Source organism: Adiantum capillus-veneris, chromosome 13, assembly GCF_014529385.1.
Source record: "Adiantum capillus-veneris isolate H3 chromosome 13, ASM1452938v2, whole genome shotgun sequence".
NCBI classification, from domain to species: Eukaryota; Viridiplantae; Streptophyta; class Polypodiopsida; order Polypodiales; family Pteridaceae; genus Adiantum; species Adiantum capillus-veneris.
Window position 1 is genome coordinate 139,203,526 of NC_140943.1, and position 60,948 is coordinate 139,264,473.

Sequence of the window (60,948 nt, forward strand, 5' to 3'; positions counted from 1 at the left end):
TTAACCAAGATTGATGATATTTTAGGATAGCCGCGTCCAACGAACCTAGGAGAAATTTAGATTTTTCTATTTATGGCAAGCTATTATCGTAAATACATCAAAGCCTATGCTAAGATATCGGTTCATACAACGGATCAATCAAAGAATTAAGTCAAATCCTTCACTTGGGGCAAAGAGCAACAACTTAGTTTTGACAAGCTTAATGTACCTTTAACTACGATAACCATTCTAGCAAATTTTGATCCTCTCAAATTGTTTATGCTTGAGACAAATGCTAGCAACAAAGCCATAGGCAAATTTTTCCTGCAAGAAGGATGGCCTATTGCCTTCCAAAGTGAGAAGTTGGATTCTGCTCAACAAAACCACTTTGCTTATGAGTAAGAACTTTATGCCATTATTCATGCTTTGAAGCAATGGTGACACTATCTACATGGTGCTCAATTTCAGATTGTTTTTTATCTTGAAAGCATCAAATGGTTTGCACAATAGAAAAATTTGAAGGGATGTAAGGCCAAGTGGGCTGAAATCCTTCAAGAGTATTACAAGTTAAGGCTTGAGATAAATGTTGTTGCATTCAATGCAAATATTTACAATCTCTTAAAGTCAAGTGCGAGCATGATCAATCTTACTCTAAGATGTGGAGTCATGCTACAAAATGAGATCTTGCAAATTGTCAAATTAGTGTTTTGAATGACTCTACACAAAGTCTACTTTAACTAGTGACGGACTTAACTAACGGAAGCCTTTTTCCATTGATAAGGGTTCCTTACGCTACAAGCAAAGAGCATGTATATTGACAGACAATGACATTAGGCACAAAATCCTATGAGTGTCATGATAGTCTTAGTGCTAGCCATCTCAGGATAAGAAAGACCTATGCACTCATACATCAACAATTCTACTAGCCACACTACATAAAGACATACAAGATTAATTGTCAAAAGTGCCACGTTAATAAGTTAAAAATATTAAAAGTAGGAGGAATGCTTCACTCAGAGAGCCCTGATGGCAAACTAAATTTAAAAATCTAAAAATTATCATAGCGAGTGAAACTTGCAAGAAAAGGGGAAGGAGAGAGATGGAGAAAGGGGGGGGGGGGGGGGTTTAACACCATGTAGACACCAAAACAAAAGTATGGGATAGAGTTGTGCATGGAGCCATTTAGACGCATTTTCTAACATGTATCCTTTGTAAGAGCAAATGGGCGGCCAACAAGGGAGGGTTTTTGAATTTTAGGTAGGAGGGAAAAAGGGCAAGGTTTGGGATTTTGAAGAGATGAGGAGAGGATAAAGACTTGTTCCTTGTAGGGGACAAGTGGATAATTTGAGACAATTGAGGCGAGGAGGGAAGAAACAAAAGGTAAGGGAGGGGAATAAATTTTTGAGTAAGTGAGGTGATCTGAGAGGTGGCGAAGGGCTTCATTGTCATACCAATTTTTGGAGAGGATTACCAGTCCCAATGAAAGGGTGGTGGTAATGCGTGTGCTAGTCTCCACCCAATCGTGCTATCTTATAGCCTCCCCCTAGCATACACACTACCCAGCCCTGTGCCGGTGGCCTTGCCCATAGGACCCATGTCCTTACATTACCCCCCCTGGAGAATCATTTTCGTCCTTGAAAATGAACGTAGGAAAACGTTTCCTTAGTGTGGAGACATTCTCCCATGTAGAACCTTCTTCAGGTCTATCTAGTCATTTTACCAACACATGTTGTCTGACATGATGTCTGGTGCAAAGCTCATGAGAATCCAAAATCTTTTCGGGCTCATGAGGAATGCTTGGCAGTTTGATAAGGTCAACTAACACACCTGTGTCAATGACATTATCATTCTGTCCTAGCTGTTTTCGTAAACGGCTAACATGAAAAACAGGATGAACTCGTGAGTGCTCTGGGAGAGCTAACTTATAGGCCACTTGACCTATACGTTTGAGAATGGTAAATGATCCACAATAGCATGGTGAAAGTTTAGCAACTTTTCCCGTCTTCAGACTTTCTAAATGCTCCAGAACTTTGAGAAAAACTTTGTCTCCTTCTTCAAAAGTAGCAAGATGACAATGCTCATCTGTGTACTTCTTATATCGATCTTGAGCTTGCTTAACATTCTGTCGAGCAACTCGAAGCATGTCAAAATGGTCTTGGAGAAAATCCTTCGCTTGTTGTATCTTCTCCTTAGCCAACCCCACCGTAACGGGTGATCTAAGTTGAAATCCATATAAAAGCATAAATGGACTAAACATTGTAGTCACATGCTTTGAACTATTATAAGCAAATTCCAATATAGGTAAGTAGTCTTCCCAATTGGTTTGCTTCTTGCTAACGTACGCTCGTAGCATATCCTCTAGCACTTGATTAACTCCTTCGGTTTGACCATCCATTTTTGGATGATCAGTCGTACTTAGATTAAGTTTAGTTTCGAACTTTTGGAACACAACTCTCCGGAAGTGATTATCAAACTTTCGATCTCTGTCACTAAAGATACTAGCTGGAAGACCATAGAGTTTATTTATATGCTCTATAAATAGCCGTGCTAATTCCGGTGTCTTAACCGTAGTCTTGATGGGAATGAATCGACCCATCTTTGTGAAACGGTCTACAATTACCCAAATAGCATCATGGCCATGATTTGTAGTAGGTAGTCCTCCATATAGATACTCTCCCACTTACCTTGTGGAATCTCTAAAGGATGTAAAAGGACACCTACTTTGAGGCGTTCTACCTTATTAACTTGGCACTGTTGGCAGTTTAGTACGTACTCTTGAACATCATGATGTAAGCTCGGCCAATAAAATTGCCGTCGAACTAAGGCATACGTCTTACGAATACCTGGATGACCAGCACTTGGACTATCGTGACACTCAAATAAGATTTGGCGCCTAGTGTCTAAGTCCTTTGGCACACATACTCTACCTTTGTGGAGTAAGTAGCCATCGTCAATGGAAAATTTCTTCCATCACTTAAGCTCTTCCTGAGTAGGGGTGGAGCTCTATGTGTTGGAGTTTCTATCTGCGCGTGCAGAGACATGTTGATCTGGCTGTTAAGAGACATGCGAGTGTGAGGGATCCCTTTTTAAAACTGCACTCCACACTTTAGCATATGATTGATCTTGTGCACACTTGCCACGTGATGACTCTAAAATCCACTCTTTATTTACTTGAAAGCAAGTGAATTAATCTGAGGCATCCGACTTAGTGCATCCGCTACTACATTATATTGCCCCTTGCAATATCGTAGCTTACAATCATAATCTTGAAGGATTTTAGCCCATCTAGCTTTACGGCCCTTCAAGCCCGTTTGAGTAGTAAACCATTTGATACTCTCGTGGTCAAAAACTACTTCAAACTCGGCACCATATAAATAGTGTCGCCACTTTCATAAAGCGTGAATTATGGCATAGAGCTCTCTCTCATAGATAGAATAATTCTGTTGAGCTCTATCTAACTTTTTACTTTAAAAGGCTATAGGTCTTCCCTCCTGGAGAAGTACCACACCAATTGATTTATCAATAGCATCAGTCTCTACCACAAACGGCTTAAGTGGGTCGACGATTGCTAGGATGGGAGCAGTGGCTATAGCTACCTTGAGTTGTTCGAAACTGCGTTTTTGGGCTTCTTCCCAAGAAAAGGTCTTACCTTTTGCTTTAAGTTGATCCGTCATAGGAACATCAATTTTGGCAAAATCACGGATATACTGTCGATAAAATCCAGCCATGCCTAAAAATATTTGAAGCTCCTCAACCGTGCTGGGATGTGGCCATCGAAGAATGACAGCGACCTTGTCAATGTCCATTTTGATGCCAGAATAAGAGATCACATGACCGAGGTAATGTATCTTTGTTTTAAAGAAATCGCACTTGCTTTGCTTAGCATACATCACGTGAGCTCGTAGTTGTTCGAACACTAATCGTAAGTGTTCTATGTGTTCATCTTCAGTCTTACTGTAAATGAGAATGTCATCAAGGAAAACCCACGGCAAAAGCAAAAAATAAACTAGAGTTATGCTGGGATGGAGAATCTTGTAATTCCTGTAATGTTTGTTTTACAATAGTTGCACATTGCTCTATAGAATTAAAATTGAGAGCACTTGTCTTGTTAGATTTGTTAACACTTTGTTTATCAGTAGAATTCATTGCACTTTGCATACCATTACTAGAATTCACCGCACTTTGCTCTTGAGAATTCACAAGACTTGGAGACAAGCAGTAACACAAAAAGACTTCATCTATTAAATCCGCTTTCTGCAAAATAGAAAGCTCGGTTGTACATATAAGAGGTGCAGATGGTATATTTTTCTCACCAAGCAAAAGCACATGTTTACCATTGGCCATAAAGGATAAGGAGTTGTATTCATAACTAGTGTGCAATGTGTTTCCTAAACCATGCAGCCACTCCCGTCCTAAAATACATCAGCACAGTCCATATTCATAACTTGGAAGTCAAGGGTCATCGTATAATCTTGAACAATAAGCTCAACCCCTTGAATTACCGTGTCCCATACTTCTTTATCATTCCCATACATCTACTCCACCACATACTTGTGAGAGCAGGGAGTCTGTGCAAGCTTCAATTTCTTAATAGCTTATAGTTCAAGAAGTTATGAGTTGCATCATCATCCACTAAAATACGTACACGTTGTCCGTTAATAGTGCCATGCATGCGAATCAAATCATGGGGACCAAAGGTGGGCTGCCACATTGAAGCAGCCACACCACACTTGTGCTTTTCTTCCATATGAAGAACCTTTACAACACAATATTTAGGAGATGAATCTAATGTGAGGCATTGCACCATGTGCATGGCCTTTTCTTTGCCTTGCAAAAGAGGAGAATCTTTCTTGTTATGTTGGTCCGAAAGAGATCTAAACACAAATTGTGTTTCTTTGTGCGCTCAAAATCAGTAGTGCTGAGAGACCCATGTGGAGTATCTCGTGATTGCTTAGGCTTCTTAGCCTCTTGTGGGTGTGGAGAGGTAGATTGTCTCTTATTCCTCTTAGAATGTGTGGAAGATCTATCTCGCCATTGGCTCTTAGCCACATTGCTCTTAGCAAAAGTACTCTTAGAGTAGGGAAAATTTCCTTTCCTCTCTTGGTCATCATTATATCTTTGGGCATGACTGATGGCTTCTTTCAAAGTTTTTGGATGTTGGGTCCTGACATGAAGACAATAGTCTTTGTCAAGACCCCTATTAAAACCCCGTATCTTTTGGAATTCATCTAGACCTTCAAGTTTTAATATTATTTCCTGATACTTCAAAAGGTATTGTGTGAGAGAGAGGTCAAACATGCGGCATGCATCCCATGCTAACCAATTCTTATCTTCTTCATTGGAGTCCAAAAACTCTTTGAAGAAAGAAGCTTGAAATGCAGCCTAGAATGGAGGACGAGCATCTATTGGAAATGTCATCCACCACTTATAGGCCTTGCCTTTAAGAGATAGACTTGTTTCCATGGCCGTCTTTATATCCGGGGTGTGTCTCAATCTATGAATATCACTCCATTTGTGTAAGAACGTATTGACCGCATCCATGTTGTGATCACTCTCTTCCCCGTGAAACTCAGGAATGGTGATATTCTTAAGTAATGCATTGCTACCTTCTGCATCTTCTCCAACACTTGTCTCTTGGACTCCTTGAGTCGTGCGAGCTTGGTTCCCTTGAACCATGCCACTTGTGGCTCCCTGAGTCGTCTGTGAATTCATAAATTTCACAAGTAAATCCGTAAGATTGGTAACATTTGCATTAAGTGCAGAGAGGTTGCTTTCAAGTACGCTTTGGCGATGTTCCAAAGTCTTGAAAGAAACCATATCTACAAACCCATGATCTCCTAGATCATCATCATCATGCATATTAGTGTCAACAGCACCCGTGGTGCCCTGATTTTGATCTACGTGCTCAAAATCAAAAGTGTGTGTAGGTGGGATATCCTCACTGGCCATGGTAAACACACACTACTGTAAAGAGAGAGAAAACGTCAACTTGTACCCTGTGAAATTGAAGTCTTTGTGTTTTGTATGCTCCGCAATTTGCGTTGCCTTGCGAGAATTGTAGCACTTCATGTGTCGTTCTTCATAAGAACACCTTTGTTGCCTCTTCACAAAAACTCGTCGTTTTTGTGAAAGCTTTTGCTCACTTTGAAGCTACCTCCTTGAGGAAAAAAGAAATTTTGGAGGAAAACTTGCCTTCCTCCAAGAAGTGAAAAAGAAGGGTGAAACTACTTCCTTGAAGTTTGAAGCTTTCCCTTTCCTTCTAGCTTTCCTTTCAACACAAGTATGCTATCTTTCCTCGTTATATACAACAAGGGTCAATAGCTTGATGGTAAAGTGTTAGCCTCTTACCACCCTTATGGGGTGGGTTCAACCCTCCTTCATGCAAGGGTTAAGCGGGCCTTCTTATGCGTGCAGCCAACGGAATCCTTCGGAGCCTTGGTGTCGTCGAGTTGCCGGTCGAGTTTGCCTTGGTCGCCCACCTTGGTCGTGCGTTGTGGAGGACGTAGGTGGGGCGTCTGCGATTGAATGTCGCGCTGTCTATCCACGCGCGCTTCGCACAGGAAACTGTGTATGTCTTCTTTTTGCTGCACAACGAAGACGTCGCTGTCTGTGGAACATGAGAGAGAAGCAGCGCGTCGCACGCACATGCAACCCGCTTTTCGCCTCCTCCCAAAAATAGCTCGGATACCAGTGAAAGGGCGGTGGTAATGCATGTGCTAGTCTCCACCCAACCGTGCTAATAGCCTCCCCTAGCGTACACACTGTCCGACCGTGCCGGTGGGCTTGCACATAGGACCCATGTCCTTACACCCAGATTCTTATCGGCCGGTTTGATAATAATACTGCGGTCATTTTTCAAAGAGGATATGGTTTCCTTCAAAAAAAGCCTAGAGTGGAAGGGTGGGGGGAATAAGAGAGAAGGGTCTTAAGGAAAGTGAAGATATGCTTGAAGGCGAGGTTAAGGGTGGAGGAGGGAGAGGGAGGATTCCAAGAGGGATTAGGGATAGAAAAGAGAAAGGAGAGGTAGGGGAAGTATTCTTGAAGAAAAGTTTAAGTTGAAGGGTTCTTTCCAAGTTAGAGTAAACCTCAAGGATTGAAACTGAAGAGGGTGGAGGAGAGGGGGGAACATAGTTGAGCCCAAGACCTAGAAGTTTTTGTTCGGCATATGAGAGGGAACGACTTGAGAGATATGAGAGGAAAGATTGGTAACTTTGTGCTCAAGAGAGGAGGTGGATAGATTTTTTAGGACCAAAATTTTAAAGAGGTGGGGGTTTGTGAGAGGAAGCCAATACTTACAAAAAAAAGGGAGGTGGGGGAGGAGAGGAAAAGTACAAGGAGGAGGGGTCCAAATGTGTGAAAAAAGAGGTGGTTGAGAGAAGAGCAAGTGGACCCAAGTTGTAGGGTGCTCAATCCCTAATTCAACCTCCTCCATTGGAAGTTTTTTGAGGTTTTGGGCAAGCTAAACTTAGGGTGAGGTGGTTTAGGTTGAGACACACGGGAGTTGTTAGGAGAAGGAGAGTTGAGAGGGTAGTTTGGGGTTTGAAGAAGAGCTGGTAGACGGGAAGGGTTTGTAGAGGTGGGGTTTTTTGGAGTGGTAAGGATGGGAGAAACATAAGAGGGGGATTTAGCAAGAGGGTGGGTCGATGCGGGAGTGGATTTGGGTTTCTTAAATGCTTGTTGAGTGAATTTTCATGCAGAGGATTTGGCCAAAGGAGGGGATATTATGGAAGGTGGCCTCGTGTAATCCTTCATAGCTGAAAGAGGGAGTTTATGGTGGGTAGCAAGGACGGGAGGCTTTGGGTAGGAATGCTTCTTTAGGGGTGGTGGTGAAAGAAGCCTTTTCATTTGGGTTGTGACTTCGTTGTGCACGAACTCTCTCGCCATTTCTTCCTTTGGTAGGGATTCTACCTCTTCTAAGAGCAAAGTTTGGGACCTCTTCCTGGCGGCGTTGTGAGCCACCATGCTTAATGAAGAGGTTATACGCATTTGTAGAATCTGATTTTGCAAGAGAGAATCAAACTCATTTAGTGAGGCTTGCTTCCATACATGAAGTTGGCTTGCCCAAGCCGATGATTGCACTCTAGGAAAAGAGATGGGTGCAAGCTTTTTTGTGAGCTCGAAAAGCCTTTCTTCCATGATATCGTGGTAATCATCAAAGCTCTTTTGAAGGTTCTTTACAAGAAGAGTTTGGGCTTGGATGTACACTTTGGTGCAATCTAGTTGAAATTGGATATTGAGGGTATCTATCTTGGCGCTAAAGAGTGCTTGTGCATGGGAGTCTTCTAAGGTAAGATGGGGAGGATGCATGCAAAGACTATGAGGTGCTCTTTGGTTGGCGAGAAGGCTTTGCATGTGAGAAAGGTGAGGGCTTTAAATTCCTCCATAGAAAAGGAAACAATTTTATTGAATTCCAAAGGTTTGTCTATGTCGGGCAAAATGGGAAGAGACATTGTAGGGGGAGAAGAGGTCAAGTTTGAAGAACTAGTGGAGAGAGAGCCGAAGGAAAAGGGGAGGATTGGTGAGGATGCCACTTTGAAGGGTGTTAGAGAAGTTGCCTCCGGTGTTGGAGAAGGAGGAGCTAGCCATGCCGAGGTGAGGAGAGAAAGAGGGGGTAATTTTGCCAAGGTTTTTTGTAGAGGGAATGGAGAGTTGATCAAGGTCTTCGATTGGCAAGTTAGCAGTAAGCCCCGAGATTTCTTCCGGGCTAAAAAAACCATTTTAGTAGACATAGTGGAAGGGGTAGAAGATTGCATTGGGGTGGTTAGGGTTGACAAAGGTGGGTCGATGAGGCTTGCCGCCGAGACAAATCCGGGAAAGGGACTAATGCCGATGGGAGGGGCATTGAAAGTTAGGGTAACCGCAAGGGATGGGGTGACGAACAAAGAAGTTAGGTGGTTTGGAGAGTTTGTTCCAAAGGTGGCGGAGGGGGGGTTTGTGGGAGGGGGGGTTTGTGTAGAGGACCGGCCAATCCGGAAGCGCCTTCTACTTCCATTGCATCGTGAGTGGACGTTAAGGTTGAGGGATCAAAGGGTGGGTGAGGGGTTTCCATAACGGACGACTGCCGGTATTCAAGTCATGGCAAGCTTGTCGAAGCCGTTAGAGGGTTAGCGACGCTATTAGAGGGTTTGACATGACCAGGGGGACTAACGGTTGCCGGTATATTGAAACCACCAACGCTGTAGAAACGCCATTGCTATTGAAACCAAACAACGCTTTTGACACCAACTAGAACTTTAGTAGAAAGCCATCGAGGAATCGTCGTCTAGGCCGTTGAGGTTTCTGCCATTTGCAGAAGCAAGCTTTGTTGGTGCAGACGGACGCCCAAGTGGTGGTTAGCTGGATAAGTAGAGACTTCACAGAGTATGGGTGTTGAAGAAGCACAGAGAAATGCCATGTAGGTGCAGCCAAGGCCACGGCTGTAAGTGTACTTTCAACAACACTTTAGCTTGAAAAAGAAAGCAGAAAAGTACCAACGGTACTGTCGTGGAGAGGTCGAGGTCACAGCGATTCTCCCCGGCTGTTAGTGTTAAGCTATCACAGCACCGGGGTTTGACATGATTGGTCTGTTAAGCATGCCTCACAGCTGTTTTTAGCACACAGTCGGTATGCGAGAGGCTGTTAGCAAACGTCGCCCGAACTGGTCCGCACCTGGCTAACACAACTGTTCATGCAGGCCATACTATAGCCACTTGCCGACCCTGGTGCAGTAGTTGTTGGATGGAGAATCTGTCCGTTGGGTCTGCAGCCAATTGCAAACACTGGTGCAGCAACCGCCGGATGGAGAAACTGCCCGCGAGTGGAAGCAAAGGTAGGCAGTACAACAAAAGCGATGGCGGAGGGTCCACACATACTTTGAAGAGTTTTTTTTTAAAATAGAGATGGTGGTTACTTCCTATTGTCTAAATTATAGTTGCATCCTTTTTTAGTTGGCTATCTGACGTTAGTTTTTATACCATTGAAGGATGGTATGCTACGTGGTTTTCTTTTAAAAAGGGGCATCACTTTCACTTGTATATTTTTGCTCAGTTATTTTACTTGGTCTAATGTTTGGTATGCCTTGAGACTAATTGAGCAAAATAAGGCTCCGTCTTTGAGCTTGGTTTTTTTTATACATCTTTGAGCTTGGTTTTTTTTATACAATTAAGCTAATAATCAAGATCAATTAAATGTGGCAATAGGATGGTGAAGCAATGAATTTTTTTGGCATACAAACTACAGATCTCGCATAGGTTTATCAAAGGAGTATAATGATCTCTTGGCTTTGGCTCAATTTGAGATTGTTTTTTATCTTGAAAGCATCAAATGGTTTGCACACTAGAAAAATTTGAAGGGATGTAAGGCCAAGTTCGTTAAAATCCTTCAAGAGTATTACAAGCTAAGGCTTGAGATGAATGCTCTTCCATTCAATGCAAGTTTCCACAATCTCTTAAAGACAAGTGCGAGCATGATCAATCTTACTCTAAGATGTGGAATCATGCTACAAAATGAGATCTTGCCAATTGTCAAATTAGTGTTCTGAATGACTCTACACAAAGTCTACTTTAACTAGTGATGGACTTAACTAATGGGAGCCTTTTTCCATTGATAAGGGTTCCTTACACCACAAGCAAAGAACATGTATATGACAAACAATGACATTAGGCACAAAATCCTTTACGAGTGTCATGATAGTCTTAGTGCTAGCCATCTCGGGATAAGAAAGACCTATGCACTCATACATCAACAATTCTTCTAGCCAAGACATACAAGATTATGTGATTAATTGTCAAAAGTGCCACATTAATAAGGTAGAAATATTAAAAGTAGGAGGAATGCTTCACTCAAAGAGCCCTGATGGCAAGTGGGAAAGTATCCTATGGATTTTATGCTAGGAGTATCGACCACAACACATGGACATGATTCCATTTGGGTTGTGGTTGACTATCTTACCAAGGTGTGTAGGTTTATTCCTACAGAGGCTATGGTAAAAACTCCAAAATTAGCAAGGTTGTTCATGGAGAACCTCTGTAAGTTGTATGGTTTACCCACCAATATTGTAAGTGATTGTGATGATAAGCTCAATTGCCATTTTGGCCAACAATATTCCAAAATTTGAGAACTAATTAAGTTAAGTTCAAGATTCGTTGAACTTATTAAAATTGAAGGTCCAACCAAATGTGCAAATCAAGTGATAAAGGATCTCTTCCATGTTTATGTGAGTAAAAAACAATCATGTTGGAAAGATTACCTTTCAACTTGGAGCTTGCTTACAATAGTGTCAAGCATGTGTCTACACGGTTCAACGCTATTCCCCCTAGTTTTGGTGGGGTTAGCCAATGTAAAGATCCAAAAAGTCAAGGACTCCTTACCGGATCATGTGTTTATGCTACACACTACTTGTTTAAATATTAAACAAGCACAAGATAAGGATAAAAAATATGCTAATAAAAAAGCGAAGATTGGTTAATTTTAAAGAGGGTTATGAAATTTTTATATGTGTACCAGAAGATTACGAAAGTCTATAGACGGGTCTAGTTTCAAGTTATCTCCTCATTACTATGGTCCATTTAAGCTCATCGAATGCATTGGCAAAGTTGCTTATAAGTTTGAATTACCATCCTCTTCAAGTGTGCATCCAATGTTCCACACTAGCCATTTGAGGAAATGGCTAGGCATTGATGACAATGTGGTCAACATAGATGTTTTGGTTGACTTTATCAAGCCGCCAAGTTTGCCTCATGAACTAGAATGTATTATGGATCATGTTTTATGTACAAGGCATCATCAGCGCCATCCAGTTTTGGTTAAGTAGAAAGACACACTTGAGGAGGGTTCCACTTTGGGAGAACATTACTGTGATTAAAACAATTTTCCACTTTTGTTTTGAGGACAAAAACTATTCTCTAAGGGCGGAGCAGTGTGAGGACAAGGGTCTCGGCAAGGGGCTATGAGTCCATATGCTTGGGAAAGTGGTTAGAGCATGGTTGGGTGGTGAATCACAAGCCTGTTCCATGTGTTCTCTCATATGGTGTGAATTGTTTTACTTTATGTGTCTTTTAAATTGTCCTTTTGTGAAAGTTTAATCTTATTCCTTTCAAGAATTTGAGAGTGAGTGAACAAATCATATGTGTCTTCAAGAATTTGAGTGTGTGTGTGTGTGTGTGTGTGTGTGTGTGTGTGTGTGTGTGTGTGTGTGTGTGTGTGTGTGTGTGTAGGAGGAATTCAATAATCAAAGCACAAAGATGACAATCATCTACTAATAACCAGAGAATGCCAAGAAAAATCCCAATTTATCATGTGAAAATGTGGGCAAAGTACAATAAAAGAAAAACCATCCTCAATAATCCATTTGCATGTAAGATATGGCAAGTCCTTCAGATGTTACCTGCCACCATCACAACCAACAACAAAAGAGAGGAGTTAGTAGTGGAAGGCAAGTGTCATCAATGAAGGACACTTGTTATCGATGTCCACCATAGCTAAAAGCAAAATGAAAGAAAGAAAGAATAAGTATTTTGTGATGCCCGCCCGGACCTGAGTAGGAACTTCCATGTTAAGTTGATTGGTGAAGTAAGGTCCTATCAAGAAGTCTTGCAAGCTCAAGCTCTCAGCGTCCCACACAACAACCTTCACATATATAGGTAGCTTATCCATTTGAAAAGAGCAGTAGGCGGGAGCAGTTAGTTTTTTTGCAGAGTGGGGTGGTGGGGATATGGGCGACGTGGGAGAATTGGTGGGGTTTGCCCCTTTTGAAAGAACTCACCCTCTATGCCCGCCATGCAAGGGTGTAAGCCTAGAGTAGTGGTTTAGTGGAAGCATGTGGATGTGACAAGAGGTGCTTTCCATATGGTGCGGCTTACCTCATTTACCTAAGGTTTTAGTTTCTCAGCGTATCCCATTAATGATTAAACTTATACATTCCCTTTTGTTAATTTTTTCAAAGAGACTATTTCAAAAAAATGCCAAGGTTGGTAAAAATTCCAATGGTTGCTTTATGCTTAAGCACCATGGATGTGTGTGGAATAAACCCTCCTCTTTACACTAGGTTGTTGATGTTTGTAGGAGAGCCCACTAATGGGGGCACTAGGCCCCCATTAGGGACCTAGTGCCCACCTCCTGAGGCAAGAGTGGACTGTCTTGAAGTTTGCACATGATTGAAGGTTTTCTGTGTCATCCAGATATTTATAGATGATTCTCCATAATCTATTCTCTCAAAGCCATTGCTATAAAAGGCTTGGACAAGGGCTTTAATATCAAGGCAGGCTTGTTCTATAGAATGGTTACAGAAGATAATGGGCTTGATTTGGGATAAAATGACCTTATGAGACCAATTTGAGGGCCTGTTGTGCTGCCTCTATGAATGAACTTTAGAACATGAGCAGGGACCACCTTACTCTTGTCAATCCTGGACCGGTGGAGTTTCCCATGATGTACTTCAAGCTGCATGCTGAGGAAGGTTGTGCTAACTCCTGTACCATCTTTAAAAATGGTGCTGCTGTCATCAATGGAGAGGCAGGGGGGGTAAATTGGGTTGGTAATAGTAAAATACCTAGGATGATCATTATTGACCCAAAAGATATCATCAAAGAATCTGAATGGAGTTTTGAATGAAGGAGGTGGTGTTGATGAAGAGGATCTTGGAGGGTTGAGTGTATGTAGTTATATTCCAATGCATGGAGGTAGAGATTACACCAAATTGGAGAGCAAGCAAGTCCCATAGGGATGCCATTAATCTGCCTGTAGACCTCTCCATTACACTGTACATACATATTACTAATAAGCCAGGAGTTTAGCTCAAGGACTTGTCTCTTGTCAAAGGATAAGCTGGTTTTTATAAGGTTGTCGTGACCAGTTTCCATTTGTACACTGCTTGGGGAAGTTCTTAAATGAGATAAAAGGGGCTTATTGATCAAATACATAGCTGATGAGTGAGTTGATGATGGAGATTATGCCAATACTTCCCTGATGAGGTATATTCTCATAACATTTCTTGATATCAGCTGAGAATACCGAGGTTACTTTGTTTGGTAGATTGAGAATAACTTCGTACAGGGAGTCCACAACCCACCAAGATTGGAGTCGGATATTACAACATAATAAGGCTTTTTGGTTGAGTAAGTGTGCCCTATGTTTTAAGCAGGGGATACATGTTTTGAGGATGCAAGCTAAGAGTAAAGATACCTCTGAGAAACAACAATTAGACCCACAAGTGATCCATATGAAGGCATTTTTGTGAGCCTTATAAGTGGCTGTTAGGTAAGGTAGAGGGTAAAGGTTTTTGAGGTGAAGTTTGGTGAGGTAGTCATTAATTGTTTTCAAAATGTCAGATTGGGAAATAGTAATGGGTAGAAATTCGGATTCAAAGAGCCTCTTTTTAGCTTCTTGGGTCATAAAGGTTGGGCATATAAATACATGGTTATTGGCAGCCTTGTCTAAGCAGGTAATAAAATACTTGCTTTTTAGAGCCTCAATATGATGATCCATAGGGGCAATTAACTTGGTTGAGTTTTTAAATGGAAGCATGGTTTCACAAAAAGCCCAAAAGAGTTGTTTAACTCTATCCTCCTGAAGTAGGGGAGGTAAGACTAAAATGCTATTTTGTAACACATTGGAAAGGCATAACCAAAGTTCGCTTATGGCAATGTGTTTGCACAAAGGCTAGGACGGGATATGATTAAGTCCCTTTATGAGAATGTTTCTCATACTCTGATTGCCAATGTACTTAAGATTAAAAAATAGCACATGTTTAAGACTATTACAATACCCAGGAGTAGACTCATTGCACTGACAATTTGGAATTACAGTTTTGGAAAAAACTTCCTTAGCATTGCATAATTGTAGCTTGATAGGGTCCATCAATGACCAAGCAAAGCAGCGATTGTCCCATAGCTCATTAGTTGGAATATCCAATCCATACAAAAAAAGGCTATAGAAGGCATGGATAGACCTGATATCCATGAGAGCATTCCTGTAGGTAATATGTATGAAGAAGCGATTTTTGGTAGGGGCAAGAGGATTCAGACAAAACCTTCCAACTTCATCCTTGCAAACATCCTGCAATTAGATCAAAAATATAGCAGACTTTTAGCACTGGGAGCACATCTAGGGGTAACCGCAGATCGAGCACGTGAAGTAGAGGTGGGTATGGGGGTAAAACGAGGGGTAGTAATAGGTGATGGACTGGGGGTCTGTGTTGCAAATCAGCTGACAGTAGAATAGCTAGTAGAGGACTCAGATGGTGAAAAAACTAGGGTCCAGGGAGGGGTGTTAGGTGGTTGGGTTAAAAAGCGGGGGTTCATGCCCTTCCTCTGTCTGCCTCTTCCCTGGTCCACTCTTCCTCTTTTGCCATGTCTAGAGTCAGAGTTAGATTCTCTAGTGGGCAAGACAGCCTTTTGAAGTAAGGTTTCCATTTCATTGTTCTGAGCATCAAGCGGGGCTTGCTGAAATAGAGCAGCCTATTTAATATATACTTTGAGCCTCTCCCTATACATGTGGTGAATGAGGAGTGCTTTGATACCCTCTTGTCCTTCTGTAGCAACCCATTTTAGGAACTTCATGGTGGACTTCTTCAAAGAGTCAGCCGGGAAAAAGGAAGCAGCTTTGAACATGATTATCCATAGAGCATGATCAAACCATAGGACGTTACCGTCTCTACAATGATCCCCTTCTCCATTGAAGTCACAGCCGCATTTGATGAAGGGGCGGTGAATGTTCCATAGTTGTGTAGTATAGCTAGGATCTCTGCCAGTTAGAGAGATAACACCTTTTACTCCCAAGACACATCCAAGGTTGGTGGAGCACCTTTGTGTCTCAAAGTATGCCATAGTAAAAGGGCATCCAATGAGATAGGGCTCAATGATGTTTGAGGAGTTGGTTAAGAGGATTTTTTGTAAGCCAATTTTAGCTGCCTCTTTGTCTCTCTCATTGAGAAGGGTGAGCAGAAATTTTTCATTGATTGGGGCAAGTAGGGCATAATTGCCAAAGCCCCAAACCTTCTGATGTGTGTCATGCAACATGGGTTCTAGCCGATGGTGAGGGATAAAGGGGTCTGTATATGCTTCCATAGGCTTTGAGGCTTTGTCCAAGACTGCACCAGCGACTGTAAACTCCTCCTTGATAGCAGCTTGTTCCTCGTCATCCAGCTACTCAGGAATAAGGTTGCTCATGGGGTTAGAAGGTGGTGAGAGAGGGAACATGGGAGCTCCTTGCAGCATGCCACACTTCTTTTGTCTTATCAAAGGATCATTTCTGAGCTTTTTCCGATGCATTTCCATAAACCTTCTCATTATAGAGGGGGAGCCTTCCCACCATTCTCTTCTCTCTCTGGTATCCTCCATAAGGATGTTGGGAATAATGGCGCCGATTTCTCTGAACTTTTCAATAGCTTGTGTCGGGTTTTCCTTGGCTAATGCATAAATACATAGCAATGTGGGCACATCCAAAGCAAAAAGGAGCATATGCTCAAAACCAGTACCGGTAGTGAGACATGCTAGGTCATGCTCAATGATAGTGGTGTGGAAGAGAGGGTCCTTGATACATAGAAGGAGGCCTTGAATGAAAGCTGCAACAGCCGGCAAGCGCTCAGAGTAGCCCAATCTTAAAAGCTCATCATGCCAAGAGTTGGCAACATCCTGCAAAATGTGAGAATCAAAGTTTAAATAAGCTCTAAGATTTAAACAAAGGATCATGATCAGCTTGGATGGCTGTCAAGACCATGAGTATGTGTAGGAGGAATTTAATAATCAGAGCACAAAGATGACAATCATCTATTAATAACCAAAGAATGCCAAGAAAAATCCCAATTTATCATGTGAAAATGTGGGCAAAGTACAATCAAAGAAAAACCATCCTCAATATTCCATTTGCATGTAAGATATGGCAAGTCCTTCAAATGCTACCTGCCATCATCACAGCCAACAACAAAAGGGAGGAGTTAGTAGTGGAAGGCAAGTGTCATCAATGAAGGACACTTGTTATCGATGCCCACCATAGCTAAAAGCAAAATGAAAGAAAGAAAGAATAAGTATTTTGTGATGCCCGCCCGGACCTGAGTAGGAACTTCCATGTTAAGTTGATTGGTGAAGTAAGGTCCTATCAAGAAGTCTTGCAAGCTCAAGCTCTCAGCGTCCCACACAACAACCTTCACATATATAGGTAGCTTATCCATTTGAAAAGAGCAGTAGGCGGGAGCAGTTAGTTTTTTTGCAGAGTGGGGTGGTGGGGATATGGGCGACGTGGGAGAATTGGTGGGGTTTGCCCCTTTTGAAAGAACTCACCCTCTGTGCCCGCCATGCAGGGGTGTAAGCTTAGAGTAGTGGTTTAGTGGAAGCATGTGGATGTGACAAGAGGTGCTTTCCATATGGTGCGGCTTACCTCATTTACCTAAGGTTTTAGGTTCTCAGCATATCCCATTAATGATTAAACTTATACACTCCCTTTTGTTAATTTTTCAAAGAGACTAGTTCAAAAAAATACCGAGGTTGGTAAAAATTCTAATGGTTGCTTTATGCTTAAGCACATGGATGTGTGTGTGTGTGTGTGTGTGTGAGAGAGAGAGAGAGAGAGAGAGAGTAACTCGATGACGATAGTCATGTGATGAGTAGAGTGCACATGAAGTATTGTAATATTTGAGAGAGAGAGAGAGAGAGAGAGAGAGAACTATTAAATTTTAATTGCTATTAATGTCAAGAACTTGAGAGTAACCAAATTCATGCGTCTTCAAATTAAGTGCATTTGTGTGTGTTTAAGATTGATTATCTAACGATAGTTTGATTTCACTAACTACTGAACCATACAATGGGACTAGAGACCAGATAATGTGTACATAATAGCTAAAAATCATGCCTCTATAGTAAACAAGAAGTAACCTTTAGAATTAACAAAGATAAGACTACACTTTAAATTTGGACGTGACAAAATGAAACAATTTGTATTACTTATGAATATATACAAATATCAAAGAGGCGTATATGAGGGCTATCTATCAATCATAAAAAACAACCAAACGATGGATGATGTATTGCTATTGCTGCATTTGTTTTCATAAACACAAAGAACCTCTTACCTGCCACCATCCAAAAAATGCAAGTTCATTAGTACTGGCATTAATTGGGAAGTCAGGTGTCAACGACCCCTCCCCTTGTTATCAATGTCAAACATTACAACAGAAAATAACAACCTAGCAAGGATCAAATATTATGTTTAGAGATTAAGTCATTTATTTATTATAATGTTTGTATCTTTTATTTCCAAAAAAATGACATCAGTTCCTTTGTAATTTGGGTCAATTTTCAAACGTCCAGTCCAATCCCATGTCATCCGAGACCCTCACATGAGTATTAAGGCTCTTTTAGAAATAATGGAACGATTTCAAAGTAAATACTAACACTCATCTAATCTATTCGCCAAAAAAGGATAACATCAAAAAGCAATTTACAGTTTTGGATTCACGAATGTATCTAAAAATTTCTCCCAAACTACTACCATGGTTATCCCACCGCAACCAAATGTGGCCATGTATACATACTTTCGTCTGAGTGTAGTCCGCAACTATGTCTAAGTGTAGCCATAGCTCAAAAACTTCACGAGGACTTTGTTTGCAATTCGATGATATTTTCAAAGAATCCACCGATTTCCATCTCACAGGAGAGCCTCACAGGAGGTCAAAGGCATTAAGATTGTTCTTATGAAAAATATTCTATGACCAATCTATCGATCTATATTACCAACTTGAGATTATCAAGATAGCATAAAAATCATGCAGCTATATTAAGAAGATTGAACCAGGTGGTAACCATCTTGTTTAAGATTTTTCATTCACCAAATGACTAACACGGTTAGCAACACAAGCAGAGACCCAATTATTTAAGAAATCACGAAAGGTAGCAACATGTTTCTCAAGATCCTATATCCACTCAGTATAGGCTACCAAATCAAAATTGGACAATACCAATCATTGTTTTATGCCATTGTTCAGACCATTTATCAATTAAAATAGGGCCAATTGCTTGGAATTGCAACCTCAAGGAAGTTGTAGGGGTTCAAAACAATAATTTTCTAGCACAAATATGAATTCATAGCTTAAGAGCCATACAATTTATAGCCCACAGACAAGACCTAAAGTTATTTGATGATCATTCATATTCAAAACCAGATGAACAATCTGCTATACTCCAATCCTCACCAGATGTTTATGAAAAATCTGTCATAATTGTTGAGCCAAACGTTAAATAAGACTTATCATTGGTCTCTAGCATTACTAGCTCCAAGGGAATGCAACATCAGTATTTGCAATACATCATAGTTATGCACGTAAAGAGTCAAAGCAAAGCTATTCAATTGACTACTACTACGCATTTGATGAGATCAAGATTCATATACGTATGAGTTATTTGGTAAATATACCTCCTATTTTTTCTAAGTCCTCAATGTATACATTGAATATACTTTCATACATACTATAAACCTTGTTTTGTTTTTTGTTACAAATCCAAAACATCACGCATAGAAAATGAATTAAAAGAACTTTTTATAAAAAGACTAAAGACCGAAATATACTGAGTAGGTGCAAATGCACCTACCTGTATGTCATTTTCTCATATTGACATAGTCATGTATGTGTAGGCGATAAAAGCTGGATGTATACCTGCATAGTAGTAGTTGAGTATTCTGTTGTTCTTCTTCTGTGTATGTCTATGTTTGGCAATGGAGGCCCGAGTAAGTGGAGAGGGGAGCTATCAAATGGCGACGATTTGGTTTTCAGATCCTTGGTGGTTGACAAGAGAGTCATGCTTCCATATACTACATCATGTGCTTGTGTGTGTTGTTGTTTTAAAACTATCTACTTATACACAAAAGAACAAGATAGTTCAAAGGACAACTGGCTTTAGAAAAGGGACAAAGAATAGTACAAAAAATGACTCAATCTTTGATTCATTTTTGTACATAAATATGAGAATGAGATATCATTCAAATGAATTTATTCATAGGGTAATCTTCAATGCTTGTCTACAATGTGGAAAGGGTCAGGTAATCAATGTCGGACAATGACAAAGCAAAAGAGATCCTAAGAGAAGATAGAGTTCTCACCTGCATCCATGCAAACAAGACAACGGATATATTAGCCTGGAATACGTTTTACAGGTGTCGATGGACCCTATCAGTCGTTATCCATGTCCATCTTACAACCTTTTGTTACTTTAAACCTACTATCCAAAGTAAATTTGAGTCTTTGATTCATTTTTGTACATAAATATGAGAATGACGTATCATTCTAATGAATTTATTCATAGGGTAATATGCAATTCTTGTCTAAATGTGGAAAGGGTCAGGTAATCAATGTCGGACACCAGCAAAGCAACAAAGATCCTAAGAGAAGATAGAGTCCTCACCTGCATCCATGCAAACAAGACAACAGATATGTTAGCCTTGAATACGTTTTAGAGGTGTCGATGGACCCTATCAGTTGTTATCCATGTCCGTCTTACAACCTTTTATAACTTTAAACCTAGTATCCAAAGCAAATTTGAAATTTTGTTTGTTTAGCTCTAAGTATAAGGTGTGTTTTTTTTTTTGCGCCTTTTCAGGTTCATTTTTAACTTGTAATCAAAAAGGTCATCATTCCTATAAGATTCAAGTGAGTTTATAGGTTACCGCAATTTTTAAGATCTTTAATAGCTATTTATATAATTCAAATTCCGGTCAGAAGGACACTACCCCTTTTGATCCAAGTGTTTTAAACCCATATTTGTCCCAAACGTCTTTGTTTTTGTTTTTTTAATGTTTTATGTATCTTTGTTTAAATATGCCAATCACTCTACTAGGTAAATTGCATTCTTGAATGTCTTGGTGTATGAAAAAATCATCAATGGTGCCATATAAATTTATAATGTTTTTGCAAAGTCCTCCCTTGTAATCCCTTCAAAGAAAGAGATTGTATCGACACATGCTACTTTATTTAGAGCTGCCAAAGTATAGGATTGAATTGAGATGAAAAACTAAGTTAGTATAGCCGTTCCTAGATAGACAAAGCCGAGAGATAATTATACTCCTTTAATAAACCTATGCCAGATCTATGGTTTTTATGCCAAAAAATAATAATTGCTTCAATCTAAGATATTAGCCATCCTATTGCCACATTTAGTTGATCTTGAGTATTAATTTAACTGTATCAGAAAACCAAGCCCAGAGACGCAATCATATATTGCTCAATCAGTCTCAAGGCATACCAAACATTAGACCAAGTAAAATAATTGAGCAAAAATATACAAGTGAATTGATGCCCTTTTTCTGTAATAAACCACACAATAGACCATCCTTCAATGGTACAAATACTAATGTCACAGACAGCCAACTAAAAAAGGATGCAACAATAGTTTAGACAGTAGGAAGTAACCACCATCTATGTGTTTTTTAAAAGAAAATATCTTCAAAGTATGTGCGGGAAATTCATTTAGTAAGCCAACACACCAAGTATAATTTGCAAAAAATAGCCAACCACATACAACACTGACAACATAGCCAATAGGATGCATTAAAAAACCATTCAGAGTATGTGTACAGTGTGGTAGTTATAAACAGTATGCCAAAAACACAAGTGTAAAAAAGAACCAGTCAGGTAAAGCATCAACTCCGTTGCAAAAAATACCCAACCAGGTACAACACCGATAGCATAGCCAGAAGGATGCATTAAAAAAATATTTAGAGCGCATGCAGGGTGCGATAGTATGTCAAAAACACAAGTGTAAGTTGCAAAAAAGAACCAGTCATGTAAAGCACCGACTTGAGATGCATTATCATGCTCGATTAACTCCGTTAGTCCTTAATAAGCGGCAATGCCCTCACTCCTCTCTTTCACATACACACTTAATGCAAACAAGGCTCTGTGGGGGGCCAAAGCAAACCTCGCCTCTTTTTATAGTAGAACCATACATGTTGAGATATCTTGTATTGCACAGAGTGGAGAATCCCCACCTCAATTTGTACACTCAGCAGGTCCGAGCTTCAAGGAAGATGATTACCCGATGCAGCCGCCCCACAGTTAGACAGTAGAAGCTTAGGTATGAGAGAGAAGGATAGGGTAGGAATTCAATAACAAAGCAAGGTTTCGTGTGTGTGACAGAAGGGGGGTATGCGATAGAGGGGAAGGAGAGGGGAAGCAAAAGGGGCGGTGAAGGGCTCTAGTATGAACAAGTATTGCCTAGAAGTCATAAACCATTTAAATGTCACATATTGTGATTGAGACAAAGTAAATCATACACCAAGCGTCCATTAAGGGGCACTATCCCACGAGGGGCTCTGGAGATGAACAATTTATTAGTAGCAACCGAGTGGAGATTCCCATGCTGGTGACTATCATGATTAAAACCCAAGGGGGTTAATCGCATCCCTTTTTTTTGTTGGAAATGGTTAATTAGAAAGGTTCCATATAGCAGTTGTTTTAAGTCTAAAAATTTGCTCAGGGTTCAAAGTACCGGTTGCTAAGACAAATATGTGTATATAAATGTGGTTTATTCCAAAGCAGATGTGAGTGTGAGTGTGTTTATACTAGTAGCTATAGCATGAATTAGGTAAAGGGTAATAGATAACTGTAAGCTATCAAAGATAGTGCTTTTGTGAGAGTGAGTGTGAGGGCATGGGGTTAATCTTAAGAAACCAATTATAGGCGATAGCAATACATGTGTCTGTGTGTGTGTGTGAGAGAGAGAGAGTGAGTGTGAGGGCATGGGGTTAATCTTAAGAAACCAATTATACGCGATAGCAATACATGTGTGTGTGTGTGTGTGTGTGTGTGTGTGAGAGAGAGAGAGAGAGAGAGAGAGAGAGAGAGAGAGAGAGAGAGAGAGAGAGAGAGAGAGAGAGAGAGAGAGAGAGAGAGAGAGAGAGAGAGAGAGAGAGAGAGAGAGAGATCTACTAACATATGTAGACTATGGGAAGGCAGGTAAGCAAGAGACAAAGAGCAGGAGAGCTACTCATCAGATGAGGATGCTATTGAATTTTCTATCCGGGCTATATCACGTGCGATCAAATAACACAATGAGTGAGCGGGTAGATCGTGCCCTATTTAATGTTTCCCATGTATTATTCTAGAAAGATGGGGGATAAGATGGCCTCATGAACTTGCTGGTTCAATGACCTGGCTATCGGATTATCCACTGATCCGTTATCTTTGCAAGATCCTCTCTCTTTCTCTCTCTCTCTCTCTCTCTCTCTCTCTCTCTCTCTCTCTCTCTCTCTCTCTCTCACACACACACACACACACACACACACACATCCCCCTGATTCCCCCATCCTCTCTCTTTGCAAATCTGATGTAGACCTGCTCTTGGTCCTCTCTCTCTCTCTCTCACACGCACGCACGCACGCACACACACACACACACACACATCCTGTAAGTGTTGCAATGTGGCATCAAATCCACAGACAATTTAAGGAGAAAAACAATATCTAAAGTTTGCTGAGGTGCTATTTTCAAAGGGAAGCACCTTCTGCAAATGCTATCACTTGAGAAATGGCATAGCACAAGAGATCTGGGGGGAAAAAAGGTGCGCGGGGGGGGGGGGGGGGGGGGGGGGGGGGGGGGGGGGAGAGAGAGAGAGAGAGAGAGAGAGAGAGAGAGAGAGAGAGAGAGAGAGAGAGAGAGAGAGAGAGAGCCATTCTTGCACATTAGGCAATGGCAGACAGCTACATTTCCATAGTTGTTCAGAGCAGCCAACCATCAAGACCAACATCTATGAAGACGATCTTCGCTTCGCAGACCATTGACATCCCAGATGGGGTGCATGTGGAGATCAAGGCCAAGCATATCCGTGTCACTGGCCCACGTGGGTAGCTCACCCGCAACTTCAGGCACCTCGACCTCGACCTGCAGATGATTGAAGACGACAAGAAGCTCAATGTCGAGACCCGATTTATCTCCCGCAAGACCATGGTGTTGGGGTATAAATCCCAATGTGGTCGCCCAGGTAAGTGGGCGGGCCGCCAGGTATGTACACATATTCTTTTGTAAAAACCTAATAAGAACTCACTATGCTCTACACATTACAGTAGAGCGAGTTCACCATATCGTCGTGCTCTTCTTCTCACACTCTCTCTCGCGTCGCACTTCCGCTCGTACTCCTTCAACTGGTATCAGAGCTCAGATCGAGGCTCGGGGCAGCACTGCAGGAGGCTAGAGTCACCAGCGCAGATTGGAGTGAAATTCGACAGGCAAAGACATGGCCCCAAATCTCGTGGGCAAGCCCGAAGGAATTGGTGTTGTCAGAATTTCATTCTGAGGTCATCTCGGCCACCGTTTCGGCTTCGACAAAGTTCGACTCTACAAATTTGGGGTTTTCGGCCTACGACTGCAGGTGCTGAGGATATTGACACTCCCAGAGTGTTGATTTGTGGCTGTCTACACATCGAAGGACAACTCATAGTTCTTGGAGGCGTGTCACATACGACACGGGCGCATCTACACACAGACTGTAGGTGACATCCACTAGTTCATCAGGTAGCTTGTGTTTGCTGCTTGATATTCAAGATTTCATCCTGACATTGCAGGTACTTCCACATGGGATGTATTGTCAGAGATGATGTATGTCTGTTGAGGGTTTGCTGGCTGTGAGTCACGCAGCAAACAACCGCCGCAGCGGTTACAGCATACAGTGGGAAATTTGTGGATGTATGACTTTGTGGGAAGTCTATGTACTGTCAGATTTACTACAGCCTTTGTTGAGGGTCGAGTGAGGTTTTATTGAGCTGGGGGATTCTCGAATGTTGAGATCCTTTCGGTGATACAAGTCTTGGAGCGATCCCTCGAGCACCCTTAGATAGGCAGCTAGGATGTATTGACTGTGAGTTAGACAGTTGGGATTGCATCTTTGCTTTACTGCCATTGAGGCATTGTCGCAGTCTATGCTTACAGGACAGTCAGAGACAGTGTTTTTTGAGCTGTTTTTGGTCTGTTTTTGAGTACACCAGAGCCATTTTACAAAGGAGACTCTGCCAAAATTTTTGCAGAATCTGAAGCTTTCTTGGTTCATTTGACAGGTTGATATTGGTTCAGAGGTCAGTTTACAGGGGAAACTCTGCCGAATTTTTCCCAGAAAAGTAAACCACTGTGAAGCGTAGCTATGGCTGGATCATGGGACACTGCTCTTTACAATATCAAGAAGCTGGATGGAACCAATTTCCCATTGTGGAAGAAGCAGATTTGGCACGTGTTGGTACAAAAGAAGCAGATAAAACCTATAAAGCTCAAGGGGATAAAACCAGAAGATATGGACGAAGATGAATGGAGCGAAATGGATGAATTGGCACTTTTTACCATTATGCTGACTTTGGCAGAAAGCGTTTACTTCAATGTAGCAGACGAGATGTCGGCTTATCAAGCATGGTTAAAGCTGAGTGATCTTTATGAGAAGCAGAGTGCAGCTTCACAGGTATACTGGCTTAAGAAGCTTGTTGACTTGAAGATGAAAGAAGGGACACCTATGTCCAATCATCTGAATGAATTCAACACAATCTATAGTCAGTTGTCTGCTCAAGGTGTCAAGTTTGATGAACCTGTTAGAGCTATGTTCCTGTTGATCACATTGCCGGAAAGTTGGGACACTTTTCGCACAGCTTTGAGTAATTCTGCACCTCCAGATGGTTTGAACATAGCAGGTGTAGAAGGAAGTCTGCTTACTGAAGAAACCAATAGAAAGACAATGGACAAAGGCAAAGGAACAGCCTTAGTTGTCAGGGGAAGGACCAAAGAAAAGTACAAAGGTGGAAAGAGGAATCAGTCTCGTAGCAAGTCCCGCAGTGCTAAAGGCAAGAGTGACATAGAATGCTACCATTGTGGCAAGAAGGGTCACATGAAAAGAGACTGCAGAGAATGGAAAGCAGAAAAAGGCAAAGAGAAAGCTGAAGACCATGGTGAGAAGAACAAGTCCTCAGTGAAGATTCAAGAAATAAATGTGACAAACACTGTTGCAGAGGATGACAGTCTAGTGTCAGGAGACATCTACTTCTTGAAGAATACAATGGACTCAGCTCTTCTTACAGCATCTGATGGAAATGCACTGAGTGACTGGATTATAGACTCAAGGGCATCACTTCATGTGTCTCCAAACAAGGAGTGGTTTACCTCTTATGTGACCACTAAAGATCATGTTCGGCTAGGCAATGGGCAGACATGTGAGATCTTAGGTGTTGGAGATGTTCAATTGAAGTTTCAGAATGGCTCTTCTTTCACGCTGAAGAATGTGAGACATGTTCCCGCAATTACAAAGAGCTTGATCAGCACAGGTTTACTTGATGATGCTGGCTACGTCACCACTTTTGGACAGAACATGTGGAAGATATCCAAGGGTTCTATGACAGTAGCACATGGAGTAAAGTCTGGAGGACTTTACATGATTTATGTATCAAATGTCTCTAAAAATGTAATCAATGTAACCGAGCAGCCGAACGTTTCTTTGTGGCATAGCCGGTTAGGACATATGTCCAAGAAGGGAATGGAAATCTTGTCTCGTTCTGGTTATTTGCCTGGCTTTTCATTTAATGATTTTGAATTCTGTGAACATTGTCTGTATGGTAAGCAAACACAGCAGCCACATAAGCATAGAAGCAGTAGAAGAGATACACAGTTGGCACTTGTTCATAGTGATTTGTGTGGACCTATGCCTAACCTATCTCTAGGGGGAGCTTCTTACTTTATGACATTTATAGATGATTACTCGAGGAAAGTATGGGTTTACTTTCTCAAGCACAAGGATGAAGCGTTTAGTGTTTTCAAAACGTTTGTGACACTTGTGGAGAATCAGAGTGGCAAGAAGCTTAAATGCTTACGCACTGACAATGGTGGAGAGTATGTTTCAAAGGCCTTTCAGGACTTTTGTGAGTCAAAAGGTATAAAACGTGAACTTACTGCTCCTTACAATCCTCCTCAAAATGGTGTTGCTGAGAGGATGAATAGGACCATACAAGAGAAGGTCAGAAGTATGTTGTCTAATGCACAGCTGCCAAATGGGTTTTGGGCTGAAGCTGTATCAACAGCTGTTCATCTTGTAAATAGATCTCCTAGCAAGGTTTTGCAGAAGGATTCAGTGCCAGAGATGGTATGGTCAGGCAAAATGCCCTCATACAAGCATCTCAGAGTCTTTGGCTGTGAGGCATATACTCACGTTCCAAAGGAATTTAGGAACAAACTTGAGCCAAAGAGTAGAAAGTGCATCTTTCTAGGCTATGGTAATTCTGGTGAGATGGGGTACAGACTTTGGGATCCCGAATCCAGAAAGGTTGTCCGCAGCAATGATGTTCACTTTAATGAATCCAAATATCATTCTAAACCAGAGAGGGTTGAGGAGATTAGAAGAGTTGTCTTCCAAGAAGATGGACCTGCACGTGCAAGACAAAATGTCAGGGCTCAAGAGGAGCAAGGACAGGATAGAGTGGAACCACAGGTTGTGGCTGAGCCTGAGCCACCTATTGTGCGTAGATCTGGACGTGTCACGCGACCTCCTGATAGGTTTGTTCCATCTATGAACTATGTCATGTTGACTGATTGCAATGAGCCTTCATGTTACAAGGAAGCAGTGCAAATGAAGGACTCCGGGAATTGGCAATTGGCCATGCAGTCAGAGATGACAGCTCTGCATAAAAACAAGACATGGAAGCTAGTTAAATTACCACAGGGCAAAAAGGCTCTACCTTGTAAATGGGTTTACAGGTATAAGATCACCGCTCATGATAGTCAGCCAAAGTACAAAGCAAGGCTTGTTGCCAAGGGCTTTAAGCAAGAACAAGGCATTGACTTTGATGAAGTCTTCTCTCCGGTGGTCAAGATGACTACATTGAGATGCTTTCTTGCATTGGTTGCCATATTAGATTTGGTGTTGCACCAAATGGATGTCAAGACAGCGTTCTTGCATGGTGATTTAGATGTGGAAATTTACATGCAGCAGCCAGAAGGGTTTGTTGAGAAAGGCAAGGAAGATTGGGTATGCCAGTTGTTAAAGAGTCTTTATGGCTTAAAACAATCACCGAGGGCATGGTACCATAAATTCCACAAGTTTATGCTTTCTCAAGGCTACAAACGTAGTGAGTTCGATCACTGTCTATATACAAAGAAGGCTAAGGATGGTAGTTGGCTGATCCTTATTTTGTATGTGGATGACATGTTGATTGCTGGCAAGCACTTGGAAGAAATTTCAGCTTTGAAGTCAAAGATGGCAAAATCGTTTGACATGAAAGACATGGGTGAGGCAAGTCATATACTTGGTATGCGCATTGAGAGAGACAGATCAAAGAAGTTGATTTGGTTATCTCAAACAGAGTATATTGACAAGGTTTTGCAACGTTTCAATATGGAGAAGGGAAAGGCACTGAGTGTTCCATTGCCACCATATGTGAAACTTAGCAAACAAGATTGTCCTGTGTCTGAGGAAGAACAAGCTGAAATGGATAAGATTCCATATGCGTCTGCAGTGGGTAGTTTGATGTATGCAATGATTGCTACTCGCCCAGACATTGCATTTGCAGTGGGAGTAGTAAGTCGATACATGTCAAACCCAGGCAAGAAACATTGGGAGGCAGTGAAAGGAATATTGAGATACCTGAAAGCTACAAAGAGTATGCGTATATGCTATGGGAGTCAGGAGCTAAGTGTAAAGGGTTTTACAGACTCAGATTATGCAGGTGACTTAGACAACCGAAGGTCTACGTCAGGGTATGTCTTTACATTGGCTGGTGGAGCAGTATCATGGCGTTCTAGATTACAAGATTGTGTTACTCAGTCTACTACAGAGGCTGAATATGTTGCAGCATCAGAGGCATGCAAAGAATCAATTTGGCTTAATCGACTAGTAACAGATTTGGGAATCAAAGAAGAGATGCCTGTGTTATATTGTGATAGTCAAAGTGCTATACAATTGGCTCGCAATCCAGTTTATCACTCAAAGACAAAGCATGTGGATGTGAAGTATCATTTCATCAGGGAAATGCTCGAGGATAAGCAACTTCAGCTTGTCAAAGTTCACACCACAGAAAATCCTGCTGATCTACTTACAAAAGGACTTCCCTCAGAGAGCTTTGTGCATTTTCGCAAGCAGTTAGGTGTAGGGTAGTACATCACTTCTCTACATCTCTTGTATATTAGCTTGTATAGTAGCTTCTCTCACACTTAAAGTACCACATTGGACTTTAAGTGGGAGGTTGTTGGGGTATAAAGCCCAATGTGGTCGCCCAGGTAAGTGGGTGGGCCGCCAGGTATGTACACATATTCTTTTGTAAAAACCTAATAAAAACTCACTATGCTCTACACATTACAATAGAGCGAGTTCACCATATCGTCGTGCTCTTCTTCTCACACTCTCTCTTGTGTCGCACTTCCGCTCGTACTCCTTCACATGGCTGCCATTTGCATTTGCCCTCAGTCATGTGCAGAATCTCATCACGCTCCCGAATGTCCATGATCTCGAGCCCCAATGAGAGCTTGTGCTCCCACATCACAATAGGAAAGAGAGTCTCTATGTCGATTGCCAACAATAGGAAACACATACTCTCTCTCTCTCTCTCTCTCTCTCTCTCTCTCTCTCTCTCTCTCTCTCTCTCTCTCTCTCTCTCTCTCTCTCTCTCTCTCTCTCTCTCTCTCTCTCTCTCTCTCTCTCTCAGGGCTTATGTGTATGATTTCTTTGTTGCGATGCAGTTCCCTTCAACTGCTGCCAGTCGGGCCCTTGATTAGACTGCTGAATCTCTCAAAATTGCCAATTCGTTTGACGGTTGTGTGCATGTGTGTGTGTGTGTGTGTGTGTTTATCTGGCAGCACAATTTCTCTCTGGCAGTTTCTCTCTATGTTTGAACCCTGGAGTCTGTAATAGGCTGTAGCTAGTCAGAGGGAGGCATATGGAGAGTGGGAGGCCTATGGATCTTAGAGGGGGAGGGGTGCAGGCAGGGGTTGGCTGAAATAGAATTTGCATAGATTCCCTATATCAACTCTCAATTTAGATAGAGCCAGTAAGCTTACTCAAGTAGGTGGGGCAAAATGTGTTTTAGCAGGTTGATTAAGGGGAATCAACGTAGGTTTGAGGAGGTAAAAAGGGACAGAAGCCGCGTGGAGTAGAGAGAGAGAGAGAGAGAGAGAGAGAGAGAGAGAGAGAGAGAGAGAGAGAGAGAGAGAGAGAGAGAGAGAGAGAGAGAGAGAGAGAGAGAGAGAGAGAGAGTATTTCCATGCGTCACGAGGAGCTCCGAGGGAGAGTGATTTTTTTGTGTGCATGTGCCTTGTGCTGCAGCAGAGAAGATGTGCGTCCTCTCTGTGACAATCATCCTCTCTCCCTATCCCTCTCTCTCTCTCTCTCTCTCTCTCTCTCTCTCTCTCTCTCTCTCTCTCTCTCTCTCTCTCTGGGGACAATGGTGTCACTGGGGAGCATAACCAACTACAAAGATGAGTGTCACAAAGTGTTATTGCTACAAATTGGGTTTTGTGTATGCCCACTTTTTGATTAACGCCATTACCTCCTCTTCCAATGATAACATTGAGATTTGGAACTTCCTATGTGAGAAGCTGGTCAGGAAGGTGGATATGTTGGAGGGTGTTGCTGTTATGCGAGCGGAGAAGGTTAAGGATGAACTGATCGTAGAAGGCAATGACATTGAGCTTGTTTTACGATCATGTCCTTGATCAACTAGAAATGCCATGTGAAGAAGAAAGATATCCATAAATTTTTGGATGGTTTTTATGTCAATTAGAAGGGAACAATTTCTGAGGAGTGAGCAATAGTTTCTGGGCGATACTTCACCATGAGTCTAGTTATGAAGTTTTACTTGTCCTTTTTGTAACAGTGCCAAGGGATTGCGTATTCAAAAAGCCTTTTCCTTGGTGTTTTTGTACGAAGAAATGTTGTTTGAGTTGTAACCTAAATACCTTGTTTCTGAAGAGCTTAAAAGGGGGGGGGGGGGGGGAGAGAGAGAGAGAGAGAGAGAGAGAGAGAGAGAGAGAGAGAGAGAGAGAGAGAGAGAGAGAGAGAGAGAGAGAGAGAGAGAGAGAGAGAGAGAGAGAGAGAGAGAGAGAGAGTGGTGTTTTGTGAAAACCATCATCCTTCATTATGGCCGCACAAGGAGTCGATGTGTCCAGCCACATGGCCCAACATTACAGGTGCAACAACATCACTTGCATCCTCATCCACATCCTCAGGAAAAGCGTCCCATGATTTCCTAAAGCATTTGAGCACTACCTCGCCTCCTCCCTCCCCACGCATCATCTTGTCCCTTGGTTAGCTTCGAACTTCAAACAAAACAAATCGAGAGGAAATTTTGTGAAGTAGTTCTTGCACATCTCTCTCTCTCTCTCTCTCTCTCTCTCTCTCTCTCTCTCTCTCATAATGTAGTTCTTAGAGAGATAAGTGCCTTAAAATCCAAGGCATTGAGCAATAAACAAGTTTACAACACCACAATAGCCTATCACTTGATGTCCGTTCAACAGATGATACTACATTGTAGACTCCTTGGTAAACAATTACCTATTTTACCTTATGTAGTGAATCTAACAAATTGATACAATTATTTAGGTCGTCTAAATGGGTCTATTGGGTAGGCTTCTTCATTTCATCACTTGCTTACATTCGAACATTGATCATGGGTAGGCCTCGTGATTTTATCACTTGTTTCAAAAAAGCAAACACATATTTTTGGCCTGCAGGGCAAAGGCTATAGAGATCACTTCTCTTTTTGTTTTATGTTCATTTTGTGGTTTTTATCAAGCACCGCTTTGTGGCATGATTAAAGTGCTTGGGAAGTGGGTATCCTAGGTGGTTGGTAGAGGTAGGGATATGGATTGCCAATGTGTAGCATTTTTATTGGCATATGATGATTTTTGGAGGGAATGATAAGACACGCTCTTTAGGTTTTCGAGGGGAGCTCATCATTTGGGCATTTCTTTCTCGTCTGCATCGATAGCCGCTAAGGGATGGCGAGCTCGACAGGGTTGCTCCCTTCAAGGCAGTGAGCCTCGGAGTGCTCTGCTGGGCAAAGTTGCATTTCAACTTTGAGTTGCGGCCATATGCCCTCGCTCCCACATAGCTCGAAGGTCTGCCTGCTTTGTCCCATTCTCTCCCTCTCTCTCTCTCTCTCTCTCTCTCTCTCTCTCTCTCTCTCTCTCTCTCTCTCTCTCTCTCTCTCTCTCTCTCTGCGCCTATTATTTGGTATCTTCTTGTATCAGGCTTCAAGGTCAGCCTTTTGCTCTTGGCAGGTCAACGTTAGTTGAACCCGCTGGACAAACTGACAGCGTCTCGTATGCGTGAAGCCTTGCTTCGATCTTCTCTGCTCGCCCATCGGGCCTTGTTTCCCGCGGCTTCCACGGGGTCCATGACAACGTACTGTTACTCGTGGCCGCTGCAGCACTGTTACTGTATTGATGCGCAGTTTTTGCACAGGTTTGTATTTATTTATAGACACATTTGTATTATAATTATCTTGCCATGCTTTGCTTATGCATTTGTTTTTGTGTATGCAAAATTGCATCGGATTGAAGGGCAGTAGTAGAGGTGGGCTTGTTTTGACGCAGCTTCAGGCAGTTGTTGAGAGGGGCTCGGACACTCTGCAAGCTTTAGCACTTGGAGAATATAATTAAATCTTGGCTTCATAGTCTGTCGAGGATTCAAAAATTTTGATGTTTCAGAAATGGAATGGGGCCTGATAGCTTTGGCTTTGCCTCTGTCCTTTTCGTATTTATTTGGTGTCGATTGCCGTAAACGGGTTCTATAGTGTGATCCTGATGCGCAAGGGGAAGCTTTGATTGGTCTTCTTAGTGGATAAACTGTTAAAGAGAGTACATTGGGTTTTTTATATCCTTGTTATGTATGATACCAACTGTCTTGTGACTTTGCAGATCCGCTGATGAAAGCCTTTCTCGAGTAGATACACATATCTGTCGATCTTAAGCTCTCAGCTTATCTATTTGTACAGCTGTGACACCATGCTTAATTCTGGTTCGTGGCTGTTAAAGAAGCTCAAGGCTGGTCTCTGTATGCAGTTGTAATCGTTTACTGATGAGGCTAATATACAAGAGTTTTTTTCTCTTTAAGCTGAGTGAATTAAAGATTTAAGTACTTCAAAAATGTTTGCTACTTTGATCTCCTCAGTTTCACAAGGCACATCTTGGAACAATATGAATTTGCCTTTTAGACTTCCGCGAAAGCATCTTTAATTATTTTCATGGTGATGTGAGATTAGTAGCCGTGTTTCGATCCCCTGCTGTTTTCTTTATGGTTAGCTTTGTATGTAGCATGCGTCAAGTTCCTGCGTTGTAAAGTAAAGTATTTTTATTATGCCTCTTCAGGCAAAGGAATAGAGCCTTTTATTTGGCTCACTGTCAGTTTAACGAGGATTTTGGATAAGCTGTGAAGATGACTATATACCCAACTATGGATATACATCCTTCATGTTGGGTATTCTGTTCTGAGCTTATGGGATAGGGAAAGACAAATGTCAAGGTCGAATTTAATTGCTCTTGTAGATAATTTTGTTTAGTAATTTCTTATGAAGTCTATTTTGTTGCTAATTTGTTTTGAAACTTAGTATAGAATCTTTGAGTAAAAAGTCTCTTTGGTATTATAGCTTCCCATTAAATATTGATCAAAACTAAGAAAATATTATTGTACACAATCTTAATTTTAATATTATAAAATAGACAGGTTTATATTATTTTTGAGAAACATGTTCTATTTATTAAAAGATTAGGGTTTTGAATAAAACTCGGTTCTTTTAATGCAGTCGAGCTTTTAACATTATAAATAATATTTCTAAATTTATTTTATTACTATTGACAATTTTAAAATCTTTTAAACTAAACACATATGCCATGATAAATACACCGTACTGGTTTATATTTGTTGATATAATGTCTTTTTATTCAAATTTATTGTGAGATATTAACTTACTCTTTTAAAAAGAATAAAATAATTACAACTTACTCTCAATGCCACCAAGTCGGGTAATAAAGTTGCTTCAAAAAACGTGCTCTTACTTTGAAAATGTGAAATGATATCTTCTCATTTATGAAAAGATATTGCATCATTTTATTGCAATCTCTCTTGTCTTGGCTTCTATGATGAACGTGAGGTAGTGGCTCTCATTATAGAAACATATGCACTACTCCTCTCCTCTGCCTTTCATGGAGCTCCTATATATATAACTATCCCTTGCACAATATACATATGCTTTCTTGAGGCCTAAGCTCTTCTTGCTCATAGTTGCTTGCAATTCTAGTTTATATACCTCATACAATGGATACTCCCATGAAGGGTGAGTACATTAACAAGATTTTATTTGAGCTGTGATTACCTTGAGCATATGATATTGAGCATTGACTTGAGCATATGTTTGTAGATCTTAGTTTTGATGAGGCATTGTCTGAGCCTGAACATGTAGAAGCACCTTCGTTGGAAGTAGAGCTTCTTGACAGTACCAAGTGTAGCACTGCTGCTGAATTTTCACCTTTTTCTCAAAACCCCAATCAAATCTCTGAATCTTCCCCGCACAACAAAAAACTTAGCCCAAGAGGAAAGTTGAATAAAGCCTCTTCTTCAGCTATAAAAAAGGCCTTGCTCGTAGTAAGAGGTAATGTTTACTGTTTTCTCTATTGATTGTTAGAGTATTTTGCTCACACTAATGGTTTTTCTTAGGTAAGGCGACTAGGTGCTTGGCAAATACCTCATTCTCGTCCCCTTTGATAAAAAATATACGCAAGGAGAAAGATGAGCTTAATGTTGAATCTTTCTCTTCACAACTAGCCATAACCCCTGCCCTAAGAAACCTAGCTATCTCCAAGCTGTTAGAGACTGCAAATTTTAGATTTGCATTTGAAGGCAAAGTGCTCTGTAAGTATGGTACTTATAAAATACCCAAATCTAACTTTGGTAGATACCTACGTGCAGACCTCCTTGACAGAGAATCTCGCCATACTGTTACTTTTGTTGTGACTGAGATATACCTCTTAGACTTTATTGAGGCCTTTGCTGTCCATGATTATGTGCGCATCGAGGGGGCATGTGTAAAAAGAGCTGTTGCAAAAGACGGTAGTACCTGCCTGTGGGCTTTGTACGTTGATGCAACTACTTTGGTTGTTAAGGTAGAGCCTTTCGAGTGTTGCCTCTACCTTTATCCAGAACAGAAGATCAAAGAGCTGTTGGCCCAAAGTTCTAATGCTAACGAGTCAGTGGCAACTGTTGCGTTCATTGTCGTCAAAATAGAGAATGCAACTAGAAGTGACGGTACTCCAAGTTTTTGATTGACTATTGCTGATGGGCCGTCAACAAGCGATCGAGCTAGTGTAAGTGTCTCCCATCCTTAAAATTTATAGTGCGTACCCTTTTTCTAAGATTTTTTTAATGGAAGCTTTTGTTTGTCCCAACCCGGCGCCTCGATTATCAACTTATGGTAAATGAGGTCAAAGAAAAGGGATTCTACACTTGTGTTGCTCGTAACATCAACGTTTTCAAGCACCTATCGAACACTCTAAGTGTTGTCGATGCTACAATCTTATGTCCATTGCCTCCTTCATTGGCTGATGTCTTCCAAGAATCCTTGCATAAACAAGTCTCGAATTTAGGCTTTGGGAAGAAGGTAAATTTTTTATTGCATATCAATTAAAAATCGTTATAATCCTCATTGATAAATGTGAAATTGGTAGATTTTTGGAACTTTGGAGATTGTGAGTGTGAACAGCTTGGATGTGGAGTTCTCTTGTGGCACGTGCAAAGGTCTGAATGTAAGCCGCCAAGCTAGCAACCCATTTTGCTACTCATGTGGAAGACAATCTACAATCAATAAGCAACCAGTGTTACCTGCCAAATTATATCCTCAAGATGGAGAGGCTGTTGGTGTTATTTTACAAGGTGCTGTAGTTGACTCAGTACTAGGATTCTCTTGTCCATTTCTGCATCTCTTTGAGCAAAGCTTGGTGGATTTAAAATCTTCACTCTTGAACTTTAAGAAGGCTGGTTGGTTCACTATTGACAAGTTGGGTGAGGTTACTGCTTTCAAAGGTGCTTAGTTATGTATCTCTTTGTTTAGCTGTACTTTTTGTAAAATGGCAAGTGATCTCATTTTGTGGGCAGAAAGTAAAAGGTTGTACCTTGATCCCATATTTATATGTAACTTTCCGAGCAACAAAGATGTTTTGTTAAGCTTACTTCAAGTTTTTAACTTCAGCCTTTCGTTGCAATCTCTTGAGTCCAAAGTTGTTGATGTTATTGTAGAGCAAATAGCATTAAGAAATGAAGACATTTTGAAAATTTAGGTGCATCCTTGGACCATAAGTCTTCTATCGCCCTCTTTTGATCAAAGACAATTTATAATATCTCTTTTGTCTAGTCGCCAATCCTCAATGATGTTAAGTGTACACTTGGTTGGTATAATGTGCAGGATGTTTTCTGCTGCGTGTAAACTTTACTTTTACCAAGGTGAAGCTATGCGTGAAGCTCGCTCCTTTGCTGCACATGATTGTCCATCTTCATCCACTTTGCCATCATTAGTCGTGCTGAGTTTGCATGGTGAATTTTTATGGTTTCCTGCTGGTTTTGACCGTCCTAAACGTAAACGATGTGTATGGACTAAAGAGGCTAGTCTGTCTCTAGCTACTCTTGTCGATAACCATAATGTTTCTGCTCAACAAATTGCATCTATTTTCTTGAGTCTATATCCCAACACCTTTATGCTTAAGCAAGTCACAACCAAAATTTACAATATGTCCAAGTCATCTCGAAAACATCTAAGAATCTCTACAATTTCATCTAGTAGAACTTCACAATATGCGAAGATCATCGAGGATACCCCTTCTTTTGACTGTGCTTCATGTGGTTCGCTTATGTTTCGTCAAAGTTTGTATGGCATGTCCAAGGTGGAGTTATTGCTTCTTAAAAAAATAAAATCAATCGCAGTGGTTGACGATAAGGTGCTTCGAGTGTGTCACCCGTGCAAGGTCGCATTGAAGAAACAAGAGGAGCCACTATTTTGCATGAGAAGAGAGATGACTTTTAGTGTCAAAATATCTAGTGTGGAAAGGTTGAATTCAATAGAGAGTCGTCTTATATCATTGCGCATACCATTCGCACAAATTCGAGAACTAAACTTCGAAGGTCAATTTGGTTTGCGCGGAAGCATTGTGAATGTAATGGCAAATTTGTCACGAGTACAAAGAGTGTTGCCACGCTTCTCTAGTGATCAAGCTTCAATTCTAGTTGAGATAAAGCGAAATCTTGATTATGATCATGCCTACTTGAGTGGCATTGTGCGGCCAAACTGTGTACTTCAAGCTTTGGTTGACCTATTGAGTACTCCCTTGTACATTGAGCATGGTGTTTCTATGGATATGTCTTGGTCATCTAGTTTCACAATCCATGCAGATGCGTGTCGCAGTCCACACCAAGAAGATGTTGAAGACGAGAATGATTCTACGGACACTTTGGTGCACGGTATCTACTCTGCTCAACAAGTTGTGGACCATAATTCACAAGCTGCAAGTATAGCGCCTTGTGAGGGATTCAGCCCCCTGAGCATTTTTGATGATGAATCTTGTGAGGAGTTGTCATTCCCAACATTGTTTTTTGGTCAAAGAAGAAAGTATCATGTGTTGGCGAAGAAAAAATACCAAAAAGAAGCACAATGGGAGCTTAAAAATGTGGATAGACTATTTGCAAGCAACATTGAAAATTTGTTCTTCAAAACAATGAAAATTATTATTGCGAAAGTGCTTGGATCTATATGGGTGCGCTTACGCAAGGGAAAACTTTGTGGCAAGCAATTACAAGCAAAAGATGTTCAAGCTAGCACTAACATAGAGCAACTACTTTCATCCGAGCTAGGGTACCACGACTTCCAATCACTACGCACTTCAATCGATTACAAGGTGAAGCTTAAGCGAAACATGTTTGCAATGATTCGTCAATTGGGCCAGGCGACTTTCTTTGTAACATTTTCATGTGCTGAGCAAAGATGGGATCCTTTGAAAAAAATTTTGTGTGCATTGAATCCTCATATTAAAGAAACAGATTACCCAACCAAGGCCTCATTCATCCGTGCACTTGTACGTTCTGATCCTGTAACAACAACGCGATACTATGTCCATAGATTTCAAGCAATGAAAATAGAGTTGAAACGCAACAATGCCATCCTTGGTGAGTTGACGGATTATTTTTTTGTGACCGAGTTTCAAAATAGAGGAAGTCAGCATGATCATGGATTGCTTTGGGTAGAACATGCACCTCTCTTTGGTGTAGCGCCGGATAATGATACAATACATTTTATCGACACACATATTGCTACTGACAAGAATTTGTTGGAAGAGTTTCTTAGAAGCGTGCACGCCCACTACCATCATAAAACATGCAGAAAACGTAAAAGCTTTTGCCGGTTTGGTTTCCCACGTCCACCCTCCCGACAAACTATGATTCTATATCCAGTCGCAGTGGCACAAACGGAGAAAAACGCATTGTTAGCCTGGGAAAAGTGCATTGACTATCAATTGCTTGCTCTTGGACATGATTCAAAAGTGTCATACGATGAATGGTTGACCTCTTTGGGAATGACCGAAGAAGTGTACATTAAGTCCCTTTTAGTGAGCATCACAGAGCCAACACTACTCTTGAAAAGACATCCAAAAGACATTTACACAAACAATTTCAACAAAGAGTTGTGTAGTCTATGGGATACAAACATTGACATTCAATTTATATTCAATGGCCATGGCGCTGCTGCATATTGCACATCATACATGACTAAAAACGATTCGACCACAAGCAAAACAATCGAGCACATATTGCAAGATTGCAAGAAGACAAGTGTGTCAACGTTGGATCGGTTGAAAAAAATTGGTGATGCTTTGATCAATACACAAGAGATGACATCACTGTAAGCCACATACATTTCTCTTTCATTGCCTTTACATAGTGCGAGTAGACAATTCGTGTTCATCAATGCATATTTCGAAAGCCAACGCACATTGTTGTTGAAAAGAAGAGCTGCATTGAATACTTTGAATCCGGATGATTCTAACATTTTCTTTGACGATATTGTCACCAAGTACACCCATCGTCCAAACAACCTTGCACACATATGTTTGGCTGATTATGCAAGCAACTACCGGTGCGTGCGTGGCTCTACCCGCAAGTCTAAGAACCCTCGAGTCATACGATATGCTAACTTCATTCTGGAAAAGGATGCAGAGAGGCATTTCCATGAGCTTTACTTATTGTTCCTTCCATTTACGGGCGATGAGAAAACCTTTGAGACAAGTGTTGATTGTTGGAAAGACAAATTTACCACAAACTATGCAATTATAGATGACAATCGTCAAAAATATTGTAAGCTAGAACTTCGTGCAGCAACCTCAACCACACTTTCATTGCCCTCATCCTCAAGATCTAAGCCTGGCGAGTCATACAAATATGAGTTGGCACTTGATATTCAACCAAGCAAGCCCACTACAAGATCCTTACCAACATTTCGAAAATTGGCATTGTGCAACGAGGAGTATCACTCACTTGTGTCCAAGTTGAACATCGAACAACGTTCCCTTTTTGACGACATTATGACTAGAAAGCGCTTGCAACCAACTCAACCAATCCATCTCTTTTTGACTGGTGGTGCAGGCATGGGGAAAACTTTCACTTTGCAAACAATCGTGCAAGGCTTGATTCGTCACGACAATGCCTCCCTTGAATTAGATGTACATCTTCCCTCAACATTGCTAATGGCATATACAGGAAAAGCAGCTTTCAACCTTGGAGGGACAACGATTCACTCATCATTGCGTTTGCCCCTTGTCTTTCAACCAAATGTTTCTCTTTCTTCTGAGAGCCTTGCCGAGCTCTCGCAACTGTATAGAAACCTCAAGCTTGTTGTGTTTGATGAGGCATCTTTGATTGGGAATAGACTCTTGCGTATCATAGACACAAGGCTGCGATCAATTAAGCACAATCACATAGAGCCATTCAGTGGTCTAGATGTCATCTTCTGCGGTGACCTGTGTCAGGCAAGCCCAGTTCGAGATCGTTGGATATTTAGCGAGCCACAGGATTCTCTGCAACTACTCTCGCCTTCATTCTGGCTTAGCCATATAAAATGCCACGAGCTCACAAAAACAATGCGTCAATCAGATAATGACTTCATTGCCATTCTCAATAGAATACGCAAAGCAAAACACACAGCCGAGGATTTGTTGCTCTTGAATACCAACCATACCAAAAAGGTCTTTTACAAATTGACAACACCCCATTTATACTTCACCAACAACTTGAAAAACTCACATAATCCACTTGTTTTTGAGGAATTGCCTACTCACACATACATAATCCATGCGAGAGACAAGCACCATAAAACTTGCTCAAAAAACCTAGTTGTTCCAAACAACCCACAAAACACAGCAGGCTTGTCCTCAACCTTGGAGCTCAAAGCAGGAATGATTGTCAAGCTTTGTGGTGGCAATATCAATATTTCCGACGGTCTTGTGAATGGCGCAGATGGAATTCTGAAGCTTGTGGACAGTAAAGCTAACTGCCCTATTGCACGGATAGAGTTTTTTGATTCCTCAACAGGCTGCAAATAACGACATGTGAACCAACACCTTAATACGATTCCCATTATCCCTCAATGGACACCAATTTTTCAAACAACAAAAAAATTTCAAGTTGGTAAAAATGCATTGAACAGTGTCTCTCGAACTCAATTTCCAATACAAGCAGCAAATGCACGCACTATCCATAGGTCACAAGGCTTGACAATGAGCATAGTAGCCTTTGATCCGACATCAATAAACTCACATGGATGGTTTACATAGCTCTTTCCCCCATCAAAGATCCATCAAACCTCCACATTCTCAATCTAATTCATCCAACTCAAATCAAAGTCGACAAAATTGTGCTTGATGAGCTTGACTGCTTCAACAATGATGCCAAATGGGAGTATTTGATAAAATTTTCATTCGCATATAAACACACACATCATATCATTCAATCATTGAACATCGTTTCTAATCACAAATATCTCAAACATATCAAAGAGAATTTGAATTTTACAAGTTCTGACATTCTATGCCTCCAAGAAACAAAGCAAAAAATCCCCCTGCATCATTCATCACAGACACACGGTTTTGCTTCTGGTCCGATCATTCATCCACACATCTAATCATTCCTAAATGATTCTTATACCTCTCTTCCTCCCTCCCTCTCTCCCTTTTTTTCGTCATCTCTCCCTTCCCTCATCCTCTCCACAAAAACAAACCATGTTTCCATATTCTATGCCTACCTTTATCCTCAAAGGACGAAATTTTGCTACTCTTCAACCCTTCATTGAGGCCGATATTCTGTAATGTAAATTGCTAATCATTTTTTCAATCAATGTGACTTACGTCCTTGCGCATTTGTGTTTCCCTTCCATGTTCTTAATTTGTTTCATTTATTGGCAGGCCTCTTGATTTTATCACTTGTTTTCATAGGACTCTTTTCTTGGGGAACGTCTCTCTCAATTTCGTACCACTAACTTTTAGTCCAAATGCAATCCTTGGTTACTGGCTCTTTGCTGCGGGCTCATGGACTGCAGCTCACAGCCCGCTGCGCGCAATTCATCCTTACGTTCATCCATCTTTCCTTACTGGCTTTCCGTGAGAGGGCTCTCACATGTTTGTTTCAGCACAAGAAAGCACCGGAGACGAAGAGACTCTATTCGCATAGGAGTCTTCTGCCGTAGCATGAGAAGGCACCTTAGAAGGAGAGAAACGGGCTTTGAGAGCAGACCCAAAGATTTCTTTCGCAATGTGGGAAACTCCGGAGAGAAGAGCCGGGACTTGGGTTCTGATGACGACAGCGTAGTCTTAACTTTAGATTTCCAACATGTAAAACAGAGGGCAGAAGCTTTTGCAGATTCTGCAAGAAGGTCCATTCATGCATCTGCTGTGCGAGCTGTTAGGCTAGGCAAGGTTATGATGAATGACGGTTGCATGTTTTTGGATGACTTGCGCTCCAGTGTTTCTATTCAAAAAGATAGGCGTGTTGTCATATCCCTACGACGATCGAGCATCGACTTTGCTCTTACTGCTCTGCTGTGGACAGCCTTGCTTATCACTGCGTGGAAACTTTTGACTACAGCAGCCAAGAAATATCATTGGGGTTGGGAAGAGAGCTTTGGTCCGCGCTCTGTGATCAAAAGGGATAGGAGCCTCGGTGGGCGTGAGGTTTTTGTGGGCAAGAGTGGTATCAGTGATCAAAGAGCCAGGAAGGAAAAACAAAACTTGGAGAGTACAAGGAGGAAGTTGAATCCATTGGATATGGTTGAAATCTCTCGCTCTGAGAGGGATATTATGAAATCAAAAGAGAGCAAGTCTTCAAGAAAAATTGACAGCAAGTTGCCCTATTGGTGGCCGTCTGCCGTTTCACCGTTGCGAACTTCCTCTCATGTCAGGGACGATGCAACTCAAGAAAAAGCTTCCTCACTTTTGAAGAGTAAGCAAAAAGTATCAGAAATATATTTAGGGATTGTTTAAAATGATTATTGCATAAGATCAAAACCTGATTGAATTCGGCAAATTGAGTGGATGAGTTGTGCACAAAAGAATGCAATTGTATTCCAGGAAGGGTCGCACATTACTTTTCTTGTTTGGCGATATTGTCTCAAAGCAAAGGAATAAGATGTTGTTGAAAGTTTGTTTTTTTGAAAAAGAATGTGATGTATATACATAGTGGCCACTTGTAATGTGTTTATATGTGATTCTTGTCATAATTTGCTCAATTGCATTCATAAATCTCTAGACATTTGAGGTTTTGCTTGTGTCTTCTTCTGCATTTCAACATCTTCAGATGAGTAATTGCAAAAACTCCATTTCTTATCTGGGCCAATTCAGTGATAATTGAGAAACGGACAACCGGCAAGGATTTTGAAGCAGATGACATTCTGCAGGTATTTGCAATTTTAGTAACTTGCTAAGTTAGGATTGAGGGTCTTTATTCCCACTCATGCAACCAATGTTCTTTGTGATGTCACAGCTGTATCGAATGTGCAAGTATTCTGGATCCAGTGGTTCATTTGATTCAGCATATGTTCGTGATTCTTTTTACAGAGCTGCAGTCAATATGGCATTGTCCTCTTGTGGTAGGTAATAATTCTTTGCTTTATCATTCTTGCTTACTCGTCCTGTACTTGTTCTAATAAGTTATCATTTTTCTAGAAGGTTCATTTCAATCTGAAGCACGCGCTATTGTTTTTAGGTCTGGAAACCTGGGCATGGATCTGGGTGGTGAAAAAGCACCTGATTTTTTAGCTGGGTTAGCGAGCAGTATCCACTTGGATGCTGAACGGGCTGCCATTATGGTCAATGCAGCTATCGCAGCCCGGACAAGATCTACCTTCTTGCAAGCCTGGGTATAGTATCTATTCTCTTTCTTTTATATGTTTTCATGCACGTTTGTTCGTAAACATCCCCCTTCGTTGGGATTATTTGATTAACTGCATTGTGTCATCTGAGGCCAAGATTTGGGTGTGTGTGTGTAAGAAGTGATATCGCCTTGCCCTTGCACATGTGTGTGTGTGTTGTTGATGCGTGTGTGCTTAGTGCCAGGTGAGGGGGCTTCTGGCAGTGTCTCTCCCGTGGTTGGTCTGCCATAGCACTGGCCAGGCAAAGGCTACCACTTGCCCCTCTCTTTCTGAAAAAGGGACCCTTTGTCCTTATCTTCCAGGTGGCCATATGGCTGATTGTGTTTTAGGTTCTTCCATCAATCGCAAGATCCAAGTGTGATAGACAAGCAACATATCATGAATCTCATATATACAATGTTTTGAGGTGCCTAAAGTCTTTTCAGTCTGTTCTTTTCAGTTGGCACGTGGTGCCGCCCCATCATAGTAGTATCAGAGATTCAGTCATGTGCTTTTCTGAAAGCATACTGGTCCTCCCAAGAACCGACAAAGCAAGATGGCGTTTCTGGATTCCATAGACTATCTGCCGTTCTTCCTTGACGAACTCTGCGTCATACTCTCGAGGCATTCTTAGCAGAACCTCCCAATTCTATAGAGCTTTCCACAGTTTTTGAACTACATGTTGCCTTCTCTGTTGCCTCAGGCTGTTCCTCTTCTTTCGGCACCAGAAAGCGCAAGGGCCTCTAACCGACAACCTACTCAGTCCTGAATTCCGATTGGGGGAGTTTTCAGAAACATGGTGCAACCATCTGATGTCGACCCTGTGCAACCACCTTTGCCACCACTTTCCCTACGGCCACATGGATATAATGATTGGAGTCCGCATGCCTACCCTTACTACCCATATCCTGGCTTTGCATTGCATAAGCCTAAGGACTTGAAGGATGGGGGATCTACAATAAAAGTTTTCACATTTTCAGGAGTAAAAGATAGAAAGGTTTATAGTTCGTGCAGCAGTTTGAAACAACCTACTCAATCCTCTATTTTGATTGGGGAAGTTTTCAGAAACATGGTGCAACCATCTGATGTCGACCCTGTGTAACCGCCTTTGCCACCACCTCCCCCACTGCCACCTGGATATAAAGATTAGAGTCCGCATGCATACCTACCACTACTACCCATATCCTTGCTTTGCACCGCATCAGCCTAAGGACTTCAAGGATGGGGGATCTATAGTAAATTTTTCACAGTTTCAAGACTGAAAGATAGAAAGAAAGGTTTATAGTTCGTACAGCAGTCTGATACTATCTATGCCCTGGGGAACTACACAAAAGAATCAAAGATCTCTTGAGCCACCAGGTTTCTCAAGGATAATGCTATACAATGGTGGAGTTGTATAGCTACCAAGCCACATGCTCCAAGGACTTAGCAAGCTTTCAAAAATATTTTTGCCCGGAGCCACATGACATCCCTATTTGAAGTACAACTTCTGGCACATTGGGGTAACTTGAAAATGCTTGCTATTGAAACCATGGAGGACTACAACCAAAGGTTCCTCAACGTTTACCTTTCGATTTTTTTCTTTGAGCTGATAACCTTGGAGGATAAGTTGCGAACGTTATACCATTGGACTGTCATGAGTTTTACAAGAATATTGTTTGTCTAAACAAGTATCTACTATGCAAAAACTTATGGACCATGCTGCGGTTGGTTACAAACTTATGGAGGGAAAACTGGTATTTGTCATAGAAGATCAACCAACAAACACTTATCGGAGGTTCTTCTTTGCGATGGAACTCTTCTACTCGGTCATGGAAACATGTGGTACACTTGGGGCAGCCATAGGAGCCCTTGGCAACATCATCTTCTTGGCTGAAATCTGCAACAACATCATGATATCTCTGGCGCCTTCTGTTTCCGTGAGAGTGAGAGGGGGGGACGCTTTTATAGCTACTGGCAGCCAACATGAATAGAGGACTGAGTTTGGGACGCCTTGCTTTTTTTGGGGCTGAAATAGGATCGCTTGCTGTCTGCAGCTATAAAGAGAGAGAAAGAGGTTGATTTCTGCCAAGAATAGCAGTAGATTGGGTGCGCCTCATAAATTTTGTTAAGTGGCTGCCCAACTTATTATCTTTGCACTATCAGAAATGGTATGAACCTGCTATAAATTCAATAAAACTTATAAGCTGAAAAGTTTACTTACATGAACACAACCGAGGTGTCCTTGGATGGAGTCTCTTGCACAAATGCAATGCCAACATAGACTCCTTTACGGAAAAGCATTTGGTTTCCCGAGAAGCACTCAAAAAGCTACTCACAACCCATCTTCATTCAAGTGCTTGCCTCTTGTGCGCAATTCTAACTCAAATGGGGAATCTACTCAGACTGTGGACGCATTAGAAATACCAATCACTTAGGCTTTCTATCACCGAACTTACGGAACAACTCCTTTGTGATGCTCTATGTCTCCCATCCCATGATGCATCAGAGATATCTGTTCCGGATGGTCAAATACTTCTTGTCCATGCTCTATATCCTAGGTGACGCGTCAGAAGTATTCGTTCTGGGTGGCCAAGCAGATGTTCAATTTCAAAGGGCTCTCGTCATTCCTTTGAATGACGCATTAGGAATATCCGTACTCGGATGTCTCAAGCAAGAAAACCCTCTCACTTAGGGATCCAGTTATTCATTTAGAATTATATTTCTTAAAGATAAAGCTAATTTAGCAACAACAGAGTAGGTCCATGCATCTTCTTAGCTTACTTCCTCCTTTGAGTCTGCTATTGAAACTGATTGTGCCTTTGGGTTTAGTTCAAGTTTTTGTCCATTAGTACGTTAGATTTGACATGATTCTCCATTTTACTTTGGCTACACTTAGATTCCACATGATCGTTTTTTCTTTGCAACCAAAGCGTGACCCAAAACAAGAAACACAAAATCTAAACAACCTTCGCAAAATTTCTATTCAGTGTATAGTTGAAAGAGGGAAACTTAAGGGGATCCTGAACCAGGGACATTGCTATCTTGATGTCGTGTATACATTGTCTGAAATTGGCCCGTAGGGCGGTAGACTTTGGCTTTCACCCGAAACTTTACTTTAGACTTTAGGACACAAAGAAACTTTGCGAATAAAAACCTGTAACGGGAATTGACACTTCAAACACACACGGCTTGGAAGCTAGAGCTCTACCAAGCAGATGCCAACACCTGTTGGCCCCAAAGACTGGCGCCCCTTTCGGTATTTCTTTGTTCTTAATGCAAAGAAACGATCCGATCACTTTCACCAAGCTCCAACCAAGCTGTCCGGACCTGTCCATGGCTGTAATCGCAGGTTTTTGACCCAATTTCGCCATCATAATGGCGCAAAATCCATGTAGGTCAAAAGTACACGCCTAGGATGCTTTTCCCAGCATTCGGGAAGCTATACGGTGAGCTGCAGGTCAATTTCAGCGTGCTGTAATTTTTTGTTTTGCCACTGTTAGGTGCTTACAGCCCTGCACACGCATCCCAAGGCCTTTCCGAGGCTCCCTTGGCGATTCCATGCAGTTTAGGTTCGAAACCCTAAACCTGTAGAAAAACACAGCAGGTTGTACTTCTCTGTTTTGGACCGTTTTGAGCGGAGCGAGCACGCCTACGCGTGTCTCGGGTGCTTCCGTACGCAATGGAATAGTTCTCCTTTGAATCGGACGTGTTTTCATGCGAGAAAACTCTCCGATTTCGCAATCCTTTGCGACGGAACTGTGCATACCTGTGGGGGATTAGCAATTAGCTATTCCGGTTCCTGTCAGAAGGCTCTTGCCTTGGCAAACACGCATAAACCCTTAGAATTGTATATGGTCAACTTAGTAGCCCATCTAGTGGGGCATTACCATATGTGCCAAAGGGGAGAGAGAGATACGCGAGAGCAAGTCATCACGTTGCATGAGACAAGGGAGAAGGCAAGCTTTCCATTAAAGCTGTGATCACTTGCACCCACTACTCACCCACACACATTGAAAAAACATGTAACGGGAATTGACAATTCAAACACACACGGCTTGGAAGCTAGAGCGCTACCAAGCAAATGCCGACACCTGTTGGCCCCAAAGACTGGCGCCCCTTTCGGTATTTCTTTGTTCTTAATGCAAAGAAACGATCCGATCACTTTCACCAAGCTCCAACCAAGCTGTCCGGACCTGTCCATGGCTGTAATCGCAGGTTTTTGACCCAATTTCGCCATCATAATGGCGCAAAATCCATGTAGGTCAAAAGTACACGCCTAGGATGCTTTTCCCAGCATTCGGGAAGCTATACGGTGAGCTGCAGGTCAATTTCAGCGTGCTGTAATTTTTTGTTTTGCCACTGTTAGGTGCTTACAGCCCTGCACACGCATCCCAAGGCCTTTCCGAGGCTCCCTTGGCGATTCCATGCAGTTTAGGTGCGAAACCCTAAACCTGTAGAAAAACACAGCAGGTTGTACTTCTCTGTTTTGGACCGTTTTGAGCGGAGCGAGCACGCCTACGCGTGTCTCGGGTGCTTCCGTACGCAATGGAATAGTTCTCCTTTGAATCGGACGTGTTTTCATGCGAGAAAACTCTCCGATTTCGCAATCCTTTGCGACGGAACTGTGCATACCTGTGGGGGATTAGCAATTAGCTATTCCGGTTCCTGTCAGAAGGCTCTTGCCTTGGCAAACACGCATAAACCCTTAGAATTGTATATGGTCAACTTAGTAGCCCATCTAGTGGGGCATTACCATATGTGCCAAAGGGGAGAGAGAGATACGCGAGAGCAAGTCATCACGTTGCATGAGACAAGGGAGAAGGCAAGCTTTCCATTAAAGCTGTGATCACCTGCACCCACTACTCACCCACACACATTGAAAAAACATGTAACGGGAATTGACAATTCAAACACACACGGCTTGGAAGCTAGAGCGCTACCAAGCAAATGCCGACACCTGTTGGCCCCAAAGACTGGCGCCCCTTTCGGTATTTCTTTATTCTTAACGCAAAGAAACGATCCGATCACTTTCACCAAGCTCCAACCAAGCTGTCCGGACCTGTCCATGGCTGTAATCGCAGGTTTTTGACCCAATTTCGCCATCATAATGGCGCAAAATCCATGTAGGTCAAAAGTACACGCCTAGGATGCTTTTCCCAGCATTCGGGAAGCTATACGGTGAGCTGCAGGTCAATTTCAGCGTGCTGTAATTTTTTGTTTTGCCACTGTTAGGTGCTTACAGCCCTGCACACGCATCCCAAGGCCTTTCCGAGGCTCCCTTGGCGATTCCATGCAGTTTAGGTGCGAAACCCTAAACCTGTAGAAAAACACAGCAGGTTGTACTTCTCTGTTTTGGACCGTTTTGAGCGGAGCGAGCACGCCTACGCGTGTCTCGGGTGCTTCCGTACGCAATGGAATAGTTCTCCTTTGAATCGGACGTGTTTTCATGCGAGAAAACTCTCCGATTTCGCAATCCTTTGCGACGGAACTGTGCATACCTGTGGGGGATTAGCAATTAGCTATTCCGGTTCCTGTCAGAAGGCTCTTGCCTTGGCAAACACGCATAAACCCTTAGAATTGTATATGGTCAACTTAGTAGCCCATCTAGTGGGGCATTACCATATGTGCCAAAGGGGAGAGAGAGATACGCGAGAGCAAGTCATCACGTTGCATGAGACAAGGGAGAAGGCAAGCTTTCCATTAAAGCTGTGATCACCTGCACCCACTACTCACCCACACACATTGAAAAAACATGTAACGGGAATTGACACTTCAAACACACACGGCTTGGAAGCTAGAGCGCTACCAAGCAAATGCCGACACCTGTTGGCCCCAAAGACTGGCGCCCCTTTCGGTATTTCTTTATTCTTAACGCAAAGAAACGATCCGATCACTTTCACCTAACTCCCACCAAGCTGTTTGGACCTGTCCATGGCTGTAATCGCAGGTTTTTGACCCAATTCGCCATCATAACGGCGCAAAATCCCTGTAGGTCAAAAGTACACGCCTAGGATGCTTTTCCCAGCATTCTGGAAGCTATACGGTGAGCTGTAGGTCAATTTCAGCATGCTGTAATTTTCTGTTTTGCCGCTGTTAGGTGTAGCCTTGCACACGCATCCCAAGGCCTTTCCGAGGCTCCCCCGGCGATTCCCTGTAGTTTAGGTGCGAAGCCCTAAACCTGCAGAAAAACACAGCAGGTTGTAATTCTTTGTTTTGGACCGTTTCGAGCGGAGCGAGCACACCTACGCGTCTCACATGCTCCCGCATGCAATGGAATAGTTCCCCTTTGAATCGGACGTGTTTTCATGCGAGAAAACTCTTTGATTTTGCAATCCTTTGCGATGGAACTATGCATACCTGTGGGGGATTAGCACTTAGCTATTCCGGTTCCTGTCAGAAGGCTCTTGCCTTGGCAAACACGCATAAACCCTTAGAACTGTATATGGTCAACTGAGTAGCCCATCTAGTGGGGCATTACCATATGTGCCAAAGGGGAGAGAGAGATACGCGAGAGCAAGTCATCATGTTGCATGAGACAAGGGAGAAGGCAAGCTTTCCATTAAAGCTGTGATCACCTGCACCCACTACTCACCCACACACATTGAAAAGACCTGTAACGAGAATTGACACTTCAAACACACACGGCTTGGAAGCTAGAGTGCTACCAAGCAGACGCCAACACCTGTTGGCCCCAAAGACTGGCGCCCCTTTCGGTTCTTAATGCAAAGAAACGATCCGATCACTTTCACCTAACTCCCACCAAGCTGTCCGGACCTGTCCATGGCTGTAATCGCAGGTTTTTGACCCAATTTCGCCATCATAACGACGTAAAATCCCCGTAGGTCAAAAGTACACGCCTAGGATGCTTTTCCCCGCATTCTGGAAGCTATATGGTGAGCTGCAGGTCAATTTCAGCGTGCTGTGATTTTCTGTTTTGCCACTGTTAGGTGCCTCAGCCCTGCACACGCATCCCAAGGCCTTTCCAAGGCTCCCCTAGGGATTCCCTGCAGTTTAGGTGCGAAACCCTAAACCTGGAGAAAACCACAGCAGGTTGTAATTCTCTGTTTCTGATCGTTTCGAGCGGAGAGAGCACGCCTACGCGTGTCTCGGGTGCTCCCGCACGCAATGGAATAGCTCCCCTTTGAATCGGACGTGTTTTCATGCGAGAAAACTCTTTGATTTCGCAATCCTTTGCGATGGAACTGTGCATACTTGTGGGGGATTAGAAATTAGCTATTCCCGTTCCTGTTAGAAGGCTCTTGCCTTGGCAAACATGCATAAACCCTTAGAACTGTATATGGTCAACTGAGTAGCCCATCTAGTGGGACATTACCATATGTGCCAAAGGGGGGAGAGAGATACGCGAGAGCAAGTCATCACGTTGCATGAGACAAGGGAGAAGGCAAGCTTTCCATTAAAGCTGTGATCACCTGCACCCACTACTCACCCACACATTGTAAAGCACTTGGGGAGTAAAAATCAGCTCCCTCTTGAAATGGTCGCCCCCTTTAGCTGATGCTTCTGGCAAATTGCTGCCAAGCCGCCATGTGTCCAGTTTGCCTCTTTAGAGTTAATTCCTAGTACCCACCGACTTATAAGTGTAGCGAGGGGGCCTAAATGACTTTGAACTGAGCATAGACACCCTTTTACTGCTCGGATTCCAGTGCTGACCGGCCCGACCAACTCGTGGCGACAAGGCTTTCTCGTCTCCGGGTGAAACTCTCGGCCGTCGGCCGTTTCACACTGGCCATCCAATGTCCGGCCATTTGCAAGTTCAAAAAGAGGGTCCCCAAAAATCAAATAATAATCATCGGAAAGAAACCAACAACTAAGGTTAGTAGTTGCCACGTCCTCGTGACATTATCACCAGACTCACACCCATGACTTGTAATGTTTTTAAGAAGGAAATGTGGTGGAAATTCTGATAGCAATTGGGAGACTTTTGTTGGAAGCGCATGCTACTCATGTCAATATAAAGTTATTCGTTGAATCCCTCTAGCGAAGACACCATACTGAGAAATATACGGACTTTCTCAAGTTTGATATGCTATCACAAACTGGAGTCTGACACCCTCAGTTTTTATGGTGAGAGGGCGTTGCTTGGATATTGTTTGCATGAGGATACTTGTTGACAATTCTACAAATCACGGACTCACAGCTTTCTCTGGACGTTGATCTATAGACTGCAGTGGAGCTTCATCTCTTGGTACTTCCTTTGGGAGTTTGCCTGCGAAATGCAGGGGATCTTACAGGTTCTGACTGGTCAATCGGCAGTACAATTGCTCTCCTACTCTCCTGATCATTTGGATTCTTATCTTCAAAGTTGCTTACATTAATCCTCAGTAACCTTACAACATACACAGCCCTTGACTTGGGCAAACTTTATCTCCCAGCCCGGAAGATAGTCACTTTGACATGCGGTCTCGTGGCATTATCGAGTTGGATCGAGCTTTGGTTGACACTAGGAGAATTGGAAGCAGGAGATACATACATGGCGGTGCAAACATTTCAGTCTAACCATCCCTCTTATCAGAGGATGAATACAGCGTAGACACCTTGGTTTGGCTATCCCACTTCTTAGAGGACGACCAAAACGGGGAGTGCTTAGTCTCGCTTGGAGAATACTGTCCGTGCAGTCTATCAGTGTTGCAACACACGATAGAGGGACATCGGTGCAGAATTCTTAGTTTGACTACTGTGGAGTTTTTGTGGATTGGCTGGTTGGCCATGTTGGGTTGCGGCTGTGGCTACAGATCTTCATCAGTAGGATTAGACTTTCTTGGAGCAGTGGAGTACGGCAGTTACCTACACTGCTTGTGACGGCATCTACTTGGAGATTTCTTGACATCTGGAGTTCACTACTGCTACGCTCCTGGAGTATTGTCCTCTTGTGGATCTCGCAGCAAACATCTTCATTCCAGGCCTCACATCTTTGGCTTCTGGCGGTTTTCTCAGCATCAGGTGTTGGGAGTGGTTGTTAGAGTTACACCAATTTGCTGCTTCACTTAGGGTATTTGCATACTTGTATGACTGGTGTGCTCCCGGGCTGGCTACCCATGTGCATGACATTTAGGTTGCATCTGGTCCGGGCCAGGCCATAGTGGCTGGCTGGACATTTCCTTTGTCCTTATTTTGGGCACCCCACTTATTGGGCTGTTTAGTTGTAGTTGTTGAGGGCGCCCTCACAGGGGGGTCACCCTTCTATTGGTCATATTGGGGCTGATGCCTTCTCGGTCTTCTAGCGTTTTCTCTCTGTCTCGTGCTCTCTTATCTTTTCGGCTCTCTCCCAGTCTCACATTGCGTTAAGGTGTATGCAGTTTTGTGTTATCCCACACAGTGGAGTGCTGGAGGAGGGGAGGAAGGCCACAATATGGCACGGGGTTATTGTTAAAAGGGCCTGCTGGGGGTTGCACATGCTCAAGCTGCCACTCAAGGGTCTACAACAAATAAAGTTCTAACGTCTACAAGAATACACACAGTTCTTGGACCAATTGTTCTTTGTGTCAAGCATAAGAAATAGTGAGCCTGAGCCTTGTGAGTCTGTTTCAATTCACACGTTGGCATGTGAAACTTATACAATCCTTCATTTGGAGGGTGTTTCTCTTGTGGAGGTGATGCATCTTCTCATTGAAGAGAGTTTGAAGCTATTGCAGCTGTATTGGAACGCTATTCTTGTCTCCATTAATTTTTTAACTGGTTGTTGCTCAGGCCCTATGTGTTCAAGGCAAAGTTGTAGAAGCGGAGGAAGAGCTTGTGCGATTGTCTTGCATCTTGAATGCCTTGCCCCCAGGAGCTAATTCTGTAAGTATACTGATTTCATTTTTACTGCCATTATCCTGAGGTTTAGTATGAAGCCTGCTTATCATTTGTGGCAGCCTGAAATGGAGATGGTAGCTCAAGGGCTGGGGAAGCACTTGTCCTTTGATGAAAGAAGTCGCTTATTGGAAGTCTATGTGAAAGGCGGTGGGAGTTCTACGGAGAGGGTGGCTGCAGAAGCACTTGGACTCCGTTCCACAGGAAAAAGACCTTAGCGATATACTTCATCACTTGAGCATAAAGTCCTCCATCATACTAAAGAGCGACTTTATCAATCAAACCTTGTGAGGTCAATTTGATGGCACTTTCATTCAAGAAAATTGTATATTGTTCTATTTTTGTCCATTATGTGGACAAATCTTCTCAATTAAATTTAGAGTAAGTTTTCTGCTGAGATCACACCACAACTCTCTGTATGCACCAGGGTCAATTATCAATTCTACAGAATTCCTTCTGAGTTATTGCATGCTGCTCATTAGTATTTTAAGGTGGTGGTTGTTAATGATGCACAAAGGACAGATGCTGTATCTCAGGCTGGTAGTTCACGAGTTTGTTGCTCAACATAACTCTGCTGGTTTTCTACGGCGTATATATGAAAAAGAATTTGCTCTAGAGTGAAGTTCAGTAGTGGTCTGCCCTGATAGTAAATGAGATTTAAATGAATCAAAATGGTGCTCTTAGCTCCATGTAAGCATGCAGCCATCATCTATTGTCTGCCCTGGATATCCTATGATTACATGTTTGTAAGTCTTGAATTCCAAAGCGGTTGACAGCAATAAGTTGCATTGCAGTGGGTCTCACAGCCGAGTCAAGGTGGTATTATAGATCAGCTAACAAATGAAGCTGAAAATAATGCTAAAGTCACCTAGACGAAGATGATGAAATTGTCAGAAACCGAAAAAAGACTTGTCGGTTGGTATGTGAAAAGTGAAACAGTTGGGAAAGAAGTTTTATCTTGAGATGGAAGGCACAATGGTGGCTATCTGCAAAATAACCCATACTAACTTATCTGATTCTTCAACAAATCTACGAGTTGCTTAGTATCCAACGTTCCCTCGCCTTATATAATCTAAGTGAGAATTCTTATGAAAATTAGATGCTTGAAGGATTCTTATCCAAATGCACATGATGGTATTCTATCTCGATCACCACTGCATAAAAAAATTACACCTCTAAGGTCGTCTGTGAATATCTGTAGAGATACAAACTTTCTATATATATTGCACCATGAAATGCACTTTTGATTGAGCAAAATGAAGCATGCATGGAAAGGCAAGCCTATCAACTTCACTAATTGTACCATGAACATTACTAGTAATTGTGTACCAATGATGATGCTCCTTATAAACTAATTCTAGTGCCTAATTGGAGAAAAGAGCTACATGATTTTGGTGTCAATCACACAATGATTGGCCTATACTCAATAAATGTATATAAAACATGCCTACGTCAATGTCCTCTTGGTCTTCAAAGAAATTGCAAAATCCATGAGCTTATTCATTTGTGCAAGTTTCCACAACAAGAGAACATCTCTCTCTCTCTCTCTGGCCGCACCCCCACCCCCCCCCCCCCCCCCCCCCCCCCCTTGCTCGCCCTGCCCTGCGCGCTCTGCTCGCTGCCCGGACTTGCACGCTCACGTTTTCACGTCTTTTTGCCCCTCTGCATTTTACGCGTCCGTCCCCACAGCCTAGCGATTTCCAAGGTCTAACCCCCCTCCCCCCCCCCGCCCCCCCCCCAGGCAGGTGCACGCATTTTTTTCCAGATAGCCTTCTAAACCTTGTAGGAAACCAGTGACGGCACGCAATTCAAAAATTTACACATTTTCTCAAAATCTCAAGAATTTACAGAGCTTACAAAATTGCAGATCGGTAGGTGCAAAAAGCGGGAATTTGTAGAAATTGCAGGAAAGGCAAAAACATATGCCATGTATGCTTAAAGTGGGGAAAACATGTATGCATAGTGCAGGGCATGTAAGGCCGTCTCCTACTACCATCGCAAATTCCCCTCTCGTTTTTTGCGGCGACCAAGAATGCGAAAACAAAGTGACAAGCTTGACCCTTTAGAGGATGCAATTCAAAAATGCAAAGAAGAAATGACTGAAACAATTACCAAGATCAACCGCAACTTACTGGGCACAATAAAAATGCTCGACGAACACGTGTTGGCCCAAGAAAGCAAGATAGCTACACTTGGAGATTGGGTGACGGCCAAAGACGAAGAGATTGCATCACTCAAGAGGGAGCTCGCAGAGGCACGATCACGAAATACACTTGAAGAGGGAGAATTGCAACCTTCAGTAATAGAAGAGCTAAACACGATCAAAGAGCAAGTGCGAGCCATCAAAGAGGGGGAAGAGCAACACAAAGAAATGACGACCTCTTGGGTGGACGTTATTACAAAGACCCAACAGAAGGCAGATGAGGCCGAGAAGTGGATTGAGGTTGCCAAGAAAGGGAAAAGCAAGGAAACAACTACGTCCACATCCACCATCAGTAATTTGACACTTGAAGAGGAGCAAAGAAGGCGTGTGCGCTCTCTACATGTGAGGATTTGCGGTCTTAAAGACAGATAATGTGGACGAAGAGGTAAAAGAACTCATGGCTTTGATGGGGATTCATGAGCCGAGGCACTCAAGAGCTTGGAGAGTGGGCAACAAGAAAAATGGGAGCAAGGGGGAAACCTCGAAAGAAAGAGCACTCATCCTTCGTTTTCCCTCCATGGAAGCGAAGAAGGACTTTTTGAAGAAGAGACCAACTCTTACGAAAACGAGCATCTTCCTCGGGGATGACCTTAACCTCTCACAAATAGCGCATATGCAAGAGGTAATGCCAGAGATTAGAGCGGCAAGGGAAAAAGGTAAGATTGCTTTTTACCGAGATGGAAGAGTGGTGATATTGGAGCCACGCTCCACATGACGGTGTGAGACCTATGGGACCACACTCAAAGTTGCTACCTGGAATTGTAATGGATCTATGCGTCTAGATGTGGGTGCTTTTGAGGAAAGTTTTAGTGGGAGAGATATCATGTTTTACTCTGAGACACATCAGGCCCCTGGGCAGTCTATGCCTCACGTTAGTGGGTACAGATGAGACCGCACGTAGACAGGAGACACGATCAGAGCACAGAGGGCGGGGCTCAAGTGGAGTGGCAGTGTTATTCAGGGAGGAGTTGCAGCCATTGATACACATAGCTCGCAGGGATGAGCAAGCTAGGTACATGTGGATGAGATTGAGAGTAGAGACAGGCAGATATCTTTACATTGCTACTTCCCCCCGAGTACGTCAGTTTATGCACCACCCAAAGGACAGTCCCCCTTTTCTATTTTGGATGATGACATCTGGGAGTTCTCTAGAGATGGTGACATCATCATTCTAGGGGATTTCAATGCTAGGACTGCCCATCATCAAACAGTTTTTTATGATACTTCAGAAGAGATGTTGAGAGAGCTGGATGTTGCAGAGACAGGCCTATCCAGACTATCACATGATGGGGAGCATACTGAGTATGGACGACACTTGATAGACATGGGGACTGCACGTGGATTGGTCATCTTGAATGGCCTACAGAGATTTCCCGTTGAGGGGGGTTTTACATGCTTTCCACACAAACATGGAGCTAGCACAATGGATTATGTCATGGCACAGCCGAGTCTCATCTCTAGTATCCAGGACCTCACACTTGGACCCAGACCTATTGGTGTGGCAGTGGACCATGCTCTTGTGTCGCTGACCTCTTTCGAGTTTAGTGTAGCACACAGACCACAGGTGGCAGCTCCTACTCGCTACACCTTCACGCGGGAGACGGACTCTGTATACATAGATGGGCTCTACAGAGGCTTGTGTACAGAAGAGCCAGGGCAGTGGATGAGCACTTCATGCATGCTAGAGATCTACTAGCAGAGCTCCTAGCAGTTATGTTTAACCGTGCCATGTGTGAGGGCTTGCTTGATACTTGGAGCCTATCTACTATTGTACGTAACTTCAAGTTAGGAGACCCTATGGAGCGTGGGAACTATCACACTATCATGATCGGACACACATAGGCACGGTTGTACGCATCCATTCTTGAGCAACAACTGAGTAGATGGGCAGAGAGGGAAGGGATACGCGCAGCCGGGCAGGCAGGATTCAAGAGAATTTTTTCTACTCTTGACCATATCTTGACACTCAAAGACATCATTGAGGAGGGCAAATCACATGGGAGACGGATCTATTGCAGCTTTTGTGGACTTCCGCAAAGCCTTTGACATCGTACCCAGAGCTAGATTGATGCGCAGATTACAGGAGATGGGAGTACCCACCACAGAGCTCATTTGGGGGGTCATGGCACTGTACAGGTCAGTAGTGGGGCATGTACGCACCTCAGAGGGCCTATCTACAGCGGTTCACTCCACTATTGGGGTGAAGAAGGGTTGCCGCTCTCTTCTACTCTGTTTGGTATGTATGTGGATGAGGTTTCTGACTACATTGAGAGGGATGGTGATAGAGGTGCACAACTGGCAGGAACATGGATGCCACTATTGTTATATGCTGATGATATTGTGTTGATCTCCGACTCTCCAGAGGGGATGCAATGTCACTTGGATGCTTTGCATAGCTTTGCCCATGAAAGTGGTTTGTCTGTCAACCTTGGTAAAACCAAGGTCATGGTATTTAATACGACCCCGCAGTGGATCAGGAGGTCAGCGCGCGCATTCACATACGGCCAGAAGACGGTGGAGTATACAGATGCTTACACCTACCATGGAGTGGTTTTCAGTGGACCAACATTTTCGTTGAGAAGAGCAGCAGAGACTAGATTGACCAGAGCCCATGCAACATTGGGTAGATTGGAGAGGATGTGTTCACATGTTCAGTTTCAGGAGCCTCGGACGAAGCTCTGGCTCTTTGACACCCTGGTGGCTTCTGCATTGCTCTATGGAGCTGAGATTTGGGGACCTTCATTGGACCATCATGGGAGGACAGGTCGCACTGATGGATGGGGGGACATGGAGAAGCCACTAGTTTCTATGATCTCACGACTCATTAGAGCCAAGGCTTCAGTACCACGTGCCATTATACGAGCAGAGCTAGCTACCCCTCCACTAGTGGTTGAGGCGCTCACCAGATCCGTCTCCTTCATACACCGCATCTGGGAACTTTCCAGAAATAGATATGCCCGCCTTGCACTTGAGTCCTCTCGACAGTTAGCCATGTAGGGAGATACAACATGCTGGTATGGGGAGATGACATCATGATTTCAAGCGCATGGGTTCAGCATAGATAGACTGCCACCCTTCCAATACTCACTCGATGCACCCTCTCTGACTCTCACACAGTCCGAGATTACCAGGCTCATCCGCCAGGACCTGACTCAGCTAGACATCAGGAAGACATGGATACAGCCAGCACAGGAGTTGGGCACGAAGATGGCTTTCTACAGAGAGCATCTTCTCCAGCTTACGGAGGACGGTTTTGTGACGAGACCTAGATACATGGACACCCACTTGTCTCATGGGATACGATGTGCTACTGGCCAGATACGCACATCTTCACAACAGCTGCGGATCGAGACTGGGAGATACAGCAGAGTACCAACAGAGGTCAGGACATGTCTCCTATGTGACCTGGAGCCTGAGACAGAGTTGCACTACACATGCCACTGCCCCGTCTACTAAGAGATACGCCATCGCTTCCATTGCTTGTTCAGAGAGGGCTTCGGACCACTCTCCAGAGTCATGCGATACGAGGATCGGAGATGCTTGGGTCTGTTTTTGCTCGAGCTGCGCAGACACAGAGAGAGCATGATGAGAGGAGAGGTCAGCTAGTCTCAGAGATGGATCACAGACTTCTTTAGAGCAGACACTGGACACCCGGAGGAGCTACTACCACAAGAGAGCTCGCTGCCTCACACTGGAGGCACACTGATCGACCGAGCGATCGAGCTAGGGAGATCCAGACGCCCACGACTGCAGAGGACTACACAACATCGACGGAGGTTTCATCAGAGGATTCGGATCACTTTGGCCTAGCATGCACGACACCTGGTGAGGCTATTGACCATGGAGGAGATTGATGAGATCCGCCAGCGACCGATGCTGGATCTTTTGTGATCTGTGATTTAGCTATCCCACGTATCTGCTTAGATCACACCTAGCTGTTTCAGATTCCACAGCATTTTATTCTATCATTTTTGTTACTCTGACTTTGTATCAGATCCACCACATTGTAACTTTTTGGTCTCATAGGTCATTCTGGCCTTCTGAAGACGTTAATATAACATTTCATTTCATTTCATTTCTCTCTCACCCACCCAACTCAAACAAAAGAAGACCGAACTCGAAAAGATGCGAGAAGCACGCACAACAGGGAAATGGGCAATTTACCGAGGAGGTAAAGCCATCATTCAAGAGTTTCGAACTCCGAAACCGGCTCCCCCCTCCTCATCTACCTCATCTTAGGTTTTTGTTCATCCCACCTTATCTTTTTTCCACCACTCGACGGACCCTCAGTCCTTAATTGATATGTATCAAACGGAATCCTTTGTACTGTTTTGTTTCTGGTCCTATAGGCCATATATGACCTTTGTGGACGATAATTCAATCTCTCTCTCTCTCTCTCTCTCTCTCTCTCTCTCTCTCTCTCTCTTCACATCCACACAACATTCTCTACATTGACTCTTTGAAACACAGACACACACACACACACACACACACACACACACACACACACACACACACACACACACACACACACACACACACACACACACACACACACACATACACACAGGGAATAAGCAAAAGAGAGGCAGATAAATAATCCAAAAAGGAATTAGAGGAGGGGAGGTCCTCGGGGCAATCACTTATAAAAACGTGTATCATATCACACGAGTTAATCGGGGAGGATTACTGATACTAAAAAATGTAAAGGGAGCTTTTGATGAGTGACTGCCCTAAGGGGAGGTCTAGGCTCAAGAAATTGAGAGAAACATATGCCGGAGCGTGGTGCACACGCGCGGGCACACAGAGTAATAAGGATAAAGAGAAATATAGATACAGAGAGAGTTTGTTTGCATGTTGGTTCTCGACGCATAAACTTATGAGACCAAAATGCACCTCTTTGATCTTGCATGTGATCACGACCAGATGGGGCCAATGAAGATGCTATGTGATACCAAAATTCAAAAAGACCTACGAGACCAACTGATTGATAGAACCCGATGAGAGCGCAATCAATCTATTTCACTCGAAAAAACTAGATATATGTCTAAAAGGCTTAAAAGATGAATATGTAGGATATGATAGACTTATTCTTGATATACTCACATCATAGAGTTAGATTTCAGACAAGTGTTTGCGTGCTTTGTCAGATATTTTTTTGCTATTTGAGATGCAAAATGAGTGTAGAAGATGCCCTCGGTGCATAACAATGAGATGCATATCTCTTTGAGAAAATGCCAATGTGGGTATTTATGAAAATATGGGTAATGAGTATACACCAAATACTATAGAAATCAATGTGGAAATGTAGATATCTCAACATATCACAAAATATGAAAATATATTTTGTACTTATGAAAATATGGGTAATAAGTCCAGATCAAGCACTATGGAAATCAATGTGGGAATGTGAATATCTCAACATATGTAACTATTGACGTCAATAAATGTATTAGCTTGGAATTATTTATGATCATATTTCCAATGGTGAACATATGTGCAGACACCATTTGAGTTGCAATATGGGTGGAGAAGATAAGCCAGCTACACAACAATGATCTTCTCCACTCATATGGCTGCAAAAAATCAAATAAAATCATATATTTCTATCGTATTTCTAGCAT

At 42.6% G+C, this 60,948-nt stretch overlaps 3 protein-coding genes and 1 pseudogene across 3 annotated transcripts; all 4 read left to right on the forward strand.

Annotated features, from left to right (window-relative positions):
* The first annotated feature begins 23,689 nt into the window (after positions 1-23,689).
* On the forward strand, positions 23,690-30,699 carry LOC147444954 (large ribosomal subunit protein uL6-like; annotated as a pseudogene).
* A 4,659-nt stretch (positions 30,700-35,358) lies between these two features.
* Positions 35,359-35,977, forward strand: LOC147444955 (uncharacterized). The gene is made up of 3 exons (XM_086527969.1): positions 35,359-35,547; positions 35,615-35,676; positions 35,737-35,977. The coding sequence occupies exons 1-3, from the start codon at positions 35,359-35,361 to the stop codon at positions 35,975-35,977; spliced, it is 492 nt and encodes a 163-aa protein (XP_086384095.1).
* Positions 35,978-36,349: 372 nt separating this feature from the next.
* Positions 36,350-40,528, forward strand: LOC147444956 (uncharacterized). The gene is made up of 2 exons (XM_086528160.1): positions 36,350-38,832; positions 38,938-40,528. Exons 1-2 carry the CDS (start codon positions 36,350-36,352, stop codon positions 40,526-40,528), a joined length of 4,074 nt encoding a protein of 1,357 aa, XP_086384286.1.
* Positions 40,529-41,458: 930 nt separating this feature from the next.
* LOC147444957 (phosphoribosylformylglycinamidine synthase) lies at positions 41,459-53,585 on the forward strand. Its single transcript, XM_086527467.1, has 6 exons — positions 41,459-42,419; positions 42,818-42,873; positions 42,960-43,069; positions 43,182-43,335; positions 53,017-53,109; positions 53,184-53,585. The coding sequence occupies exons 1-6, from the start codon at positions 41,510-41,512 to the stop codon at positions 53,337-53,339; spliced, it is 1,479 nt and encodes a 492-aa protein (XP_086383593.1). The 5' UTR covers positions 41,459-41,509; the 3' UTR covers positions 53,340-53,585.
* The last annotated feature ends 7,363 nt before the right edge of the window (positions 53,586-60,948 follow it).

What these genes read in the sequence shown, in the direction of transcription:
- LOC147444955 (XM_086527969.1), top strand. Translation starts at nt 35,359, where the DNA reads ATGGTAAATGAGGTCAAAGAAAAGGGATTCTACACTTGTGTTGCTCGT. An exon ending in ATTTAGGCTTTGGGAAGAAG is followed by an intron (nt 35,548 to 35,614) that starts GTAAATTTTTTA and finishes TGAAATTGGTAG; the next exon opens with ATTTTTGGAACTTTGGAGAT. An exon ending in GTGGAGTTCTCTTGTGGCAC is followed by an intron (nt 35,677 to 35,736) that starts GTGCAAAGGTCT and finishes CTCATGTGGAAG; the next exon opens with ACAATCTACAATCAATAAGC.
- LOC147444956 (XM_086528160.1), top strand. Translation starts at nt 36,350, where the DNA reads ATGTTTTCTGCTGCGTGTAAACTTTACTTTTACCAAGGTGAAGCTATG. An exon ending in ACACAAGAGATGACATCACT is followed by an intron (nt 38,833 to 38,937) that starts GTAAGCCACATA and finishes GTTGTTGAAAAG; the next exon opens with AAGAGCTGCATTGAATACTT.
- LOC147444957 (XM_086527467.1), top strand. Translation starts at nt 41,510, where the DNA reads ATGGACTGCAGCTCACAGCCCGCTGCGCGCAATTCATCCTTACGTTCA. An exon ending in AGCTTCCTCACTTTTGAAGA is followed by an intron (nt 42,420 to 42,817) that starts GTAAGCAAAAAG and finishes GGGCCAATTCAG; the next exon opens with TGATAATTGAGAAACGGACA. An exon ending in CTACCTTCTTGCAAGCCTGG is followed by an intron (nt 43,336 to 53,016) that starts GTATAGTATCTA and finishes GTTGTTGCTCAG; the next exon opens with GCCCTATGTGTTCAAGGCAA.